This window comes from Triticum aestivum, chromosome 4A (genome assembly GCF_018294505.1).
Source record: "Triticum aestivum cultivar Chinese Spring chromosome 4A, IWGSC CS RefSeq v2.1, whole genome shotgun sequence".
Lineage (NCBI taxonomy): Eukaryota > Viridiplantae > Streptophyta > Magnoliopsida > Poales > Poaceae > Triticum > Triticum aestivum.
In genome coordinates this window covers 593,077,860-593,149,948 of record NC_057803.1, presented here as the reverse complement: position 1 = coordinate 593,149,948, position 72,089 = coordinate 593,077,860, and the positions used below count along the sequence as shown (strand labels likewise).

General features: G+C 44.8%; 2 protein-coding genes across 2 annotated transcripts; both read left to right on the top strand.

Annotated features, from left to right (window-relative positions):
• The first annotated feature begins 40,574 nt into the window (after positions 1-40,574).
• On the top strand, positions 40,575-43,042 carry LOC123087300 (E3 ubiquitin-protein ligase RNF5). Its single transcript, XM_044509289.1, has 2 exons — positions 40,575-40,854; positions 41,925-43,042. The coding sequence occupies exon 2, from the start codon at positions 41,949-41,951 to the stop codon at positions 42,660-42,662; it is 714 nt and encodes a 237-aa protein (XP_044365224.1). The 5' UTR covers positions 40,575-40,854; positions 41,925-41,948; the 3' UTR covers positions 42,663-43,042.
• A 12,203-nt stretch (positions 43,043-55,245) lies between these two features.
• Positions 55,246-56,537, top strand: LOC123082440 (probable galacturonosyltransferase-like 1). The gene has a single exon (XM_044504766.1). It carries the CDS (start codon positions 55,276-55,278, stop codon positions 56,344-56,346), a length of 1,071 nt encoding a protein of 356 aa, XP_044360701.1. The 5' UTR covers positions 55,246-55,275; the 3' UTR covers positions 56,347-56,537.
• Positions 56,538-72,089: the final 15,552 nt, after the last annotated feature.

Below are 72,089 nucleotides of genomic sequence, written 5' to 3'. Positions count from 1 at the left end.
CCATAAAGTAATCAAATTCATCCAAGCATTGGCTAGCAAACTTAGCAAGAGGTATTTTCAGCTTTATCATATCTATAGAGAGAGTTTACCTTTACTACCTATGTCGGGTTATCAAGACCGTGTGTTTCTTCAATAGGTGATGAATTAAGACCATGTATTTCTTCAACAGGAGGTAAATTCTTAACAGCTTCAGCTTTTATACCTTTTTCTTTTATAGATGTCTTCCCCTCTTGCATATCTTCGGGACTGAGAAATAGAATACCACTTTTCTTCGGAGTTGGCTTAGGAGTTGGTTCAGGAAGTGTCCAATTATTTTCATTAATCAACATATTATTCAATAGCAATTCAGCATGATCAATAGTTCTTTCCCTAAAAAAACAACGAGCACAACTATCCAGGTAATCTCTGGAAGCATCGGTTAGTCCATTATAAAAGATATCAAGTATTTCATTTTTATTGAGAGGATGATCAGGCAAAGCATTAAGTAATTGGGGAAGCCTCCCCCAAGCTTGTGGGAGACTATCTTCTTTAATTTGCACAAAATTATATATTTCCCTTAAAGCATCTTGTTTCTTATGAGCGGGGAAATATTTAGCAGAGAAGTAGTAAATCATATCCTGGGGCTACGCACACAACCAGGATCAAGAGAATTAAACCATATCTTAGCATCACCCTTTAATGAGAACGGAAATAATTTAAGGATATAATAGTAGCAAGTTTTCCCATCATTAGTAAATAGGGTAGCTATATTATTTAATTTAGTAAGATGTGCCACAACAGTTTCAGATTCATAGCCATAGAAAGGATCAGATTCAGCCAAAGTAATTAACTCAGGATCAACAGAGCAATCATAATCCTTATCAGTAATAAAGATAGGTGAAGTAGCAGAAGCAGGATCGTATTTCATTATAGCATTCAGAGATTTTTTTTCTTTCAGCTTATCTAATAATTTCTTAAGATCACTTATATCATTGCAAGCAAGAAAGTCTCTAGCAGTTTCTTCATCCATAACATAACCCTCAGGAACAACAGGCAATTCATATCTAGGGGGAATCGTTATCATCACTTTCATCAATATTATCAGTTTCAATAATTTCATTCTCTCTAGCCCTAGCAAGTTGTTCATCAAGAAATTCACCAAGTGGCACAGTAGTATCAAGCATAGAAGTAGTTTCATCATAAGTATCATGCATAGCAGAAGTGGCATCATCAATGACAAGCAACATATCAGAATTAATAGCATAAGCAGGTTTAGATGTCGCAAGCTTACTCAAAACAGAAGGTGAATCAAGTGCAGAGCTAGATGGCAGTTCCTTACCTCCCCTCGTAGTTGAGGGAAAAATCTTAGTTCTTTGATCTTTCAAGTTCTTCATAGTGATAAGCAGGTATAAATCCCAAGTGACTTAAAGAATAAAGCTATGCTCCCCGACAACGGTGCCAGAAAATAGTCTTGATAACCCACAAGTATAGGGGATCGCAACAGTTTTCGAGGGTAGAGTATTCAACCCAAATTTATTGATTCGACACAAAGGGAGCCAAAGAATATTCTCAAGTATTAGCAGGTGAGTTGTCAATTCAACCACACCTGGAAACTGAATATCTGCAGCAAAGTGTTTAGTAGCAAAGTAATATGATAGTAGTAGTGACGGTAGCAAAAGTAATATTTTTGGTTTTATAGTGATTGTAACAGTAGTAGCAGAAAAGTAAATAAGCGAAGAACAATATACGAAAAGCTCGTAGGCATTGGATCGGTGATGGAGAAATGTCGGATGCGATTATTCATGCAACAGTTATAACATTGGGTGACACAGAACTAGTTGCAATTCATCAATGTAATGTAGGCATGTATTCCGAATATAGTCATACATGCTTATGGAAAAGAACTTGCATGTCATCTTTTGTCCTACCCTCCCATGGTAGCGGGGTCCTATTGGAAACTAAGGGATATTAAGGCCTCCTTTTAATAGAGTACCGAACCTAAGCATTAACACTTAGTGAATACATGAACTCCTCAAACTACGGTCATCACCGGTAAGTATCCCGATTATTGTCACTTCGGGGTTAACGGATCATAACACATAATAGGTGACTATAGACTTGCAAGATAGGATCAAGAACTCACATATATTCATGAAAACATAATAGGTTCAGATCTGAAATCATGGCACCCGGGCCATAGTGACAAGCATTAAGCATAGCAAAGTGATAACCGCGGGGCGGCGCGCGCTGTGATACGTCCATTTTGCATCATGCTTTTATATTGATATTTATTGCATTATGGGCTGTTATTACACATTATGTCTCAATACTAATGACTATTCTCTCTTATTTTACAAGGTTTACATGAAGAGGGGGAATGCCGGCAGCTGGAATTCTGGGCTGGAAAAGCAGCAAATATTAGAGACCTATTCTGCACATCTCCAAAAGTCCTGAAACTCCACGGGAGTTATTTCCAGAATATATAAAAAATACTGAGCGAAGAAAATACCAGAGGGGGCCCACACCCTGGCCACGAGGGTGGGGGCGCGCCCTACCCCCCTAGGCGCGCCCCCCTGCCTCGTGGGCCCCTGGTGGCCCTCCGATGCCCATCTTTTGCTATATGGAGTCTTTCGTCCGAGAAAAAATCATAAGCAAGCTTTCGGGACGGGACTCCGCCGCCACGAGGCGAAACCTTGGCGGAACCGATCTAGGGCTCCGACGGAGCTATTCTGCTGGGGAAACTTCCCTCCGGGAGGGGGAAATCATCACCATCGTCATCACCAATGATCCTCTCATCGGGAGGGGGTCAATCTCCATCAACATCTTCACCAGCACCATCTCATCTCAAACCCTAGTTCATCTCTTGTATCCAATCTTTGTATCCAAACCTCAGATTGGTACCTACGGGTTGCTAGTAGTGTTGATTACTCCTTGTAGTTGATGCTAGTTGGTTTACTTGGTGGAAGATCATATGTTCAGATCCATTATGCATATTAATACCCCTCTGATTACGAACATGAATATGCTTTGTGATGAATATGCTTTGTGAGTAGTTATGCTTGTTCCTGAGGACATGAGAGAAGTCTTGTTATTAGTAGTCATGTGAATTTGGGATTCGTTCGATATTTTGATGAGATGTATGTTGTCTCTCCTCTAGTGGTGTCATGTGAACGTCGACTACATGACACTTCACCATTGTTTGGGCCTAGAGGAAGGCATTGGGAAGTAATAAGTAGATGATGGGTTGCTAGAGTGACAGAAGCTAAAACCCTAGTTTATCCGTTGCTTTGTAAGGGGCTGATTTGGATCCATATGTTTCATGCTATGATTAGGTTTACCTTAATACTTCTTTTTGTGGTTGCAGATGCTTGCAATAGGAGTTAATCATAAGTGGTATGTTTGTCCAAGTAAGGACAGCACCCAAGCACTGGTCCACCCACATATCAAATTATCAAAGTACCGAACACGAATCATATGAGCGTGATGAAAACTAGCTTGATGATAATTTCCATGTGTCCTCGGGAGCGGTTTTCTCTATATAAGAGTTTGTCCAGGCTTGTCCTTTGCTACAAAAAGGATTGGGCCATCTTGCTGCACTTTATTTACACTTTTTACTTGTTACTCGTTACCAATTACCTTATCACAAAACTATCTGTTACCAATAATTTCAGTGCTTGCCGAGTATACCTTGCTGAAAACTGCTTATCATTTCCTTCTGCTCCTCGTTGGGTTCCACATTCTTACTTATCAAAAGGACTACGATAGATCCCCTATACTTGTGGGTCATCAAGACTCTTTTCTGGCGCCATTGCCGAGGAGTGAAGCGCCTTTGGTAGGTGGAATTTGGGGGGCTTGTTCGGGGTATCTTCACCCCGACCGATAGAGCAAATAGTTGCTCCTCAACCTACTGGACCTACTGAAAATCAAAATGTTTACTTAAAAATTCCTTTGGGTATGATAGAGAAACTGCTAGCTAATCCTTTTGCAGGAGATGGAACATTACATCCCGACTTACACTTAATCTATGTGGATGAAGTTTGTGGATTATTTAAGCTTGCAGGTATGCCCGATGATGTTATCAAGAAGAAGGTCTTCCCTTTATCTTTGAAGGGATATGCATTGACATGGTATAGGCTGTGTGATGATATGGGATCATGGGACTACAAACGGTTGAAATTGGAATTCCATCAGAAGTTTTATCCTATGCATCTTGTTCATCGTGATCGTAATTATATATATAATTTTGGCCTCGCGAAGGGGAAAGCATCGCTCAAGCTTGGGGGAGGCTTAAGTCAATGTTATATTCATGCCCCAATCATGATCTCTCAAGAGAAATGATTATTCAAAAATTTTATGCTCGGCTTTCTCTCAGTGATCGCTACATGCTCGATACTTCTTGTACTGGATCTTTTATGATGAAGACTATTGAATTCAAATGGGATTTATTGGAAAGAATTAAATGCAACTCTAAAGATTGGGATCTCGACGAAGGTAAGGAGTCAGGTATAACACCTATGTTTGATTGTGTTAAATGTTTTATGGATACCGATGCTTTCCGTGAATTTAGCACTAAATATGGACTTGACTCTGAGATAGTAGCTTCTTTTTGTGAATCATTTGCTACTCATGTTGATCTCCCTAAGGAGAAGTGGTGTAAATATAATCCTCCCATTGAAACAAAAGTAGTTGCACCTGTTAAAGTTGAAGAAAAGACTATCACTTATAATGATCCTACTATTCCTACTGCTTATGTTGAGAAACCACCTTTCCCTGTTAGAATAAAGGATCATGCTAAAGCTTCAACTGTAGTCAACAAAAGTAATATTAGGACACACAAATCCCCTGAACAAATTAAAGTTGAACCTAATATTGCTATAGTTAAAGATCTCTTGGCTAATAATATTGATGGGCATGTTATTTATTTCTGTGAAGAAACTGCTAGAATTGCTAAACCTGGTGCTAAAGATAAACATAGACCTGTGGTAGGTATGCCTGTTATTTCCGTTAAAATAGGAGATTATTGTTATCATGGCTTGTGTGATATGGGTGCTAGTGCTAGTGCAATACCTATCTCCTTATACAAAGAAATTATGCATGATATTGCACCTGCTGAGATAGAAGATATAGATGTTACAATTAAGCTTACCAATAGAGATACTATTTCACCAATTGGGATTGTTAGAGATGTTGAAGTCTTGTGTGGTAAGGTTAAATATCTTGCTGATTTTCTTGTTCTTGGTTCCCCACAAGATAGCTTTTGTCCCATTATATTTGGTAGACCCTTCTTAAATACTGTTAATGCTAGGATAGATTGCGAAAAGGATGTTGTTACTATTGGTTTGGGTGATATGTCTCATGAGTTTAACTTCTCTAAATTTCGTAGACAACCCCGTGATGAGGAATTGCCTAGTAAAGATGAAATTATTCGTATTGATTTTATTGCCATGCCTCCTACTGATCCTTTAGAAGAATATTTGCTAGACCATGAAAATGATATGTTTATGAATGAAAGAAGGGAAATAGATGAAGTATTCTTTAAACATGGACCTATTCTGAAACACAACTTGCCTGTTGAAATCCTAGGGGATCCTCCTCCACCCAAGGGTGATCCCGTGTTTGAGCTTAAACAATTACCTGATACTCTTAAATATGCTTATCTTGATGAAAAGAAGATATATCATGTTATTATTAGTGTTAACCTTTCAGAGAAGGAGGAAGAAAAACTATTGAAAACTCTAAAGAAGCACCGTGCTGCTATTGGATATATTCTTGATGATCTTAAGGGCATTAGTCCCACTCTATGTCAACACAAAATAAATTTGGAGAAGGATGCCAAACCAGTTATTGAACCCCAACGACGGCTAAATCCTAAGATGAAAGAAGTGGTAAGGAAATAAATACTAAAGCTCCTGGAGGCAGGTATAATTTATCTCGTTGCTGATAGTCAGTGGGTAAGTCATGTCCATTGTGTCCCTAAGAAGGGAGGTATTACTGTCGTTCCTAATGATAAAGATGAATTGATTCCGCAAATAATTATTACAGGTTATAGGATGGTAATTGATTTCCGCAAATTAAATAAGTCTACTAAAAAAGATCATTACCCCTTACCTTTTATTGATCAAATGCTAGAAAGATTATCCAAACATACACATTTTTGCCTTCTAGATGGTTACTCTGGTTTCTCTCAAATACCTGTGTCAGCTGATGATCAAGCAAAGACCACTTTTACTTGCCCTTTTGGTACTTTTGCTTATAGACATATGCCTTTTGGTTTATGTAATGCACCTGCTACCTTTCAAAGATGCATGATGGCTATATTCTCTGACTTTCGTGAAAAGATTTGTGAGGTATTCATGGATGATTTCTCCATTTATGGATCCTCTTTTGATGATTGCTTGAGCAACCTTGATCGAGTTTTGCAGAGATGTGAACAAACTAATCTCGTTTTGAATTGGGAGAAGTGCCACTTTATGGTTAATGAAGGTATTGTCTTGGGGCATAAAATTTCTGAAAGAGGTATTGAAGTTGACAAAGCTAAAGTTGATGTTATTGAAAAGATGCCGTGTCCCAAGGACATCAAAGGTATAAGAAGTTTCCTTGGTCATGTCGGTTTTTAGAGGAGGTTTAAGGACTTCTCAAAAATTTCTCGGCCTCTGACTAATCTATTACAAAAAGATATTCCTTTTGTCTTTGACGATGATTGTGTAGAAGCATTTGAAATATTTAAGAAAGTATTAATTTCTGCACCTATTGTTCAGCCACCTAATTGGAATTTACCCTTTGAAATTATGTGTGATGCTAGTGATTATGATGTAGGTGTTGTTCTAGGGCAAAGAGTTGATAAGAAATTAAATGTTATTCAATATGCTAGTAAAACTCTAGACAATGCCCAAAGAAATTATGCTACTACTGAAAAGGAATTCTTAGCGGTTGTATTTGCTTGTGATAAGTTCAGACGTTATATTGTTGATTCTAAAGTAACTATTCACACTGATCATGCTTCTATTAAATACCTTATGGAAAAGAAAGATGCTAAACCTAGACTTATTAGATGGGTTCTCTTGCTACAAGAATTTGATTTGCATATTATTGATAGAAAGGGAGCTGAGAACCCCGTTGCAGACAACTTGTCTAGGTTAGAGAATGTTCTTGATGACCCACTACCTATTGATGATAGCTTTCTTGATGAACAATTAAATGTCATAAATGCTTCTCGTACTGCTCCATGGTATGCTGATTATGCTAATTATATTGTTGCTAAATTTATACCACCTAGTTTCACATACCAGCAAAAGAAAAAAGTTCTTCTATGATTTAAGGCATTACTTTTGGGATGACCCACATCTTTATAAATAAGGAGTAGATGGCGTTATTAGACGTTGTGTACCTGAGCATGAACAGGAGCAGATCCTACGCAAGTGCCACTCCGAAGCCTATGGACGACACCATGCTGGAGATAGAACTACTTATAAGGTATTGCAATCCATTTTTTATTGGCCTACTCTCTTCAAGGATGCCCGTAAGTTTGTCTTGTCTTGTGATGAATGTCAAAGAATTGGTAAAATGCTTGCTAAGTATGATGTTAATCATAGAATTGCATCTCCTTATCACCCACAGTCTAGTGGTCAAGTAGAATTGAGTAATAGAGAGCGCAAATTAATTTTGTAAAAGACTGTTAATAGATCCAGGAAGAATTGGTCCAAGAAACTTGATGATGCATTATGGGCCTATAGAACTGCATATAAAAATCCTATGGGTATGTCTCCGTATAAAATGGTTTATGGAAAAGCATGTCACTTACCTCTCGAACTAGAACATAAGGCATATTGGGCTATTAAAGAGCTCAATTATGATTTTAAACTTGCCGGTGAGAAGAGGTTATTTGACATTAGCTCACTGGATGAATGGAGAACCCAAGCCTATGAGAATGCCAAACTGTTTAAAGAAAAAGTTAAACCATGGCATGACAAAAGGATACAAAAGTATGAGTTTAATGTAGGTGATTATGTATTGCTATAGAACTCTCGTTTAAGATTTTTTGCAGGCAAACTTCTCTCTAAATGGGAAGGCCCTTACGTTATCGAGGAGGTCTATCGTTCCGGTGCCATAAAATCAACAACTTCGAAGGCACAAATCCGAAGGTGGTGAACGGTCAAAGAATTAAACATTATATCTCAGGTAATCCTATAAATGTTGAAACTAATATTATCGAAACCGTAACCCCGGAGGAATACATAAGGGACACTTTCCAGAACGTTTCAGATCCCAAAAAGGAATAGGTATGTGGTATGGTAAGTAAACCGACTCCAAAATAGTTCTAATGGCAATTTCTCTCCATTTTGGAATATTTAGAAAAATAGGAAAATAAGAAGCACTCCGGGAAGGACACGAGGCTTCCATGAGGGTGGGAGGCGCGCCCTACCCTCCTGGGCGTGCCCCCTGCCTCGTGGGCACCTCGTGTGCTCTACGGACTCCATTTTCTTGCACGATACTCCTTTTGGTCGGTAAAAATTCATTATATAATCTCCCGCAGGTTTTAACCACCGTACCACGCAAATATCCTATGTCCTTGTTTCGAGCTATTTTCTGTCAGGGTTGTCAAGGCCAGGCATCATGTCATCCCCCTCCTCCAACAATGGTGACAACGATGCTTGGCTAATGAAGATAGAGCTGAAGAGGGAAGAACCCATGGAGATCAACAAGGATGAAGGGATCAAGAAGGCCATGGAGGACCAAGTTCCGCCAGCAGGAGACATCCTTCAATTTGAACACAATCTTCTTACCCCAACTGAGATCGAAGCTTTCTAGATGATTGAGTTAGCTCGTATACAAAACAAGTATCTCACACGTGAAAATATTTTGTTGAAGGAGCATATCGTCGCACTCAAGGGCTTTATCCGCAAGTTGGAGGACCTCTTACGCTCAATGTGCGACTATCCATCATCACCTCCATCTCCTTCACCAGCAAAAGAGATATAATCACATGGGTATGGGCACTCCCCTTGGCAACTGCCAAGCTTGGGGGAGTGCCCCGGTATCGTATCACCATCACTTTTATCTTTACCATTTTTATTAGTTCGATCCTTTTGGTTATATCTTGATCTAGTAGAATAAAGTTTTAGTATGATCTAGTTGTGAGTTTTGCTTTATGATCCTTCTATGTAATCGAGTCCGTGAGCTATATAATAAAGATTAGTGTTGAGTCAAGGGCTTGATTATCTTGCTATGATTATGAGTGAATAAAAGAAAAAGAAAGAATAAAAAGAAATAAAAAGAGATCATATTGATCTTATGCAGAGTAATGACTTCACATATAAAGAGTATGATGATTAAAAGTTGTTGAGAGTTGACAAACATAGTTTTGGTCATCGTTGCAATTAATAGGAAGTAATAAAGAAAGAGAGGTTTCACATATAAATATACTATATTGGACATATTTTATGATTGTGAGCACTCATTAAAATATGACATGGTAAAGAGTTGATGTTGGACAAGGAAGGCAACATAATGGGTCATGTTTTCTTATATCTGAGATAAAGTATATTGTCATGGATCATCCAACATGTTGAGTTTGCCTTTCTCCCTCATGCTAGCCAAATTCTTCGCACCAAGTAGAGATACTACTTGTGCTTCCAAATACCCTTAAAACCAGTTTTGCCATGAGAGTCCACCATATTTACCTATGGATTGAGTAAGATCCTTCGAGTAAGTTGTCATCGTTCCAAGCAATAAAAATTGCTCTCTAAATATGTATGACTTATTAGTGTGGGAGAAAATAAGCTTTATATGATCTTGTGATGTGGAAGAAATAAAAGCGACAGACTGCATAATAAAGGTCCATATCACAAGTGGCAATATAAAGTGACATTCTTTCGCATTAAGATTTTGTGCATCCAACCCTGAAAGTGCATGACAACCTCTGCTTCCCTCTGCGAAGGGCCTATCTTTTACTTTTATCTTCTACCTTATGCAAGAGTCGTGGTGATCTTCACCTTTCCTTTTTACATTTTATCCTTTGGCAAGCACATTGTGTTGGAAAGATCCTGATATATATATATATATATATATAATTGGATGTAAGTTAGCATGAACTATTATTGTTGACATTACCCTTGAGGTAAAAGGTTGGGAGGCGAAACTATAAGCCCCTATCTTTCTCCGTGTCCGATTAAAACTCCGTAACCACAAGTATTGTGTGAGTGTTAGCAATTGTGAAAGACTAAATGATAGTTGAGTATGTGGACTTGCTGAAAAGCTCTTATATTGACTCTTTCCTATGTTATGATAAATTGCAATTGCTTCAATGACTGAGATTAGAGTTTGTTAGTTTTCAATGAAGTTTATGATTCATACTTGAAATTGTGATTGAATTGTTACTTTAGCATAAGAGATCATATGATATATATATATATATATATATATATATATGTGTGTGTGTGTGTGTGTGTGTGTGTGTGTGTGTGCGTGTGTTGTTATTGTTCTAAGAATGATATAATCACATGGGTATGGGCACTCCCCTTGGCAACTGCCAAGCTTGGGGGAGTGCCCCGGTATCGTATCACCATCACTTTTATCTTTACCATTTTTATTAGTTCGATCCTTTTGGTTATATCTTGATCTAGTAGAATAAAGTTTTAGTATGATCTAGTTGTGAGTTTTGCTTTATGATCCTTCTATGTAATCGAGTCCGTGAGCTATATAATAAAGATTAGTGTTGAGTCAAGGGCTTGATTATCTTGCTATGATTATGAGTGAATAAAAGAAAAAGAAAGAATAAAAAGAAATAAAAAGAGATCATATTGATCTTATGCAGAGTAATGACTTCACATATAAAGAGTATGATGATTAAAAGTTGTTGAGAGTTGACAAACATAGTTTTGGTCATCGTTGCAATTAATAGGAAGTAATAAAGAAAGAGAGGTTTCACATATAAATATACTATATTGGACATATTTTATGATTGTGAGCACTCATTAAAATATGACATGGTAAAGAGTTGATGTTGGACAAGGAAGACAACATAATGGGTCATGTTTTCTTATATCTGAGATAAAGTATATTGTCATGGATCATCCAACATGTTGAGTTTGCCTTTCTCCCTCATGCTAGCCAAATTCTTCGCACCAAGTAGAGATACTACTTGTGCTTCCAAATACCCTTAAAACCAGTTTTGCAATGAGAGTCCACCATATTTACCTATGGATTGAGTAAGATCCTTCAAGTAAGTTGTCATCGTTGCAAGCAATAAAAATTGCTCTCTAAATATGTATGACTTATTAGTGTGGGAGAAAATAAGCTTTATATGATCTTGTGATGTGGAAGAAATAAAAGCGACAGACTGCATAATAAAGGTCCATATCACAAGTGGCAATATAAAGTGACATTCTTTCGCATTAAGATTTTGTGCATCCAACCCTGAAAGTGCATGACAACCTCTGCTTCCCTCTGCGAAGGGCCTATCTTTTACTTTTATCTTCTACCTTATGCAAGAGTCGTGGTGATCTTCACCTTTCCTTTTTACATTTTATCCTTTGGCAAGCACATTGTGTTGGAAAGATCCTGATATATATATATATATATATATATATATATATATATATATATATAATTGGATGTAAGTTAGCATGAACTATTATTGTTGACATTACCCTTGAGGTAAAAGGTTGGGAGGCGAAACTATAAGCCCCTATCTTTCTCCGTGTCCGATTAAAACTCCGTAACCACAAGTATTGTGTGAGTGTTAGCAATTGTGAAAGACTAAATGATAGTTGAGTATGTGGACTTGCTGAAAAGCTCTTATATTGACTCTTTCCTATGTTATGATAAATTGCAATTGCTTCAATGACTGAGATTAGAGTTTGTTAGTTTTCAATGAAGTTTATGATTCATACTTGAAATTGTGATTGAATTGTCACTTTAGCATAAGAGATCATATGATATATATATATATATGTGTGTGTGTGTGTGTGTGTGTGTGTGTGTGCGTGTGTTGTTATTGTTCTAAGAATGATCATGATGCCCTCATGTCCGTATTTTATTTTTGTCGACAACTCTATCTCTAAACATGTGGACATATTTTTCGATTTCGGCTTTCGCTTGAGGACAAGCGAGGTCTAAGCTTGGGGGAGTTGATACGTCCATTTTGCATCATGCTTTTATATTGATATTTATTGCATTATGGGTTGTTATTACACATTATGTCTCAATACTTATGCCTATTCTCTCTTATTTTATAAGGTTTACATGAAGAGGGGGAATGCCGGCAGCTGGAATTCTGGGTTGGAAAAGGAGCAAATATTAGAGACCTATTCTGCACATCTCCAAAAGTCCTGAAACTACACGGGAGTTATTTCCAGAATATATAAAAAATACTGAGCAAAGAAAATACCAGAGGGGGCCCACACCATGGACACGAGGGTGGGGGGCGCCCTACCCCCCTAGGCGCGCCCCCTACCTCGTGGGCCCCCTGGTGGCCCTCTGATGCCCATCTTTTGCTATGTGGAGTCTTTCGTCCAAGAAAAAATCATAAGTAAGCTTTCAGGACGAGACTCTGCCGCCACGAGGCGGAACCTTGGCGGAACCAATCTAGGGCTCCGGCGGAGCTGTTCTGCCGGGGAAACTTCCCTCCGGGAGGGGGAAATCATCACCATTGTCATCACCAACGATCCTCTCATCGGGAGGGGGTCAATCTCCACCAACATCTTCACTAGCACCATCTCATCTCAAACCCTAGTTCATCTCTTGTATCCAATCTTTGTATCCAAACCTCAGATTGGTACCTGTGAGTTGCTAGTAGTGTTGATTACTCCTTGTAGTTGATGCTAGTTGGTTTACTTGGTGGAAGATCATATGTTCAGATCCATTATGCATATTAATACCCCTCTGATTATGAACATGAATATGCTTTGTGAGTAGTTACGTTTGTACCTGAGGACATGGGAGAAGTCTTGCTATTAGTAGTTGCTACCTCTTGAGCATTGCGTTGGTTTTCCCTTGAAGAGGAATGGGTGATGCAGTAAAGTAGCGTAAGTATTTCCCTCAGTTTTTGAGAACCAAGGTATCAATTTAGTAGGAGACCACACTCGAGTCCCATGCACCTACACAAACAAATAAGAACCTCACAAGGGGTTGTCAATCCCTTCACGGTCACTTACGAGAGTGAGATCTGATAGATATGATAAGATAATATTTTTGGTATTTTTGTGATAAAGAGTAAAAGTAAATAATGCAAAGATAAAAGACGACAGAAAATAGCTTGTTGACGGAAGATTAATATGATGGAAAATAGACCCGGGGGCCATAGGTTTCACTAGTGGCTTCTCTCAAGAGCATAAGTATTACGGTGGGTAAACGAATTACTGTCGAGCAATTGATAGAATTGAGCATAGTTATGAGAATATCTAGGTATGATCATATATATAAGCATCATGTCTGAGACAAGTAGACCGAAACGATTTTGCATCTACTACTATTACTCCACACATCAACCGCTATCCAGCATGCATCTAGAGTATTAAGTTCATAAGAACAGAGTAATGCTTTAAGCAAGATGACATGATGTAGAGGGATAAACTCATGCAATATGATATAAACCCCATCTTTTTATCCTCGATGGCAACAATACAATACATGTCGTTTCCCTTTCTGTCACTGGGATCGAGCACCGCAAGATTGAACCCAAAGCTAAGCACTTCTCCCATTGCAAGAAAGATCAATCTAGTAGGCCAAACCAAACTGATAATTCGAAGAGACTTGCAAAGATAACCAATCATACATAAAAGAATTCAGAGCAGATTCAAATATTGTTCGTAGATAAACTTGATCATAAACTCACAATTCATCGGATCTCGACAAACACACCGCAAAAGAAGATTACATCGAATAGACCTCCAAGAAGATCGAGGAGACCTTTGTATTGAGATCCGAAGAGAGAGAAGAAGTCATATAGCTAATAACTATGGACCCGAAGGTCTGAGGTAAACTACTCACACATCATCGTAGAGGCTGTGGTGTTGATGTAGAAGCCCTCCGTGATCAATGCCCCCTCCGGCGGAGCGCCGGAAAAGGCCCCAAGATGGGATCTCACGGGTACAGAAGGTTGCGGTGGTGGAAATAGGGTTTTGGCTCCGTATATGATGTTTCCAGGGTATATGGGTATATATAGGACGAAGAAGTACGTCGGTGGAGCAACAAGGGGCCCACGAGGGTGGAGGGCGCGCCCCCCTACCTCGTGCCTTCCTCGTTGATTGCTTTACGTAGACTCCAAGTCCTCTGGATCACGTTTGTTCCAAAAATCACATTCCCGAAGGTTTCATTCCGTTTGGACTCCGTTTGATATCCTTTTCCTTCGAAACACTAAAATAGGCAAAAAAACAGCAATTTGGGATGGGCTTCCGGTTAATAGGTTAGTCCCAAAAATAATATAAAAGCGTATAATAAAGCCCAATAAACATCTAAAACATAATATAACATAGCATGGAATAATCAAAAATTATAGATACGTTGGAGACGTATCAAGCATCCCAAGCTTAATTCCTGCTCGTCCTCGAGTAGGTAAATGATAAAAACAGAATTTTTGATGTGGAATGCTACTTGGCATAATTTTCAATGTAACCCTCTTAATTATAGTATGAATATTCAGATCCGAAAGATTCATGATAAAAGTTTAATATTGACATAAAAGTAATAATACTTCAAGCATACTAACTAAGCAATTATGTCTTCTCAAAATAACATGGCCAAAGAAAGTTCATCCATACAAAATCATATAGTTTGGTCATGCTCCATTTTCATCACACAAGAATGCTCTCATCATGCACAACCTCGATGATAAGCCAAGCAATTGTTTCATACTTTAGTAATCTCAAACTTTTTCAACTTTCACGCAATACATGAGCGTGAGCCATGGATATAGCACTATGGGTGGAATAGAATATAATGATGGTGGTTATGTGGAGAAGACAAAAGGGAGAAAGTCTCACATCAACGCGGCTAATCAACGGGCTATGGAGATGCCCATCAATTGATGTTAATGTGAGGAGTAGGGATTGCCATGCAACGGATGCACTAGAGTTACAAATGTATGAAAGCCCAACAAAATAAACTAAGTGGGTGTGCATCCAACTTGCTTGCTCACGAAGACCTAGGGCATTTGAGGAAGCCCATTGTTAGAATATACAATCCAAGTTCTATAACGAAAAATGCCCACTAGTATATGAAAGTGACAAAATAAGAGACTGTCTATCATAAAGATCATGGTGCTACTTTGAAGCACAAGTATGAAAAAGGATATATAGTAGCATTGCCCCTTTTTATTTCCTTTTCCTTTTTGGGCCTTTCTTTCTTTATTTTGGCATTTCTTCCCTTTTTTATTGGGATAATGCTCTATGAATGATGATCATCACACTTCTATTCATTTACAACTCAATGATTACAACCCGATACTAGAACAAAGTATGACTCTATATGAATGCCTCCGACAGTGTACCGGGATGGGCAATGAATCAAGAGTGACATGTATGAAATAATATTCATGGTGGCTTTGCCACAAATACGATGCCAACTACATGATCATGCAAGGCAATATGACAATGATGAACATGTCATGATAAACGGAACGGTGGAAAGTTGCATGGCAATATATCTCAGAATGGCTATGGAAATGGCATAATAGGTAGGTATGGTGGCTGTTTTGAGGAAGATATAAGGAGGCTTATGTGTGATAGAGCGTATTGTATCATGGGGTTTGGATGCACCGGCGAAGTTTTCACCAACTCTCAAGGTGAGAAAGGGCAATGCACGGTACCGAAGAGGCTAGCAATGATGGAAGGTTAAGAGTGTGTATAATCCATGGACTCAACATTAGTCATAAAGAACTCACATACTTATTGCAAAAATCTACAATTCATCAAAAATCAAGCACTACTCACATGCTCCTAGGGGGATAGATTGGTAGGAAAAGACCATCAATCGTCCCTGACCGCCACTCATAAGGAGGACACTCAAAGAACACCTCATGTTTCAAATTTGTTACATAACATTTACCATACGTGCATGCTACGGGACTTGCAAACTTCAACACAAGTATTTCTCAAATTCACATCTACTCAACTAACACAACTTTAATATCACTACCTCCATATCTCAAAACAATTATCAAGCATCAAACTTCTCTTAGTATTGAACACACTCATAACAAAGTTTTTACTAATCTTGAATACCTAGCATATTAGGACTCATCTCACAATTAAAGCAAATTACCATGCTGTTTTGTAGGACTCTAAAAATAATATAAGTGAAGCACGAGAGAACAATAATTTCTATAAAACAAATCCACCATCGTGCTCTAAAAGATGTAAGTGAAGTACTAGAGCAAAAACTATATAGCTCAAAAGATATAAGTGAAGCACATAGAGTATTCTAATAATTCTGAATCATGTGTGTCTCTCTCAAAAGGTGTGTACATAAAGAATGATTGTGGTAAACTAAAAATCAAAGACTCAAATCATACAAGATGCTTCAAGCAAAACACATATCATGTGGTGAATAAAAATATAGCTCCAAGTAAAGTTACCGATGGACGAAGACGAAAGAGGGGATGCCTTCCGGGGCATCCCCAAGCTTTGGCTTTTTGGTGTCCTTATATTATCTTGGGGTGCCATGGGCATCCCCAAGCTTAGGCTCTTGCCACTCCTTGTTCCATAATCCATCAAATCTTTACCCAAAACTTGAAAACTTCACAACACAAAACTTAACAGAAAATCTCGTGAGCTCCGTTAGCGAAAGAAAACAAAACACCACTTCAAGGTACTGTATTGAACTCATTATTTATTTATATTGGTGTTAAACTTACTGTATTACAACTTCTCTATGGTTTATAAACTATTTTACTAGCCATAGATTCATCAAAATAAGCAAACAACACACGAAAAACAGAATCTATCAAAAACAGAATAGTCTGTAGTAATCTGTAACTAACGCAAGCTTCTGTAACTCAAAAAATTCTACAAAAATAGGACGACCTAGAAAATTTGTATATTGATCTACTGCAATTTTAATCAGTATTTTATCACGTTCTGGTGATTTTTCACAATTATTTTCGTGAACAGAAAGTTTCTGGAATTTTCAGCAAGATCAAATAACTATCATCCAAGAAGATCCTATAGGTTTAACTTGGCACAAACACTAATTAAAACATAAAAAACAAATCTAACCATAGGCTAGGTCAAATATTTATTCCTAAACAGAAGCAAAAAGCAAAAAACTAAAATAAAATTGGGTTGCCTCCCAACTAGCGCTATCGTTTAACGCCCCTAGCTAGGCATAAAAGCGAAGATAGATCTAGGTATTGCCATCTTTGGTAGGCAATCCATAAGTGGCTCTCATAATAGATTCATATGGTAATTTAACTTTCTTTCTAGGGAAGTGTTCCATGTGTTTCCTTAACGGAAATTGGAATATAATATTCCTTCCTTCATATCAATAATTGCACCAATCGTTCTAAGGAAAAACCAAGAATAATAGGACATGAAGGATTGCAATCTATGTCAAGAACAATGAAATCTATGGGCACATAGTTCCTATTTGCAACAATAAGAACATGATTAATTCTTCCCATAGGTTTCTTAATAGTGGAATCCGCAAGGTGCAAGTTCAAAGAACAATCATCAAATTCACGAAATCCTAGCAAATCACACAAAGTTTTTGGGATCGTGGAAACACTAGAGCCCAAATCACGCAAAGCATAACATTCATGATCTTTTAATTTTAATTTTAATAGTAGGTTCCCACTCATCATAAATTTTTCTAGGGATAGAAACTTCCAACTCAAAATTTTCTTCATAAGATTGCATCAAAGCATCAATGATATGTTTAGTAAAAGCTTTATTTTGACTATAAGCATGAGGAGAATTTAGCACGGATTGCAACAAGGAAATACAATCTATCAAAGAGAAATTATCATAATTAAATTCCTTGAAATCCAAAATAGTGGGTTCATTGATATCTAAAGTTTTAACTTCTTCAATCCCACTTTTACCAAATTTCACATCAAGATCTAAAAACTCCGAATTTTTGAACGCCTTCTAGGTAAAGGTGGGTCATCTTCAGTCCCCTCATTATCAAGATTCATATTGCAAAACAAAGATTTAATAGGAGATACATCAATAACTTTTAGATCTTCATCTTTATTCTCATAAAAATTAGAAGAACACGCTTTCACAAAGCAATCTTTCTTAGCACGCATCCTAGCGGTTCTTTCTTTGCACTCATCAATGAAAATTCTCACGGATTTGAGAGACTCATTGATATCATGCTTAGGTGGAATAGATCTATGTTTCAAAGAATCAACATCAAGAGAAATTCTATCAACGTTCCTAGCCAATTCATCAACCTTAACCAAATTTTCTTCAAGCAAAGCATTGAAATTCTTTTGTGAATTCATAAAATCCTTAACACTAGTCTCAAATTCAGAGGGCATCTTATTAAAATTTCCATAAGAATTGTTGTAGGAATTACCATAATTATTAGAGGAATTACTAGGGAATGGCCTAGGATTAAAGTTTCCTCTATACGCATTGTTACCAAAATTATTCCTACCAACAAAATTTGCATCCATAGATTCATTATTATTCTCAATCAAAGTAGACAAAGGCATATCATTAGGATCAGAAGAAACACTTTTAGTAGCAAATAATTTCATAAGTTCATCCATCTTTTTCCACTCAAAACATTAATTTCTTATATTGCATGCACTTTTTTATTAGTAGATCTTTCGGTGTGCCATTGAGAATAATTAACCATAATATTATCTAGGAGTTTAGTAGCTTCTCCTAAAGTGATTTCCATAAAAGTGCCCCCCACGGCCGAATCTAAAAGATTTCTAGAAGCAAAATTCAATCCGGCATAAATTTTTTGTATAATCATCCAAAGATTCAAACCATGTGTAGGGCAATTACGTATCATTAATTTCATCCTCTCCCAAGCTTGTGCAACATGTTCATGATTAAGTTGCTTAAAATTCATGATATCATTTCTAAGAGAGATGATTTTAGCGGGAGGAAAATATTTAGAGATAAAAGCATCTTTGCACTTATTCCATGAATCAATACTATTTTTAGGCAAAGACGAAAACCAAACTTTAGCACGATCTCTAAGCGAACAAGGAAATATCTTCAACTTAACAATATCATTGTCCACATATTTCTTCTTTTGCATATCACACAAATCAACGAAGCTATTCAGATGGGTTGCGGCATCTTCACTAGGAAGGCCGAAAAACAGATCTTTCATGACAAGATTCAACAAAGCAGTATTAATTTCACAAGATTCAGCATCGGTAAGAGGAGCAATCGGAGTGCTAATAAAATTATTGTTGTTGGTATTGGTAAAGTCACACAATTTAGTATTATCTTGAGCCATTGTGACAAGCAAGCAATCCAACACACAAGCAAACAAGAAGCAAGAGAAAAAGAGGAGAACGGGAAAGAGAGGGCAAATAAAACGGCAAGGGTGAAGTGGGGGAGAGGAAAACGAGAGGCAAATGGCAAATAATGTAATGCGAGGGATAAGAGTTTGTGATGGGTACTTGGTATGTCTTGACTTGTGCGTAGACTCCCCGGCAACGACGCCAGAAATCTTTGTTGCTACCTCTTGAGCATTGCGTTGGTTTTCCCTTGAAGAGGAAAGGGTGATGCAGTAAAGTAGCGTAAGTATTTCCCTCGGTTTTTGAGAAACAAGGTATCAATCTAGTAGGAGACCACGCTCGAGTCCCACGCACCTACACAAACAAATAAGAACCACGCAACCAACGCGATAAAGGGGTTGTCAATCCCTTCACGGTCGCTTACGAGAGTGAGATCTGATAGATATGATAAGATAATATTTTTGGTATTTTTGTGATAAAGAGTAAAAGCAAATAATGCAAAGATAAAAGACGACAGAAAATAGCTTGTTGATGGAAGATTAATATGATGGAAAATAGACCCGGGGGCCATAGGTTTCACTAGTGGCTTCTCTCAAGAGCATAAGTATTACGGTGGGTAAATGAATTACTGTCGAGCAATTGATAGAATTGAGCATAGTTATGAGAATATCTAGGTATGATCATGTATATAGGCATCACGTCCGAGACAAGTAGACTGAAACGATTCTGCATCTACTACTATTACTCCACACATCGACCGCTATCCAGCATGCATCTAGAGTATTAAGTTCATAAGAACAAAGTAATGATTTAAGCAAGATGACATGATGTAGAGGGATAAACTCATGCAATATGGTATAAACCCCATCTTTTTATCCTCGATGGCAACAATACAATACGTGTTGTTTCCCTTTCTGTCACTAGGATCGAGCACCGCAAGATTGAACCCAAAGCTAAGCACTTCTCCCATTGCAATAAAGATCAATCTAGTAGGCCAAACCAAATTGATAATTCGAAGAGACTTGCAAAGATAACCAATCATACATAAAAGAATTCAGAGGAGATTCAAATATTATTCATAGATAAACTTGATCATAAACCCACAATTCATCGAATCTCGACAAACACACCGCAAAAGAAGATTACATCGAATATATCTCCAAGAAGATCGAGGAGAACTTTGTATTGAGATCCAAAGAGAGAGAAGAAGCCATCTAGCTAATAACTATGGACCCGAAGGTCTGAGGTAAACTACTCACACATCATCGGAGAGGCTATGGTGTTGATGTAGAAGCCCTCCATGATCAATGCCCCCTCCGGCGGAGCGCCAGAAAAGGCCCCAAGATGGGATCTCATGGGTACAGAAGGTTGCGGTGGTGGAAATAGGGTTTTGGCTCCGTATATGATGTTTCCAGGGTATATGGGTATATATAGGAGGAAGAAGTACGTTGGTGGAGCAACGAAGGGCCCACGAGGGTGGAGGGTGCACCCAGGGGGTAGGCGCGCCCCCCCTACCTCGTGCCTTCGTCGTTGATTGCTTTACATAGACTCCAAGTCCTCTGGATCATGTTTGTTCCGAAAATCATTTTCCCGAAGGTTTCATTCCGTTTGGACTCCGTTTGATATCCTTTTCCTTCGAAACACTGAAATAGGCAAAAAACAGCAATTTGGGATGGGCCTCTGGTTAATAGGTTAGTCCCAAAAATAATATAAAAGCGTATAATAAAGCCCAATAAACATCTAAAACAGAATATAACATAGCATGGAACAATCAAAAATTATAGATACATTGGAGACGTATCAGTAGTCATGTGAATTTGGTATTCGTTCGAGATTTTGATGAGATGTATGTTGTCTCTCCTCTAGTGGTGTCATGTGAACGTCAACTACATGACACTTCACCATTGTTTGGGCCTAGAGGAAGGCATTGGAAAGTAATAAGTATATGATGGGTTGCTAGAGTGACAGAAGCTTAAACCCTAGTTTATGCGTTGCTTCATAAGGGGCTGATTTGGATCCATATGTTTCATGTTATGGTTAGGTTTACCTTAATACTTCTTTTGTAGTTGCGGATGCTTGCAATAGGAGTTAATTATAAGTGGGATGTTTGTCCAAGTAAGGACAACACCCAAGCACCGGTCCACCCACATATCAAATTATCAAAGTACCGAACGCGAATCATATGAGCGTGATGAAAACTAGCTTGACGATAATTCCCATGTGTCTTCGGGAGCGCTTTTCTCTATATAAGAGTTTGTCCAGGCTTGTCCTTTGCTACAAAAAGGATTGGGCCATCTTTCTGCACTTTATTTACACTTGTTACTTGTTGCTCGTTACCAATTACCTTATCACAAAACTATATGTTACCGATAATTTCAGTGCTTGTAGAGAATACCTTGCTGAAAACCGCTTATCATTTCCTTCTGCTCCTTGTTGGGTTCGACACTCTTACTTATCGAAAGGACTTCGATAGATCCCCTATACTCATGGGTCATCACGCTGCGGCCCGTCGGAGCGACGCAGCGGTAGCCCGATGCTCGATCGGTGGAGAGACGCACTGAATTCATGGATGATCTTCACGGGACCTGTGGTGGCCCGCGCAACCGACAGGCCAGGTCAGGCGCGCGGCGTAGATGGGGCAGATCTCGGTGGACAGGTGATCAAGCTGACCGCACGCGAGGTCGAGGTAGCTGCTTGATGATGATCTAGGTATCCGCGGCATGCGTCGGGCGGACGGACTGACATACGCGTGCAACCGGCGCGGACATGCACTGTTTAGAAGGCCGATAGACGCATACACACATACACGTGAGGAGCCACATCCCACACCTGGGTACACGTGCAGCCACACAAATCAAGCATGCAACGTGCATGAGCACTTGAGCCGCCAAACATGCATGATGCATCACGTGTGTTGGGGATATGACTATTTGATATGACCCGCCCAGGAGGGGCCGGGTCAACCATTATGGCAGTTCATCTATTATGAAGCCCAAGAGTATACTAAGATGGCGGTTCATAGATAGGCTTGTAAGAGGCCCAAGTCCAGAGGCGGCTTAAGGCCCGTAAGTATAAACCGCCATGTACGTGTAGACTTGTAATGTAAGGCATGTAAGACACATCACCGAGCCGGACACATTGTATGAGCCGGCCGGGACTCTGTAGGCCGCAAGGCGTCAACCCATATATATAAGGGGATGACCCGGCAACGGCTTAGGGCAAGAAACATCAAATCGAAAGCCAGGCAAAGCATGTTTGCTCCCTGGTAATCGAAACCCTAGCAATACCACCTCGAACTGGAGTAGGCCTTTACCTTCACCGCAAGGGGCCGAACCAGTATAAACTCTCTGTGTCCTTTGTCCCATTAACCCCTTTAAGCTAACCTCGTCGCAATGGCTACACAACTAAGTCCTTCCATGAGGACATCTGTCGTGACACTTCCACGACAGTTGGCGCCCACTGTGGGCTCGCGCATGGTGGTTTTGAGTTCTTAAAGGGCAGCTTCAAAGGGCTCAAGGGATACGCTATGGGCCGGATGACCAAGAGTCGTTGCGGCAAGCTCTACATCGATGATGCAGGCTGGGGCCCTGAGGTTGGATTAATTGAGTACGGGTATAGGGTCCCCTTTGGCGGAATCCACGTCTTCATCGGCAAGATTGGCAAGCCGAGCCCTGAGCCAGACATCTGCACCGACATCATCGAGACGGCTCAGCGTGCACGACTCGCCCGGGCTCAACCCGTCGTAAGGCATGTCTTCGTTGGGTTCACCCATGGGGCTGAGTTGGAAGGCTCTGTCTCTGGCGGTGAGATGTAAATCTGCTCTGAGGATGAGTCCACAGGCGAGACCAATTCAATGTATCGACTGCAAGATGGACGGCTTGGGGGTTGTTCAGATGGCGACAATATTCCAGACCCCCATGAGCCGCCGAACAGGGTGGCGATCTTCATGGCAGGTACCTAGCCGGTTCTCATCTCGACAGCCGCCGCGGCTATAACATCTGGTGCGGCAGCAATGACAACTGCAGGTGCTGGTGGGTCAGCCCGTCCGACGGCTCAAGTTTTAACAGATCTATTGGATGCTCTGGCGACTCTGATGGAGGTTGAGGTAACCCCAGACAACCAGGAGCAACACAAAGTAGAGATAATCAAGTTTCGTGATGAGATAGCGCATGCTAAGGCAGATATAGTGGCAGAAAACGCCAGGATGGTTGCGGAGCGGGCCGTTTTGGACGCCCAAGCATAGCTGATTCAAGCAGATTCATATCGGCTCATGGTATATCAGAACGCTTCACAAGAGGTCTTGAGGAGAAAGCACCGGAGTCATTTGCCCTTGGTTTATGAGTCGAGGGACCTCTTCAACACCCCTGGAGCAGGGGTCAGTAACCCACCGGTGGTGAATCAGATGGTTGAACCGCCTAGCCAGCCGCATATGAACAGCACTCCGCCTCAGCATGTGGTGACACCATCGGGTCATTACTCCACCCCTTTGGACAACATGATTGCTGCGGCTACATGATTGGCGGCTCTGCCAGTCGAGGGTGAAACTCCAGCAGCGGTTGAAACCCGAAGGGCCAGGGAGATTCTTCAAACAGCTGTGGTACAGTGGCAGACCTATTCTTACATTCGTGATCGGATTCATGCGACCACTCGCCCAAGCCGGAGCTACAACAGGCACATTGACTCGCCAGCGGTCTCAAGTACTGAACAACGCCGTAACCAACCTCATGGGCATGACCCAGTGCACAATGGAGTCAATGCACAGGATTTGGTGGACCAGGCCAGAACACGTTGGGAGGCTGAGCTGGCGGCTCAACTGGCGGCTCATCGGCACACGCTGGTTTACCCGACAGCTTCAATTGAGGCAGGTGTGACTTCCAAGGCTTTCGGTGTGCCGTGTCAAACAGCAGCTATACGAAACGAGCGTCTGCCCAAGGACTTCAAAGGCCCTCAGAAGGTGCCTAATTACACGCCCGATCAACCCCCTGAGGCGTGGGTGGAAAGTTATGAGATGGCTATGGAAATGTTGGATGTCAGCGAGGCCGCGTACGCCAAGTACTTCACCATGATGTTAGAGGGGATGGCTCACACCTGGTTAAAGGGGTTGTCGGCTAACTCCATGTGACACCCCAAAAATTTGGCCTTGTTTTATTAAATTAAAATTTTGCCAGGAATTAAAACTTTGGATTTCTGAGTTCCATTTTGATTTTTTTAACTCATTTCCTTCCCTGTTGTGATGAGTTTTTCCCAAAGAGAAAACTTTTCAAATATGTTATTGGACTTGTTTAACCTCTCAAGAAAAACTTTCCTTTTACCAGTATAACTAATTAACTAATTTAATTGCTTGATCTTTACTTTCTTGAAAATAGTTTTTCAAGGTTAAATGGCCATATTTGTACCACAACCATTTGATAGATTCACTTAAAATTCCCACAAAAATTTGGATATGTCATGTGATGTTTTTAAATCACTTTTAATCAAAGATATATTTCATTCATGAAATATTTTGAGCCCTACACTCAATTTTGCTTCTCTGGTCCAGAGTGCATTTTGCACTACAACCCTTTTAAATATTTCTTTAAAACATCTACCAAAATTAGGGGAGGTTAGTAGGAGCCTATTATTCCACTTTGTGCAAAAAACCTATTTATGTTCTTTGAAAAATTTGAGTGAATCAACCTCATCTTCATTCTGGACCAACTGGATGGTTTGTACTGCAACCATATTTTTGCTTGCTCTTTAGCCCTTGATTCTTTCTCCTACTTGTAGTCCTCCATGTTAAACCCTTAAGTCCAGGAGCATGCACCTTTTGGATCATTTTTGGTTCATGTAATAATGCTATTTACTTCCTGTCCAGTATTGAAGTTTTGTAAAACTTACACTAACAAGTTTCTCCTTTTGTCCAAATAACCTCACCACTCTCTCTTGCATCTAAGGAGATCTTGATCTGGAGATTTGGGCCACCCCAAGAGTTGCTTAGAAGCCTTTAACATTTTGTCAAACACCCGGTGTGCATGGCCAGTTTTGACATGATTTTGTCTTTGCATTGTGACCTTGCACCTCGGATCATACTAGCATGTCCACTAGGATTCCAGTTGCTCCTAACCTGGGTCTGTTAATTGCCAGCCTCGACCGCGACCTCTAGCGTGCTCTGGCATAGTGTCGAACACGTCCCGTGCACGCCCGGAGCGCGAGCAGAGCGCGCGTATTGCACGACCCGCGCCCGAGCTGACACGCTGGCCCCACGGCTTTGGCCCGCTCTGCAGCACCTCGCCACGCACTCTCCTTCTCACCGCAACATGCCAAGCAGCCCCGCCGCGTCCCGACAGGCCAAGCGCTAGCCGCCGCCGCCGCCCGACAGCCTCTGGCCATGTCGGCGCCACCAAAGCCACTCCCGCTCGCCACCTGGCCCCTGGAGCAGCGCCCACTCGTCCACTAGCTCTTGTCGTCATCCCCAGCCACGCCACGTTGCCCTGCAAGCTACAGAACGTCGGTTCGCCGAAGAGCTTATCCGGCCGCCGCGGAACCGACCTCCATCGCCTATTTAAGGAAGCCCCGAGCGTCTCCGAGCCCTCAGGTAGCCTCACGCCATCTCACTAGCGCCCCCATCGCCACCAATTGGAGGGGAGCAGGTCTTCTTCAACCTCTCCGGTCAGTTCGGCCACCGCCGCCTCCCGGCTCCGTTCGGCGCAACCAGAGCTTCCCCCTCTCCAATCTCTTCACCAGAAGCCTTCTCTGCCTCCCCCGAACACTTTCCCCTACTCCATTTCGATCGAGAACCACCGCCGCCCCGAAACCACTTTTCCCCGAAGCTTTCCTCTGCCGAGGAGCTCACCGCCGACAGCTCACGCCGTCCCCGCCGACCCAGCAACTACCAATAGGATCGCCCTCGATCCGCGGATCCATCCCCGCCCTCCAGAGGCCGCGAGGAGCCGCCGCTCGCCGGCGTTGGTCGCCGGAGTGCCGCCTCCGCTCGGGACAAAGGGAGAAGGAGGAGGGCGGACTAGTCAAACCTGACTAGTGGGCCCTCTGGACCCACTGTCAGCGACCTCGTGTCTGTCCACGTGGTTAAGTGGAGGCATAAAGCCTCAAGTACGCCTCCTTTGCACCGAAAGCGTATTTCTATCTGAAACGTTTTCTTTTCTGTTTTATTTTAAATAACAGATTTTGACCACAACTTTGACTGGCTATAACTTTTTAAATATAACTCCAAATGAGTTGATTCTTTTTCCTACCTTCCTCAAATTTGGTCTAGTTTATTTTAAGATTTATTTAAGAATTTTTCAAACAACTTTTTTGTACTGTTTTTGAAATGTGTGTTAATTCAAATATATTTTCAAATAGGATTTTGGGGAGAAAGAAGAAACTTTCAAAAGTTTTGGAGTGCACCCTGCCTTTCCACACAATGAAGGCAAGCATTCTGAATCCCGTCATAATATTTTTGGTGTGATCATTGATACATTTATAACACCACCGCATTTTGAAGGACTTATTATTTCATGTGATATGATCATATGCATTGGTGCATGTTATTGATTTCCATGCTATTGGAAATGAACACACTTGTGATGATAATCACCCTCATGTGCCTTGCATGCATACCGGCAGGAACCCGGGAAAACCTCTGTCTTGGGTAGGCATGAGGTTGCCGCCGGTCTCCGTCGGGACGGTTATGTCTGGTATGGCATGGTAAGGTGATATGAGAGGTGACTCTGTTGGATGAAATATATTCGTTATGCTAATCATGTAGGGAATACTTGAACCTCCTGAGTCGACCTAGATCGAGTCTTGTTCCAGTAACCCCCATACTTGTTTCGTACTACCACTCGTCTCTACAGCAAGTAGAGTACGGTTCAGTAAGTTGTTAACCTCTTTCTAGCACACACCGTACAGAGAGGCCATGGTGGAAGGTACCGGTTGTAGCTGGTAGGCAAGCCACCTGGTCCGGGGGCATGGGTGTTTCCGGTTGGGACCGAGAGGGGAGGCCACCCCTTAGAGCGCGCGATATAAATTTGATCCCATGCTACGCGAGGTTGTAGCCTCCCCACTTAGAGTTTGCTTAACAGGTGTCGTGGGTGATTCCAGACACGTGTGAGATAAGCTAGTGTGTGCAAGTTAAGTGTGTTTTCAAACAAAAGACCGTAGACGGAATTAGTCCCGATGGACTAAAGAAATCCGTTACTCGTGGGTAAAGAGTACATTCTCTGCAGAGAATAAGCCTATTCGAATAGCCGTGTCCATGGTTAAGGATTACAGTCTGGGATGGGTCAGGTGTCGGTCTTAGTGTCGGTCTTCGGAGGTGAAACTGTTAACCAGAAATGGAATTACCACTCGTGACTTGTGATAACTATGATTATTATTATTGTTGACTAACCCGTGATATTATTGTTATTACCGAGTATCTCTGAGATGGTTCTACCTCCGGGATATTCATTATGATTGTTTCCTTTAAAGCCCTTTATGTGGTGTCGCTCAGACGCCCGACTGTGGCATTTCTTTTAAAGCCCTTTATGTGGTGTCGCTCAGACGCCCGACTGTGGCATTTCTTTTAAAGCCCTTTATGTGGTGTCGCTCAGACGCCCGACTGTGGCATTTCTTTTAAAGCCCTTTATGTGGTGTCGCTCAGACGCCCGACTGTGGCATTTCTTTTAAAGCCCTTTATGTGGTGTCGCTCAGACGCCCGACTGTGGCATTTCTTTTAAAGCCCTTTATGTGGTGTCGCTCAGACGCCCGATTGTGGCATTTCTTTTAAAGCCCTTTATGTGGTGTCGCTCAGACGAAAGACTGTGGCATTTCTTTTAAAGCCCTTTATGTGGTGTTGCTAAGACGCCCGACTGTGGCATTGCTTGTTATTTACTTTATAAATTTTAATACTACAATGTTATTGTAATTTTATAAATAACTTGCTTGAACGCATCAAAGTTTCATTTATCTTTTGTGACTGACGTCATGAGCATAAAATATTTTCAGCACATCATTGTTATATTATACCTGTGTTCATAATGTTTGCGAGTACATTCAAAGTACTCATTGGCTTGCCCCTGGCTATTGTCTTGGCCAGATTTTCTTGCACGGAGAGGAGCGACGCGATGCCAGCCCCGGAACCCACTCAATGGAGATAGCAGCCTCGCGAAGATAGGAGTTAACCTGGTCAGCTGTTCCCGTGGGAAATGGAGTCCCATAGACACGGATGTTTCACAACCCGCTTCCGCCATCAACCACTAGAAACCATTTGTTGTACTCACAGGCCAGAATGGTCTTGTACTACATATTTTGTATTTTGCTTGGAATTTCTACATCAAGTTGGAGCCTCATCAGCTAACAGTAATCCTGGGGCTGATGAGCACGACGGTCTTTTCTGGAAATTTATTACCCGGAAAACCGGTCGTGGCACTCCATCGGGTCATGGGCGGAGCTAAAGGCCCGGTTTATCCAGAATTTTAGAGACATGTGCAAGCAGCCTATGTTGATTGTGGATTTGGTTTCTTGTGTGCAGGCCGAGGGCGAGTCAACGACCAGCTGGGTGCGCCGGGTCTCGACCATCATACATTCTTCAGATAATATCAATGTCGGCTCAGTGGTTCTAATGTTGAAGAAAAATTGCCGGTCCATTCCACTCAAGCGGAAGCTTGGGCGGCTCAAGCGTCATTGCAATGACATGGGGGAGTTAATGCTGGCTCTTGTAAAATATGCCGACTCTGATGGTACCAAGGACCCCGATTTCGAGGATGAAAAATCGGGAAAGGGAAAGAAGAGTAACGGCGTGAAGGACAACAATATAATTCTACCAATCAGGGCGACAACAGTAAGCGCAAAGCTGATGACTTTGTGCCTAACACCGATGCGCGCAATTATAACCAACGTTGTAAGGGACAAACGGCTCCGAGGATAGGATTCGACCTTGAGGCAATGTTAAATCAGCCGTGTCCGAAACACAGAACGGATCGGAAGCCGGCTACTCATTCGTGAAAAGATTGCAGCATAATGAGAAGCTTTAGGGAGTCCATCCAGCGCCACCATGGCCCGAACGGTGGATCAGGGTCCGGTTCTCATGGTCCGGGCATGGAGGTGGTGGTTCAAGTTCCGAGTTTCAAGGTCATGGCAACCAGGGTGGTTACAATCAGTAGAGTAATCAGGGGAGTCAACAGCAGCAGCAGTCTGGTTATCAGACCAACCCGAAGCATTTAAATAATGGACAATACCACGTCTTCACCACTAGCTTGTGTAAGCGAGATCAGAAGCTTCATAAGAGGGTCGTGAACGCGATTGAGCCAGTGGTGCCACGTTATTTGAGGTGGTCAGAACAACCTATTGTGTGGAGTCGCGAGGATTATCCGCCTCGGGTTGATAATCCGGGTCATCTGGCTCTGGTGGTAGCACCTCAGGTTGGGGGCTATAAATTTACTAAGGTGCTCATGGATGGAGGTAGCAGCATTAACATCCTTTATTATGAGACCTTCCGTCGCATGGGACTAACAGATAAAAATCTTAAGCCGTCAAACACTGTCTTCCATGGTGTGGTGCCGGGTAAGTCGGCCTACCCGATGGGTAAGATATCTTTGGAAGTTGCCTTTGGAGATGAGCATGATTCCAGGTCCGAAACTTTAACCTTTGAAGTGGTCAAGATCAAGAGCCCTTATCATGCTCTGTTTGAGCGGCCGGCTTATGCTAAGTTCATGGCGAGGCCTTGCTATGTGTACTTGCAGCTTAAGATGCCGGGTTATAAGGGCACCATCATAGTGCATGAGAGTCGCAAGGTGGCCTTGGAGTGTGAGGAAGGTGATGTTGCATATGATGAATTGGTTTGTGCAACGGAAGAGTTGAAATTTTAAAAGGATAATGTTGACCCGGCAGACATGACATCATTGAAAAAACCAACTACGAAGCATGATCCTTCGTTAAAGTTTAAGTCGGCAGATGATACTAAATTGGTTGACTTCGTCCCTGGCGACTCATCTAAACAGTTCAACATCAGCGCTAATCTGGATCCAAAATAGGAAGGCGCGTTCATCGAGTTCATCTGTGAGAACCGGGACATCTTTGCATGGAAGCCTTCAGACATGCCAGGTGTACCGAGGGAAGTTGCTGAGCACACTCTTAATATTGATCCAAAATTTAAGACGGTCAAGCAGTTTCTTCGCCGATTTAATGAGGAGAGGCGGAAGGCCATCGGTGAGGAAGTGGCCCGGCTCTTGGCGGCCGGGTTTATCGTTGAAGTTTTTCATCCTGAGTGGTTGGCTAACCCGGTGCTAGTACTCAAGAAGGATGGCACTTGGCGAATGTGTGTGGATTACACGGACTTGAACAAGGCATGTCCGGCTGATCCGTTTGCTCTCCCTCGTATTGATCAAATCATTGATGCTACGACGGGTTGTGAGCGTTTGAGTTTTTTTGGATGCTTATTCTGGTTATCATCAGATCAAGATGGCAGTTAAGGACCAGGAGAAGACATCTTTCATTACTCCATTTGGAGCCTTCTGTTATGTGTCTATGCCTTTTGGGCTCAAGAGTGCCCAGGCGACTTATTAGCTATGTGTGCAAAATTGCCTTCACAATCAGATTGGGCGCAATGTTCATGATTATGTAGATGACATTATGGTGAAGTCAAGAGAGATGGAGACCCTGATTGATGATTTGAGAGAGACGTTTGATAATTTCCGGGTCTACAAGATGATGCTCAACCCGGCTAAGTGTGTCTTTGGTGTGCCAGCAGCAAGCTCTTGGGTTTCCTGGTTTCTAACAGAGGCATTGAAGCTAACCCGGAGAAGATCAAAGCCATTACTTCATTGGCTAAGCCGACGTGTGTTAATGATGTTCAGCGTCTGGCGGTTCGTATTGCAGCTCGAAGCCGGTTCATAATGGGTGAGAAGGCTATTCCTCTTTATCAGATGATGAAGAAGACAGATCACTTTGTTTGGAGTGATGCTGCTGATCAAGCGTTTGAGGATATGAAGAAACAATTGGCTGAGCCGCTCGTGCTTGCTGCCCCTATTGATAAAGAGCCTATGTTGTTATATGTGGTTGTTAATAGCTGGGCTTTTAGTGTAGCCATCGTGGTGGAAAGAAAGGAGGCGGGCAAGGAGTACCCGGTCCAACGGCCAGTTTATTACATCAGCGAGGTACTTATTGAATCCAAGCAGAGATATCTGCATTGGCAGAAGCTTGTGTATGGGTTTTTTATGGCAAGCCGGAAGCTCAAGCAATATTTTCAAGGTCATCCCATTACTATGGTTAGCTCCGCTCCTTTAGGAGACATCATCCAAAATAGGGAAGCCACAAGCCGGGTTGCTAAGTGGGCCATTGAGCTTGGTCCTCACGGTTTAAAGTATGTGCCACGCACGGCCATCAAGTCCCAAGCACTTGTGGATTTCATCAATGATTGGACAGAGTTGCAGGCACCTGAGGAAAATCCGGATAACACATATTGGACTATTCACTTTGATGGATCCAGACAACTGGAGGGCTCAGGGGCTGGAGTTGTTTTGACTTCCCCATGAGGTGACAAGTTTTCTTATGTTCTCCGGCTAATTTTCCCCTATACTAACAGTGCAGATGAGTATGAGGCCTTGCTCCATGGTCTTCGGATGGCTAAGGAAATGAACTTAAGCCGGGTGAGGTGCTTTGGTGATTCAGATCTGGTGGCTCAGCAAGTTTCTGGTACTTGGGATTCTAAGGATCCGCTTATGGCGGCTTATCGACGAGAGGTTGATGCCATTGCAGGTCATTTCAAGGGTTACCAAGTTGAGCATATTGACCGAAGGAAGAATGAGACGGCTGACAATTTAAGCCGGCTAGGGTCACAACATAAACCGGTGCCACCTAACACATTCTTGGATGTTTAACTCAACCCTTCGGTCAAATTACCTACGGAGGAGGACCTTGATGTTCCTGACCCGGAAGCACAATTGGTGGCAGCTCTTCATGCTATGCCTGATTGGACGGTTTCGTATTTGGCTTACATGAATCAGGGTGAATTGCCAGAGGATGAGGTCTTGGCCAGACAGATAACCCAGCGGTCTAAGTCAATGACGATTGTCAATGGGGAGTTGCACCATCGTAGTGTCACACGGGCATTTCAACGTCGCGTCTCTCCTGAAGAAGGTTGTGAGAATTTACGAGAAATCCATGAAGGAGATTGTGGTCATCATGCTGGCTTTAAATCTCTTATAGCCAAGGCTTTCCGTCATGGGTTCTATTGGTTAACGACTCACACTAATGCCGAGGATTTGGTATGCAGATGTGATGGCTGTCAGAAATTTTCATGACGAGCTCATGTGTCGGCTCAAGAATTGAGGATAATTCCAATTACTCGGCCATTTGCAACTTGGGGGCTTGATATGGTTGGGCCTTTTAAAAGGTCCAAGGATAAGAAGACCCATCTCTTGGTGGCAGTCGATAAGTTTACTAAGTGGGTTGAAGCAAAGCCAGTTAGTAAATGTGATGCCGCAACGGCGGTTCAATTCATGAAGAAGGTGATCTTCCATTTTGGATTTCCACACAGCATCATAACAGATAATGGCACTAATCTTTCTAAAGGCGCTATGGAAGAATTTTGTCAATGGGAGCACATCCGGCTTGATGTTTCCTCTGTAGCTCACCCTCAATCCAATGGGCACGCATAACGAGCAAATCAGGAGATTCTGCGAGGTATCAAGCCCCGGCTTATGGTTCCTTTGCAGAGAACGCCGGGTTGTAGGGTGGAGGAGTTACCCTCAGTGTTATGGAGCATCAACATGACCCCCAATAGGTCTACGGGTTACACACCTTTCTTCATGGTTTATGGGGCAGAAGTAGTTCTCCCTAGTGACATCTGTCACGACTCACCTCGGGTGGCGGCTTATGTTGAAGCTGACAATGAAAAGGCGCGTCAAGATGCACTTGACCTATTGGATGAAGAGTGTGATCTTGCGGCGGCTCGTTCGGCGATTTATCAGCAAGATCTACGGCGTTATCACAGCCGCCGGGTCAAAACCAGAACTTTTCAAGAAGGTGACTTAGTGCTCCGGCTCATCCAAGATCAGACGAATATGCATAAGTTGTCACCACCCTGGGAAGGACCTTTTGTGGTCAGCAAGAATTTGCATAATGGGTCATACTACCTTATTGATGTTCGAGACAACAAGGACTCACGCACATCGGAGGAGGAGACCCATCGGCCGTGGAACATTGCTCATCTTCGGCCCTACTATACTTGAGCCTCCGGCTCTCATGTTGTACATAGTTATCTGATGTATATATTATAAGTAGTATAATAAAGCCGGCATCCCTGACTATTCAGGGCCTCTGTCGTTTCACTTCTTCGAAGCTGAGTCTTTATCATCATTTAATAGGCTCAACGCCCACCACCTCAGGGACCAAAGAGAGTTGGATGCACAGCACAACTCAAACATAGGTCCATGATGATCATTTGGGGGCTTCGTGCTCATCGAGCATAGCTGTCGGTACCCTCTTGATCTGTGCAATGCCAAAAATTATATGATCGTTTAGGGGCTTCCTGCTCATCGAGCATAGCTATCTATACCCTCTTGATCGGCGCAAGGCCAAACTTATATGGGCACTTGGGGGCTTCCTGTTCAAACATAGGTGTATTCACCAAAGAGAACATAATTGTCGATACCCTCTTGATCGGCTCAACGCCACACTTGTAAGTATGTCACTTGGGGGCTTCCTGTTCAAACTTAGGCGTATTCGACCAAATAGAACATAGTGTTACTACCCTCTTGACCAGGTTTGTTCAAACATAGGCATATTCGACCAAAGAGAACAAACTCTGACCGGGTCATTCTACCTGTACACCAGCTACGTCAACTCCATCAGGTCATCCTCATTGACCCGCCGAACTCTTAACGACCAGTCTTTATGGCGTATTCGACCAAGATCTGAGCTCGGTTAAGGTTCAAACGGCGGCTTGTCATGCGAGAGCACGGTTTACAGATAGTCAGGATAGATCCAGGCTTCATAAGTCGCCTTCCTTGGAACTTGGATAAATTGGCCCGTGAGTATGCTCTTACTCTGGCCCCGCATACTCCTGATAAGTCTTTGAGCAAGACCAGACTTTATCCAGGGTTCAAATGTCGATTGGGCACACTGTGAGTCAGGCTCATGGCAGCGCGGACAATCCAGTGGCTCCGGCTAGTTTCATTGAAGAAGACACTTAGGCTTGGCGGCCTACAAAAGCCTCGAATCTCTTTTGATTTCTTATTCGTATTTGGTTCTTTCGTTGTCTTCTGGTTTTTAAGTCGGGCCCCGCTGCCCCGTTTACGGTTCATATTTGAAGCATACTTTGGGTTTATACAACCCGTCGGGAGGGCAGACTCTAAGTCGCCAGAGCATAATGAGTCCTATGGTGGGAGTTATAGCTCTAACACCTCTAAGCTGCACGAAGCTGATAAGCTGGCAGTTAAGTATATATCACATGTATGTCATTTTACTTAGCAATTATCAAACCGGCTCTGGTTATGGACTACTCGTCCCCAGCGGCTTTAATTGGGTATCATGACCCACCCGGCGGTAAGCCGCGAGGGCACTTGTGTTTTCTTTGTGTGCAGTATAAAAATCATTCAACTCTGCATAAATCAAAGGCTATCATACCCATAATGGTTTTTAAACCGGTGGATCAGCAGTATTAGGCAAAACAGAAACGTGCATGATGGCACGGCAAAGTTAAGTTTTAACTACCCTATTACATGGCTCCATGAGCCAAAAAAGATCAAGTGTTTTTCAAAGATCAAGTATCTAAATCGCCTAGCGGTTCAATCTTCTTGAACTTGCTGATGGGAGGCCTCCGGTTCATTCCTTGCGGGTTCTTCGTCCTCCTCTGTCGTCTGGAAGTTTGGTTTTGACCAATGAAAGCCACGCAAGGCAAAGAATTCAGCTTCATCGTCAATCAGATTGGATGGGTCAATTTCAGGAGCGAAAGTGTGCTTACGAATTAGAGGAATTAAGTCCATCACTTTGTACGCAGGCGTATGCATCTTCTGATTCTCTGCGTCGTAAGCCGACTGATATGTAGAGAGACTGGTTTCTTCGGCAATGACTGTCGCATGAGGACGGATTGCTTTAACACAAGTAGCAAAGTCCTGTTGATCAAAAGGAGTACCATCCTCCTTAAGACTTGGATATCCACTGGCTACATCAGCCGGGTCTAACTCTGGTACCCACGCCTTAGCACGGCTCAAGCCCGTCACAGCGCCGCTCTCGCACATGACCGTTTTATCTCTTGAATCCTGGTGGGCAAGATTGATAATTTCTTCAGCACATCGCTTAACTGATTGGGTCCTTGATTAGCCGGGGAGATGGTAGCCAATGTACGCTGAGCTCCAGTATACAATTTCTTGACAAGAGTATAGACCGCCTTGAGCTTCACAAGTGTGTCTTGGCTAAGGTTGCTGCTCCTGGGACCTGAGTAAATTACAGATTGGTTAAATGGCAGTTTACATTATTGCGACAAGTACTCACTTTGGATGAATAACAAGGCGACTCACCGAAGATAGCAGAAACCATCTGAGATACACGGTGTTTTAAGTTGGAGAGCTCAGTGGTCACCTCTTGAAGAGCTGCTTCTGCTTTCTCGGTCCGCTGTGTTAAAGTGGTCTTTTCTTCAACCCAAGTATTTTTCTCCGCCTTAAAACTGGTCTTCAACTTTTCCGACTCAGCCACACTAAACTGGAATTTCGACTCAGCTTTCCGGGTCTCATTTTCCTGAGCCGCCAACCGGGTCTTTGCATCGTTCAATTGAGACTCCAGTTTAGCAGTAGCAGCTTGTATGAAGCACAGAGTTACCAACACATTTATATCAGGTAACCACAGCGCGCTGGTACGACAGCGTGGGTTGTGGAGTCGTGGTCGGGCAGTCGGTGCTTGAGTGATGCGTGAGTGGCCGCGGGCCACACGGGGAAGACGCGAGTCCAGCGTAGGTAGAAGCTGTCGTACCAGCGCGCTCGTGAGACATGTGCAGCCGGGGACGATGAAGATGTCAACGAATCCAATGCACGTTGTGGATGACGGACGGCGGCGGGCGACGCAAACCGATCTTAGATTGGAAAACCAAAAAGAAACATCAAGACGACCGGCGAAAGAGAGAAAACCCGAATCAAGAGATCAGGAAAAAAGACTCTCTAGGACAGCCGGTCAACACGACCGGCGGACGAACCCTAGGTACGGGCAGCGCGACCCCCCGCGACGGTCATGGAGGCGGACCCCCCCCCCCCCCCCGCCCGAGGCGGCACGGAGAGGAAGCGTCGGGCGGTGGCTAGGGTTTAGATTGATTAGGTTGATACCATGTTAGGACCTGAAGGATTGGAGTATCGACAAAGAGCTAGCTATGGACAGGGGTGCGTGGAAGCTTGCTATCCATGTGCCAGAGCCATGAGTTGGTTGCGAGATCTTATGGGTTTCACCTCTAGCCTACCCCAACTTGTTTGGGACTAAAGGCTTTGTTGTTGTTGTTGTTGTTGTTGTTGAGGTTGATACCATGTTAGAAGGGAGAAAGAGATTGGTGGAATAGTTGTTGTATTGCTTGAACCTCATGGGGTACAATGATCAACTTGGAGTACAAGACAAGTTCGAACAAATCCTAGCCTATCTCATTTTTACTAATAATCAATATACTCAACACTCTTTGTACATAATAATTCCAGAGAGTGATAACAGAGGAGCAATCTGCGTCACAACAGGGTCTAAAGCAAGATGTGCATCGTAGGCTGAAGCCCAGAGTGTTGCTGCTGGCAGTCCAGTCTGCAAGACTGAACCTCAACACGGTTGGATTAAGTGGTTAACTTCCTCATAGAAAGAGACAATGGCGCACAGAAAGGGTTCCATGGGCTCAACATGGGCACTGGGCGCTAAGACCTTACATAACTAGGTTCACTAGTGACCAGACACATCCAAAATTACAAATGATACAGAAGTACTGCGTATTAAGGATGAGCAGAGAGCTCAACAAGATGACGCATTCACAGGCCAAAGAAGCTCATTGCTTGAACTATGCTACAAACTCTGAATCACGTTTGATCTAAAAAAGAAGCTCTGAAGTAAAACTAGGAATGTGTCGTCGAAGGCAACTGAGCAAGACTCCACACTGCTTTCAGTAGTTTGTCCTCTCTACGAACCTTGATGAATAGAGTTTTTATTTTGTAAAATAAACAAGGAAACAAGTGATTGAAAAACTAGAAGCTGCTGAGGCTCGTCACGACCAAGATTTCGGTTTTCGGTTTGTATTTTTATCGCCTATGAACAAGATATCTAAAATTCAGCCCTTTCAAAATGTCAGAAAAACAAACTTTGAATGAACAATGGCTTAAATTTGGTCATGAATTAAAATCAAGCTGAACAAAAACATATGTCAAACTCATGTACATCAGGAGGACAAATAAATATAATGTTTAGCAGCCTAGCACTGGGGGACTGAAAATCAACATCAAAGGTTTAACAGTCCAACATAACCCTCACGAGACAAGATTGTTAAGTTTCAGCCGCACTTCACTTTTCTTGGCTGAAATCCAAGACCTTGGTCACAACGAGCCATATCTTGGTGGATCCATAATTTGTGACGTACTCCCTTTGTAAACTAATATAAGAGCGTTTAGATGACTAACATGGTAATCTAAACACTCTTATATTAGTTTACGGAGGGAGTACGAGGTAAAGTCAGGGGAGCTACAATACCCTGACTTGTCTTCACTACACTCGACCGAAAAGCAACCAGAACATTATTTTATCTACGGTGATTATCCACATTATCCGTTGTACCTGTGTGATTTGCCTTCACTATTTGATGATAAAGGGTTTCCCCCAGCTTTATATTATAAAGCATCCATCCGATACAACCAACCTGTTGGGGCGCAGCACAAACAAGCCCAAAAGGAAGAAAACAAGAGAAAGAAAAGAGAAACAAATGGCAACACCGGCAGATCAACTAAGCGACGAATACCGGCAACCGCTGCACCCTCCGGAGAAGTACCACTGTGTTCCTAGCATTCCGGAGCGTCGCGTACCAAGCAACACCTTAAAGAAGGAATGCGACGGCGTCACCGCTGTTGCCCGAACGAGTCCTAGGGTTTCCCCCGGTACGAGGAGGGCAGTGGGGAAGGGGTATACCCGACGCCCTTCAGGAAGGTCCGGCGGCGCCTGCAGGCGTCACCGCGTCGGAGCCGGACGAGCCGCCAGGGACTTCTCTCATCCCGAACAACCACCACCACCCTCGGACTCTCTGGAATGCACCACCCAATCAACCGTCCACCAGCCTGTGCCACCACGGTCACCGAACCAACATCGTCGTCTCACTGGGGCCCACCAACACGAGACTTGGAGGGAGGGAAAGGAGACAACGGCCACGGGGACAACTACAACTCGACCGGCAGGAGGTGACATCCATCGCTCACACAGAGCCGACCGGACACGGCAACAAGGACTTGCCAGGCCCCGACGGCCTGGCCGGACCCATTTACAGTCCATGTCCCCATGCTGCAGCACGCCGGCCAATGAAGCCAGCACTGTCCGTAGACCACCGACGCCTCGGGGGGAGGGGGGCTGGAAGGGGGCGGAGGATAGGGGAGAAGTGGGGGGTTTGCCTGTCGCCTGCGGGGGAGGGCGAGGAGCGAGCGAGCGAACGGGGACCAAGGGAGGGGAGAGGGGGTGGGACGGACCGAGGCATGCGGGGGTGGCCGGCGGTGGCAGGAGGAGGCTAGGGCGCCGACGGCGGCAGGGGGAACCCTAGCGGGAGGGAGCGACAGGTTTGGTCCTGACTGTAGAACTATTGCAATGGGTGTCCCTTTACATTGTAGCTTGTAGCTTCCCGGCCTTTCCTTGCATATGTTAGAGGAGCTGGTTTCTATCTCGACAGGCTTGCACCTGGGATGTAGCTGTGATGGGTGTTGTCCAACGATGGCTCTTGGAACCTTGTGCCATCATGACAAACCATATCCCGCCGAAACACCAGTTCATTGTGGGAATTTACTTCTTTTCAACTGGCAGATTTTCGATGATATTGACCGTCTTGTATGCAGGATACATGTCCCATGGAACCCACACACCACTTCCACCCTCTACCGAAGCCTATGGTTCACTCTGTTGTCTTTCTATATCGATCCAATCCTCTCAATGCTCTCCTCTCCCCACCGCCCTCATCCTTTCTCCTTCTCTACCACCACACACAAGGCCTTGCACCACCACCGTCGTCGCTCTTGGACCACCACGCGTGTAGGTCATCCGTGCTGCTAGTGCCGCTATTGCAACCCATGGTTGGGGGGGGGGGCACCGCGGTTACCTGAAGCCATGAAGATGATAGCCAAAACTATTGGCTACTTTAGTCACATGATCGCGATGCTATAAATCCCAACACGCGCTGCTGCAAGGGGAGGGAGATGGCCACCCGGTGCTTCTGGGGGCCAAAGCCGCGCCATGAGTTGTTGTAGAGGGGGGAGGCATCGGCACTTCAGAAGCAGTCGACGCTGCTACAAGGCCCGCTGCTAATGTTGTAAGACGATGTCGCTTACCATAGCTGCAAGGGGCGACATAGCACTTCGAGGCAGATGTTGCAAGGCCCGTAGTTGCTACGAACCAGAGCCCGCAATGGGTGTTGTCGTACTTCGAGCCAGATGATGCAAGGCTCGTCATTATTGTGGACCAGAGATGCGAGGGACGCCGCCGTGCTCCAAGCCATATGCTGCAAGGCCCATCGCTGTCGCAATCTAGAGCTACGAGGGGTACCGTTGTGCTGCCCGTCGGATTGGTGACGAGGGAAACCACATTTCCAATGACATGGAGATGCTGCAAGGGGTTGTCGATGCAACAAGGTAACTCGCGCATGTTGCGAGGGCGCTCGCCGGGAGTGTTTGGATGCTGCTTTGGCCGCCGAAGTTGTTGTGAGGAGTGGCAGGCCTGCTTCGGGGTGCTGCAGGCCCGAGAACCTCTGCCGCAAGCTGGAGATCCTACCGCGGTGAGCAGAAGGGGAGTGTTGCTATAAGAATGGGTGGCGCTGCTGCAAAAGGGAGCATCCGCGGCAACACACGGGTGCCACTGTGTGATATATGGGAGGATCATGCGTTGACCCCTTTTTTTGTGAATGTTGTTGACCCAATCCGACGGTCAGGCGCCTCATGATGGGACGGCCGCGGAGGAAGAAGATCTTTCCTGGCCCCAAAACCGGGCCTTTATTGCGTGCCCTGCGCCTGCTGTTTCTAAGAAGTTTCCGTGTCATTTCACTCAAAAAAGGCAAAAAAAAAAGAAAAAAAAAGGCAGTTTCCGCATTCTTTCACGGAAAACGCCTCCCGCCCCGGAATTCAGCGGGCCAAATCCGCGGACCCGCCGCGAAGGCGTCCAGATTCTGCTGGAATCTTCGAGGCGTGCCGCGCGCCCTCCCCGATTTTATAAGGGCCGTCGTGGTCCCGTCCCGGCCATCGCCGTCGATTCGCCTTGCAGGCAGGCCTCCGCTCGCCGCTCGCCGCTCCCCCTAGGTAAATGGCGCCTGCCCTCCCTCCCTCTTGCTCCGCGTGAAATTTCCTCGTGATTTAGGATTTACGAGCATCCTGTGGGGGCGGATGTGATTCGTTCGATGGGGTCTGGGCCGATTCATTCGGTATTCTGTCGGCGTCCCGGTGATCCGGGCGAGCCTTGAGTGGTAGGCTTCGGGGTGCTGATCTGCGCTCGGAATTGGATCCGTGGGCGCGGCTTGGTAATTTGGGGTAAATTTGGATTTTTCCTCCCGTTTGTTAAGAGATTGATTGAATTGATTCAGCAATTCAATATTCCTGAGTAGTTTATCAGAAATTAATCTTCTTCTAGAGCGTGAACTGTGAACTCAAATCGATCTGGTGTAGCCGTTTCTGGTTTCTAGAGGGTCTGATGAATATTCTTCGGTGGATAATCGACAATTTTTTTTGTTTGAGCAGGCTGAACCGTGTAGATTATTAGTGATCCTATTGCTGTCGGTACTCAGATTATTTTGTAAGTAAGTAGCAAAATCAACGTTTCTGGGAGTCCCTGATCATCAAGTGCCTTGTTTAGCTGAATGCCCTGTGGATTAGGCTAAATACTGAAATGTTTATGATTAGAGATGTATTAGTATTTCTTATTCCGTATGTCCGGAATTACTTGACGCTCAAATGGATGTATCTAACACTAAAATACGTCTAGATACATCTGTTTGAGCGTCTACATCTAGTGCCTCAAGTAATTCCGGATGGAGGAAGTATTATACTACAACGCAGCTGTATTTTAGCACAGTTGTAACCATGAGCAATCTTTATAGGTGATCTTTTTGTTAGATTTCCGTTTTGAAAAATTATCTTGTTAGATTAAGTTGTTTTCTATATTTATTTATAGACATGGATGATGTATTTTCACATTGGCCCAAAATGATGACCCTTTTGGTTTTGGGAGGTTTCATAGTACTGACTGAGGCTGGTGCAAAGAATAGGTTCTGTGTGTTGTGTAACTCTGCACTGTTTGTTATAACTTGTAGTGTTGAGGACTACATTCTCTTCTTTCTAGCAGTGTTGGTGATCGTTCTCACTTGAAATCGCAGGTTTCAACCCTTAAGAAGCTCAAGATGGCCGCCAATGTTGGGGAATCAGCGGCAGTTGGTGGCAGCAGCAGCGATGCAGCTGGAGGGAGCTTCGAGTGCAATATTTGCTTTGAGTTGCCGCAAGAGCCAATAGTAACTCTCTGTGGCCACCTATTCTGCTGGCCGTGCCTCTACAGATGGCTGCACATGCACGCCAACACACCAGAGTGCCCTGTGTGCAAGGCCATTGTTGAAGAAGACAAGCTTGTCCCCCTTTATGGCCGTGGCAAGGACCGCGTCGACCCAAGGTCAAAGAACACGCCTGGAGGCGACATTCCTCAGCGCCCAGCTGGCCAGAGGCCTGCTACAGCCCAACAGGCTGATCCGAACAACAATTTTGGCAACGCCCATGCAAATCCATGGTTCATGGGCATGGGGGGCGCGGGGGCGGGGGCGGGAGTTCCACTGGCGAATGGACGGTGGGGCAACTATGCGTTCTCGGCTGCGTTTGGGGGCCTGTTCCCTATGCTTAGCTTTCAAATGCATGGGTTCCCAGATCCAGCTGCATATGCTCAGCCTGCCGGGTTTCACTATGGGTTTGGTCACGGCCATGGGTTCCATGGCGGGCATATGGGGCACGCCCACGGCGTCCCCCGCCAAGGACCGCTAGGGCAGCAGCAGCAGCAGGCAGATGTCTACCTGAAGGCCCTTCTTATCATGGTCGGAGTTCTTGTGATCGCAAGCCTCCTCGCAGCTTAAAGTTGTTACTGCTATCATCAAAATTGTGGTGGTGTTTGGTAGGAGTTGCCAGAGCATACCTTTGGTGTAGGCTTATCTCTACCAAGTGGGAGACGAGTTAATTCTGTTCGTTCATGTTTGTATGAAGTGTCCATGGAGTTTCTGTATCTAGATTTGGATGGTGATACATCATCCTGTGTTTTGTAGTTTTGACTCCTTTGATTTGATAAACGTGGTGTACAATTGGTGGGAGGTCATCTCCCCGTGTCTGTAACCTGTATCAATCTAGATTGGACAGTGTAGATGAGTACATTTACATGTAATAATCCTCATGTTTGCACAAAGTGACAGTTCATGTACCTTTTGACAGCAAGTTCAAGGTGTTGCCATTCTTCGGAAAATATCGTTAAATTTGAATGTAGGATCTATGTCTATGCTTGTTTGTGAAGGTTGCAGATGGGATATTTCATCTTTGTTGGCTATCTCAGAAACTCTCACCACTTGACTGAATCTTCTACTGTAACGGCGAACCTGCTCCACACACAAGCAGAATCCCCTGTGGCATGTGCAACGAGACCTGTGAATTTGTCTGCACCCAGGCTATTCTGCTGAATCACCAGCAGCCTCTTGTGCCGACCACGCAGATGAACTGAACGAAGACAAAGCAAAACAAGCCTGAAACCCAGATTCCCTGAACAGTCATGGCACATTCTGTGTGATTCCCCATGTTCACAGATCGCACTATTTTCCTTAAAGATTGCATGGTTACACAAATCATCCACATGCGAACTAAGCCTAACTTAGATGGCCAAGTTCTTTTTGTGGAACTAGACTACCCAGATTCAAATTTTAGACCTACATTATGCAAGATCTGCCGGTACATTCTCTCGAAGGTGCTCATAGAAATAGAGTTTGCGTTTCTGTATTCATAGGGATGAGTGTGCGCGCGTGTTATGAGTTTCATTAACTCTGTACTGTGTTTAGAAGAAAGAAAAAAAACATCAATATACTTGGCTAGTTTAGTCGACGCGGGTATATCATCATCGAAATGTAGAGTCGTCGCCATGTATGATTGCACTGTTACGGCAACTTCGAATTTTCGATTATCTTTTACTTGTATTTTGGGCACCACCGATTCGCATCTATCCAAACCTTTTCCTTCATGGAGGTAGCTGTCCGAACTTGGCTGTACATGGAACGCCGATTCGTATCTATCCAAACTTTTTCCTTCATGGACGTAGCTGTACATGGACCGCCGATGCAATGCTTTAGCTTGCTCACTTTTATTTTCGCAAAAAGAAAAAGCTTGCTCACTTTTACGTTGAAAAGCTCTCCATTTCCATGGATGGTTTGCACACAAAAACAATGAGAAAAGAGTGGTGACTGCTCCTTCCGTACCATAATATATACTGTTTTAGCAATTCAATTTGAGCTGCTAAAACGATATATATTAGAGCATCTACGGCCGCGATAGGCAAGTCCGGGACCTCAAACGCCCACGGACACGCCCGAGCGCGTCCGCTGGCACTGACCGGACACGTCTTATTTGTTGGCTTGTACACTCGCATCCCTCATATCTGAAACCTCAAAACCATACAAAAGCATGCAACACTACGTAAGATGATCATCACACGCAGTTCATCAGATCGCCATTTCATCGCCGGACAAAAAGGAGCATAGTTCATCGGAGCAATGCAAATCTATACTACAAACTAATTAAAACATAATTTAAATTTAAACACAAGGGCGAAGGGCGGAGGAAATCACCATTTCCTCACCGGCCCCTTCCCCTTCCTGTCGTCGATGCGGCTATGCCCCTCCTTCGTGTAGGCGTTGGCGTGTGGTGGTCCGCCGCCGTCAGAGATAGAGGTGGAGCCGCTCGTCAAGTTGGAGTCTGAGCAGCAGCTTCGGCTCGACAGACTGCAGAGCAGGCGGTCTTGCTCCTTGGCATGGCAGGCCGCCTTCGCCGCAGTCTCCACGCTTTCTTCGAGAACTCGATGGCGAGTCAGAGTGCTTTGGCATTCTTGCGACAGAGGCACCGCGCATCCGTCTCCGCCGTTGTGAGAGAGCGGCGCATCCTTCTTCGCCGCCGTGAGAGAGCGGTGGACCGTCTCCGCCGTTGTGAGAGAGCGGTGGAGGACCGACACGAGGAGCGCATCATCGGGATCAACCAGCGCGGTCGCGCGTGACTGCCGTGCGGTCAGTGCCTCCCCCGCCGCCTCCCTCTCCCTTGCCTGTTGCCGCTCGTGCCTCGGACTTGGGCGTCCTCGTGTGCGTTGGCGCCTGCGCGGGCACAAGAAACCAGCGGTGGTCGAGCACCACTTCCAGAACAGAGGGAGGTTGTCGGCGTACTTAAACGACGGGAGCGGAGCGGCTAGAGCTGCGCGCCGAGCGGGACAGACCGGCGATGTCGCCGGCGCTCGTCGACGGGCGCCGAGGAAGAAGATCTGCCGCTGCCGCCTTGGTCAAGCAGTGAATGCCTCAAGGCGATGCGGAGGGCGACCTCCTCCACATCCATGGTCGAGGCGTCAGGTTCTCCGTCAGAGCCGCCGCTGCTTCCTCCGCCGGCCATCGGATCGAAGGGGAGGGGATTGGAAGTGGAGTGAACGGGCACGGGAGTGAAGTGGGGTTCGGTTTGACCGATGTCTAGGGTTTTCTGGATGGGGATATTTGTGGGGTCCGGATGGGCCAGGCTGGGCCAAGCCGACGTGGAGGACGTGATCTGCCTTATATTTAGACTAAATATGAGGAGTGTCGGTCAGTGCGGATGTTTAAGACCCGTTTAAGAAGCCCGTCTGGTTCTGTTTTTTATGACTGATAAGTGATCGGGCGGTCCGGGCGTTTAAGGCGAGTTTGAGAGCTCCGACTGCTCTTATGAAACATAGGGAGCACTACTCAATACTGCCATGCATGCTGCGCGCGGGCGCGGCGAGGGGAAGCTTCACGGAAGATGATGCAAGTTGCCGGCACTATACGGGCAAGGATGATCGACTGAGTCGTGCCGGGGAGTGGGTTGGGTAAGCCGATCTACGATGAGTGGAATGGCCACTGCCTAGCGACGGACCCTGTAGACTAGCGACCGGAGCACTGCACCAACAGTAAAAGGTATACATGCCGCTTGTCAAAACACTTGCACTTTTGTCCATCACAAGACGTAGCCTCCAAAAGGCGATGCATAGCGAAAACCGAATAGCAAGCGACATAATGCAACGTTGCCAATGCCAATGCCATGCATCATTTGTACCACTCGCGCCTATCCGTTATACATTCTCATACTTCTCATCTGCCGGATAATTAATACGGAGATGATCAGTGTAAATGCAATGTTGCCAATGCAATGCATCATCTGTACCACGCTGCATATTTCGAATTTACCCTAGATGTTGTCCGTGTGCTGCTCCTGGATCGATCAGTGTGTGCGTAACTAACCATCATGAGCGATCAGTGTGTACGTAGACCTGGAAATCTATTCCGGCCGTTCGCCCCATCATGAGCGCGCAGTCGAGTTGGTCGAGTACGTGTACGCGCCGCCGGGATTCTGTGAGGGACGCACAACAAAGACTCCGCTGGGTTTCCTTCCCGCGCTTTTCCACGACTGTTCTAGCGCTTTCGAGGGGCCGGGGGACATGGTAAGCCGTTTGAATGGACGGACGTGGTCTCGATCAAAAGGTAAAAAAAGGAGAGACAAAACATGGACTCGCGTGCGGGCAGCTGTACGTGCCTAACAGTGGCCTAAAAGTTGACCAGCGGTTTACCCGTTTGACATGCTCGCGGAAGTCACCTTGGACTTGCGGCGTGTTGCCTTCTGCGAGACATGAGTGCGTGTATGGTAGAAACTCTCTCTCTCTCTTTAATCCCATGGTGAAGCTCGGCTTATTGTCGGTGAGCACATTGGCTTTGGTTTCACTCAAGTTCATCTTGAACAGAACAATAGGATTGCGATAAGAACTTCTTCATACTAGTTAAGAAAACAAAGCTTCTTCATATTCCCTCTGTCTCGGTTCATTAGTCTCCCTCGTATTTTGTGTCAATTTTTGGCTGTAAATTTAACCAATAAAATATATGTTTCATTCATTAGAAATAATTCCATTCAAAACTTCTCTCGGATAGGAATCCAACTAGTATATAAAGTTTGTGGTGCGTAACTTATATTTTGTTAACTCAAAATTTCACAAAAAATACAAGGGGCGTTATAAATCCAGGCGGAACAAGTAATAACTGGTACACCTTCACTTAGAAAAGTCAATGTCAAATCTATGGTGCAACTCGACAACCGCGCTGAGCAAATGGCTGGCCCCTACGTTCCAGTAAGGCCTTACGAGAGTCCAATTGAGGAGAGCATTTGCAGTCAGCAATGGCACGAATACTTGAATTATTTTTGGCAATAAATTTAGATCAACTCGACTACTTACAATATGTCCGTGACAGGGCTTTTGGGGGGCAAATCCACAAAGTAAGCCTCAAGTCCTTGTCAAAATGTGTGGCTTATGCCGAGATGTATGGAATTCTCACATTTTTTTACATGGTAATACGTGTCTCATTCCCTCCGTTTCATTATCTAAGGTGTATTATTTTTGGCACGGTGACCAAGGCACACAATTATAGATGTGTTAGGACGATATTACCCTTGGCAAATTTATTGGTTAGTGGCAAGTAAATCAGTTAATCCAGAAAAGTAAGAGATACATGCAATCGACATAGATATAGTTTCCTTCTTTTGCTACAAGAAAAGATACAGACAATCAAGAAAGAGATACTTTCCTTTTTTTAAAGGGCTAACAAGGGAATTATGAGGAATGAGAAGATATGCACCTTACATTCTGGAATTTTATCAAAAAACAAATACACCTTATATAAAGGAACGGAGGGAGTATAAAATAAAGGTCTGACTACAAGGCACGTAAGCACCAACATTACAAGACTGAAAAGATAGGATAATCCTATGCAAAATACCAGCGCATGTTCCTCTCCTCCGATACCACCGAAGCGGCCACCAAAGAGAAAGAAAATATATCACCTCTTCACCCGAGCTCGACGCGGCTCCATGGCTGATTAGCAGCTTTACGGACCTCAAAAGTAGTTTGCCAGAAGCAAAACCATTGTCGTTGAAAGAATCAGACCGAGGCAACATGTCCCCGGACACGCCATCGAACTCTAGATCTGACACCCCCGCACGACAACGACGTCGAAGGAGAAAACCAGAACTGTCAGCCACCAACCACAAACCCAGCACGGGATGCACCATCTTCCAGCTATCACTTGCGCAGACAACCGTCTGCGCGTACTTCTGGACGATAAAACCTCCCTGCTCCACCATGACGTCGGAGACAATGCCACAGCAACGGGGACAGAGCAGAAGGAGAGACACACCTGATGGAGTCGCCGCCGCCGCCTCGCCGACACCATCCATGAACCCTAACACAGCCGATCTGAAGGATCGGCAAACACACGATGCCATCAACTCCGAGACGCCGCTATGAAGGACACCGCCGGTGTGGGAGTGAAGCTGAGGCAGATTTATTCGTCTGGGCGCTGCTCCCACCACCACAACGGCGCACCACGACCTACAAATCCAAAACCTAACTACAGAGCAGAGGAACAGGGCCCCCCTCCCTCCTGCCGCCGGAGCAGCCGTAGGGAGTGGGGGCCAACGCCCTGGCCGGCTGAGATCGAAGGAAGAAAATCGCCTCCCTAGTCGCCAGGCGTGGCGGCGGCTAGGGTAGGGAAATCGTAGCCTGTCCTCCACTCGGAAAGAAGAAAAGGCACGTATATGTGTACTAGCTTATGGAATTCTCACATGCTTATAACAAAATGAGAGATTTTTGTAATTATTACTCATCCATACGACTACCCATTTTATCCGGATTTAGTTCTTATTACGGCGTGTGGAGGGCCATCTCCAACAATGAAAAAACATGGATCTTAAGCCAAAAAAAGTAACTTAAGACCCACCCTGAACTTTGTGAGAAGGGGTAGCTGTAAAATCTTAAGACTGGGTCATAGTGCTAAAACAAAGCCATAAGGAATAAAAATGATTTGAGGGGTCAAAACTACTACTGCCCTAAGGCCCATGGCGGTATTAAGCATTGGGTGAATTCTGGTTTGCTATAGCATATTGAGTGAGACCCAGCTTATAACCGATGTGATGCCCATGATTTGTACTTTATTAATCTGATTTGGTTTATGACCTGGTACAAGAATATGTGATGTATAAGTTATACCATTTGCTGCATATTGCTGTAGCATGAAGACATTATGCTTTACAATAATACACTTTTCGTTCTACAAAAGCAATAATAGATTTCATCAAAGTATGTTGCATGCATCAGTCGTTGAAAAGGTCGGACTGTCCTTCCTTTTCAAAATAAAAACAAAGAAGCTAGAGGTGGTTTATAGAGGCCGTTGACATTAGTTGCTGCAAATGTCGAGGTGTCCTTTCTTTTTAAAATAAAACCAAAGGAGTCAGACGTGTATGGTAGAGTTGCCATTGATAAGTCATCATCATTTGTAAAACAAAACAAAATAAATCAAGTACTATAGTACATCTCGATTGATTATAAACATTTCTATTTTTTTGCCCATTCGGAATAAGGAGTGGTTTCCAAATTAATGTGTTCTTTCATTGAGGGTACACCTTATTTTTGACACCCGAGATACTACTTTGCATGTCATGGCCAAAAGTTTTGATTTGCTCATGGTTGCGTCGTAGCATGAAAACATAGTTTTTTCCTTTCTCACTCGGGTTTAACAATAGTATTAATCCTTTTGACGTGTGGCTCTCTTACGAAACATCTAACAAGGTTCCATTATTCAAACCATCCTTCCCCATGACGTCCCTTTACTACCGCTGACCACCATCCCCCAGATTCACCGTTTATACTTCGGTTTTCATGAAAAAAATTCAACCATGCAAGGCAGATGCCATCTTCGTGCTTTCATGGTGTGTTTTATTCAGAGGATTTTGGTCCTCACGAGTTTAAACCAATGGTACCATTTGATTTTCTCTACCACGCCATAATTAATAAGATGATCTAATGAATGTCCGGTGTTGTCTCGTCGTACTTGCGTCGGCGCGGAAGTATCTCCCCGTAAGTTTTCAAATTTTATTCTGTCAGTGCTGGTCTTCAGTGGATCTGTTTGGATCCGGTCTTTGTTTGAGTGTTTACAAGTTTGAACCTTCCAATCTATGACTTTCTTCATCGAATATTGTTGTTGCTCTGGTGCGTTGGTCCTATAGGGTCTTAGACCGACGACTTTTCTATTGTCTACTACAATAAGGTTTGCTCAGCTCTGGCGAGGGAGGGGGCAATGACGGCGGTGCGCATTCGGCTCATTCCAGTGCTTGTAGTCGTCGCTAGGTGGTCCATGAATCTGGTTGTAATTTTTATTACCTCTGATGTTTTTTTTTTGCGAGTAATCTCTGATGTTTTTTGTACTGTCATGATTGAGAATGAATAAATCGGAAGATTTTTGCAAACAAAGAAACTGAGAATGTATCCTAGATATTATCCGTGTGCTGCTCCCGGATCGATCAGTGTATGCGTAACTAACTATCTACTGGGTACTTCATAGTTCGTAGTCGCACGCTATGGTAAGGTAGGCCTCGAAATATATTCCGGCCGTTCGCGCCACATCATGAGGCTGGTTGTAATACTAGTATCATAGTTAGTATCATCCATGCCAACTAGACAATTTTTATGAAGTGTCATAGCATTAAATAAAGAAAAAGAAGGTGGAGTATCATATCATGATATTATATCATAATAAATGTTATGCTATTTTGTATCATGTATGGTAATAAATAAAGTACCATATAATATAATGTATTAAGGAGGTAGTATCATACTCCCCATGACAACTAGCCTGAGAGAGCGAGCCGCTAGTCGGCGTACGTGTACGCGCCGAGATATTTTACCAGAGATTCTGTGAGGGACGCACACTCCGATTTGAATGGATCGACGTGGTCTCGATTAAAAGGTAAAAAACAGAGATGAGATGTGGACTCCAGGTGTACGTGCCTAACAGTCGCCTAAAAGTTGACCAACCATTTACCCGTCTGACCTGCTCGCCGAAGTCACCTTAGACTTGTTGGCGTGTTGCCTTTTGTGAGACAAATGGGTACGTGTATTGTAGAAACTCTTTTTTATTAAATCCATGGACCATCGGCACATTGGCTTTGGTTTCACCTAATAAGTTCACCTTGGACAGAATAAAAGGATTGCAGTAAGAATTTATGAATAACGGGCATCTTTACTAGAGAACTCAATGTCAAATCGTGATGCAACTCGACAACTCTGTGTAATTTTTTTTTGAGAAAGCGCATTTTCATTCAATCTTTATGTCGAGCCGACACAACCGCACTCGGTGAACGGCTGGCCTCTAGGTTTTAGATAGGGCTCCTGAGAGTCAAGTGAAAGAGATCATCTGTTTCTTCGCAAAAAAAATAAGAGACCATCTGTTGTTAGTAGCGGCACCAGGACTTGACATAGTGTTCCCCCATAAAAAAAAGACTTGACATGTGTTTTTGGAAATAAACTTCCATCAACTCGACACAATATTTTTGCCAAAGGGATTTTCAGGACAAACAAACAAAGTAAGGCTCAGGTCTTTGTCAAATTGTGTGGCTAATGATAAGATATATGGAATTCTTACATGCTTATAGCGAAATGAGAGGGTTTTTGTTATATTTATCATCCATACGGCTACCCACTTGATCCAGATTTGGTTCTTATTACTACATGGAAGGTCATCTCCAATGTTGCAAAAACATGGGTCTTAAGCCAAAAAAAAAACACTTAAAACCTATTTCTCAAACATTGTCAGAAGGGGTCTTTGCAAAAAATAAAAATAAAAACTAACACCGGGTTATGTACCAAGCCATAAAGAATTAAAATGTATTTATCTCTTCTCTCGCGTGATTTGAGGGGTCAAAACTAGAAGAGGAAATGGTGACATGTGGGCTCCACCCTAAGGCTCCCAGTGGTATTAAGCATCGGAGGAATTCTAGTTTGCTATAGCATATTGAGTAAGGCCTAGCTTATAACCTATTTAACAATTATATATTTGTGATGCCCATGCTTTGTACTTTATTCATCTGATTTGGATTATGACCTGGTAAAAGAACATGTGATGTATAATTTATACCATGATTTGCATATTGCTGTAGCATCAAGACATTATGATTTACAATAATACATTCTTCGTTCTACAAAAGCAATAATACATTGCATCAAAATGTGTTGCAGGCATCAGCCGTTAAAAAGGCCGGACTGCCCTTTCTTTTCAAAATAAAATCAAAGTAGAAGTGGTTTATAAAGGTGGTTGACATTAGTTGCTACAATGTCGAGGTGTCCTTTCATTTCCCTATCACTACTCTTATAAAAAGCATAGTTGGTGATGATGGTGTGCCTGCCATCCTGCAATATAGGCCGTCCGATCTATATCTAACGGATAGAAAGAAAACTATGACAATTTAGCCGCACTCCTCTCCACATTTGCAGATAAGGTCTTCCCTCGTTCATCCCTTTCTGCCACAAGATCTTGATGGTCCGTGCAAAGCACGGGCATCTTCCTAGTTAAAATAAAACCAAAGGAGTCAGACGTGTATAGTTGGTCTAGTTGACATTCATAAGTCATCATTTGTAAAATAAAATAAAACAAGTACTTTAGTACATCTCGATTGATTATAAATATTTGCATTTTTTTTGCCCATCCGGAATAAGGAGTTGTTTCGAATTAATGTGTTATTTTTATTGTGGGTACACCTTATTTATGACGCTCGGGATATTTTTTTGCATGTCGTGTCCAAATTTTTTGTTTGCCCATGTTTACGTCATAGTATGACACCGTATGGCTCTCGTACCAAACATCTAACAAGGTTCCATTGTTCAACCCATCCTTCCCCAATAACATCCCTTTTCTACCCCTCGCCACCCTCCCTCGATTCACCGCTTATACTACGGTTGCCATGAAAAAAGTTTAAACCATGCAAGACAGACGCCATCTTCTTGCTTTCACGGTGCGTTTTATTTAGAGGACTTTGCTCGTCACGGGTTTCAACCAATGGTACCAGTTGATTTTCTGTACCGCGCCATAACTAATAAGACGATCTAATTAGCGGCTGGCGTTGTCTCGTCGTACTCGCGTCGGCGCGACAATATCTCCCCGTAAGTTTTTAAATTCGATTATCTTCCGCGCCAATATATATATATATATATATATATATATATATATATATATATATATATATATATATGTATGTATATATATGTGTATATATATATATATATATGATAAATGTTTTCTACAAGCAGTGGTAGTTAGAATAGTAATAGCGAGATCGCCATTCACCCAAACTAAAGATATATATGTGTATATATATATATATATATATATGTATATATATGTGTATATATATATATATATATATATATGATAAATGTTTTCTACAAGCAGTGGTAGTTAGAATAGTAATAGCGAGATCGCCATTCACCCAAACTAAAGTAAATGCTTAATATGCGTGCTTTTTCTCCTAATAAATCCTTGCGGGTTCGCTCCAGTGCTGCCGAAGAAAGAAATGCGCGCGCCGTTCACCATGTCGCAGCTGAGCTGAGCTGGCTGGGCAGTGAGCACACGCTGCGTCTTGGGCAGAGCTCTCCACCGCCGCCGCGCCGGCGCCTTGGACACACGCGGACCTGGACATTGTGCGTACCAGAGGATTCGCTCGCGTAGACAGATCTGATCTGGCATCGGGCAGCATGCCACCACGTGCCACGTACTTGCGCGGGTCCCGCAGCCACAGGCCGGACGACGACGTGTCACCCAACGCTTGCTCTCTTGCATGCTTCTTTATTTTATTTTATTTTATTTTGAACACCTCTCTTGCATGGTTCTCACCGACACAGCATTGATGCAGGAGGAGTGCAATCATTTCTACGCCGCGCCTTCTTCGTGCCCATGTTGCACATGAATGACGCCACACCGGCGGTATTACTACTATTTCATCGATTGCTGAATCCACTTTTACTTCAAATTTTTGGCTAGGAAAAGAGGAAGCGTCGTCATAATCAGCTGATCCATTTGGGCAGGGCATCTACAGCCAGAATTACTCCAGAAACTCGCGGACGCGACCGGGCGCGTCGACGAACAGTGACCGGTCACATCTTAAATTTGCTTCTCTGCATTCGAGTCTAGGGATCGGATTTGCTAAGTCCGGTTGTAGATGGGTTTGCTTTTGTGCATTTGAGTCTTTCATGTTTCATTCCCTAAATCCACACAAACTATGCAAGATAAACCTATGTACTACGACACCCTAGCTATGATTCGTCGTCGAAAATGTCCATGACATCGGTGTCCGGCGCCGGGTGGACGGGCGCGTAGGAGGGCTCCGGCTCCTCCTGTTCCTCCTCGACCTCATCCATCCATGCACGCGAGCACACCTCCTCCTCCTCCTCTGCGTTGTACTCCGCCTCCATATCATGTCGACGACAGCATCTGCCTCCGCATCCGACTCCGAACGAAGTGAATCAAGGATGACTTGCTGCTCCGCCACCAGATCTGCGTCCCCAACGTCCCCCACATCCTCCTCCAGATCCTCATCCTCCTCCTCCTCCTCCTCCTCCTCCTCGACCTCATCCATCCATGCACGCGAGCACACCTCCTCCTCCTCCTCTGCGTTGTACTCCGCCTCCATATCATGTCGACGACAGCATCTGCCTCCGCATCCGACTCCGAACGAAGTGAATCAAGGATGACTTGCTGCTCCGCCACCAGATCTGCGTCCCCAACGTCCCCCACATCCTCCTCCAGATCCTCCTCATCCTCCTCCTCCTCCTCCTCCTCCTCAACCTCATCCTCCTCCTCCTTCAAGTCCTCCTCTGGATCCACTCCGGGCTTCACGCCTTGCTTGGAGCTGCTCAAGGAGTTGCAGTCAGCGCTCCGGCGTTAGATATGGTTAACTCCTTACCCGGCGACGTGGAGGCATCACTAGAAGACGAGTTTCGGACCGCCGGGTTTTGAACTGTTTTCCTGTGAGACCCCGTCGTCTGTCCGGCGTGAATGACGCGTCCGAGCGCTCCATATCTATTCATATTTGGGCTGGATATGAGGGATGCCGGTCAACCGGATGTTTGAGTCCCGTTTAAAAAGCCCATCTAAATTGCATTTTCTTGGTCGGTCAGTGATCGGGTCGTCTGTCTGGGAGTTTGAGGCGGATTTGGGAAGCCTCTCTAAGAATGAAAATTATCGCCTCGCCCACCAACACAATTCTGATATCCACGTACACCGGAAACGCATGATTTCAATAGCTCATTACAAGTAAAATGGAAGATGCACCACATTTGCAGTCATGTAGATGTAGTGTATTCATTTTTCTGCCCAATGCCATCGTAGACCATAGTCGAACACGTAGACATGTATGTTTGACCTGCCGGCATTATTTTTCACCCAGTTTTCTTTACCAAGTTACGCGCGCGCGTGTTACACATTCAAACACGCTTTCCTCCGGTCCTACTACCCTCTCCAAGCCTTTGACCCAAATTTGACGCCTCCCCTTTCCCGCACGCCCCGTATAAAAACACGGCCGGCCGCTCATGCTCATGCCCCGCACACAAACAACGCGCAACCGCACACACCAATGCTTAGCATGTCGCGCGCCCCGCTCCTCCTCGCCCTGCTCCTCCTCTGCGCCGCCGGCGCGGAGGCCGCGGCCGCGCCCCTGCCCAGGTTCAGGGAGGCGCCGCACTTCACCAACTCGGCCTCCGCGCGCTGCCCGGCGCCGCTCCCGCCCGCGTCCGGCAAGGACGGCGCGGCCTGCTCGCCGCGCGCGGCCGTGCACGTGGCGATGACGCTGGACGCGTCCTACCTGCGGGGCACCATGGCCGCGGTGCTCTCCGTCCTGCGCCACGCCTCCTGCCCGGAGTCCGTCTACTTCCACTTCCTCACCGCGGCCGGGTCACCCACCCGGACGGCGGAGCTGGTGGCCGCCGTGCGCGCGTCGTTCCCGTCGCTGGCGTTCCGGGCGTACCCGTTCGACGAGTCGCGGGTGGCGGGCCGCATCTCGGCGTCCGTCCGGGGCGCGCTCGACCGGCCGCTCAACTACGCGCGCTCCTACCTGGCCACCACGCTCCCCGCCTGCGTGCGCCGGGTCGTGTACCTCGACTCCGACGTCGTGCTCACCGACGACGTCGCCGCGCTCGCCGCCACGGCGCTCCCGGAGGGCGCGGCCGTGGCGGCGCCCGAGTACTGCGGGGCCAACTTCACCGCCTACTTCACGCCGGGGTTCTGGGCGAGCCCGGCGCTCGCCCGGACCTTCCGCGGGCGCCGCGCGTGCTACTTCAACACGGGCGTCATGGTGCTCGACCTGCCCCGGTGGCGGGCGGCCGGGTACACGGCGCAGATCGAGGGGTGGATGGAGCTGCAGCGGCGGGTGCGCATCTACGAGCTCGGCTCCCTGCCGCCCTTCCTCCTCGTGTTCGCCGGCCGCATCGCCGCCGTCGACCACCGCTGGAACCAGCACGGCCTCGGCGGCGACAACTACCAAGGCCTCTGCCGCGGCCTGCACGCCGGCCCCGTCTCCCTGCTGCACTGGAGCGGCAAGGGCAAGCCGTGGGACCGGCTCGACGCCGGCCGGCCCTGCCCGCTCGACGCCGTCTGGGCCAAGTACGACCTCCTTCGCCCGGACACCGGGATTGACGCCGTCTTGTGATGATGGAGTGCGCGCCATTCTCTTTTTTGATCGGTTTGGCTTAATTAGGAGATACTAGATGAGCAGCTCCTTCTTTTGTTGATTGATGTTGCAACTTTGATTAGAGTGTTTGTGCAAGCTGCAAGTGTACATAGTACTGTTTAGACGAACAATTAAACAGAAATGGATCACTAGTTAATTACTTTCTTTTATTTTGACAAGCAAGTACTCCGAAACAGTTGGACTGTGATCAAAATCACACAAAGACAACTCGAAACAAATCCAGTAGAGAGAAGTATAATCGGGTCGAAGACCGGAAATGCCCGGTCGGTCTCGGGTCATAGCGCACCTAAATTATTATTTATTTATTTTGCAAAAAAGGCAAGTGTTTCTGAAACTTTTTGAAAACAAATGGAGTATAATCTAGTGTTATATTCGTATAAAATTTAAAAATTTCCACGAATGAACGACTTCAAGGTAAGAAAACAAAATATTAGTAAAATAAACATGAACAGTAACTTTCATATATATATATATATATATATATATATGTACATAATCTTTCCCTACTAATAAAGCACGGAGTGCTTCTGGTCGTACGTCACACATTTTTTCAAAAAAGCCCTTGTGTTTTCAGTAATTAAACCCGCCATCCTATTTTAAGTGGATTATAGGAGAAAACGTTTCGCTTATGCAAATAACACCCTGTAATTTGGTATTATTCAACGTCAGTCCGGTGAGGAAAACAGAGAAGCAGACGGGATAGAGTGAATGCAAAGAGTAGTCCCGTTCACTGTCGCTCCCGCCGGCGACGACTGGCTTGCCCACGCGGCGGCCCACGCGAGCAAGGCCAAGGGACGGCCCAGACGGTCGATGGTGGCGCTGTCATCGTTGTCCTCACGCATGTAGACGAGGCAGTGGGGAGGGTGCCGGCGCTGGTCGCAGGGGAGGCCGAAGGGCGTGGACAAGCCAGATCCGGGATGGAGGACGGACACCGGCGGCTTGGGGACATGGATCCCGCAGATCTGAGCAGCGGCTGGCGAACTCGGAGGCGGCGGTGGCGTGAAGACAACCGTGGTGGTGGTGGCAGCAGCGGCGAGGCTCCTTGCGTGCTCCTTCTCATGGACAAGGGAAAAGAGAAAGAACTGAGAGGCAGAGGAGAGAGAAACGAGGGAGGAGGAGAGGCGCGTTGGAGCTCCGGTAGCGGGCGGCGTGCACGATGGATCGGGTGCTGAGAAAAGAAGGGAATCGGGATGGGGAGAAGAAAGGTGTGGGGAAGAGACGAGAGGATGAGAGGAGGGGGCTGAGAAGATAAGGTCGGAGGGAAGAGCGGCCAAACGACACGCGTTGCCTGTGTGTGAGACGGCTGGTGCCCAAGCGCGGGCTGGAGACTCAAGGCTTGATTCTCGCCATGCAAAAAACGAGATTAAAGAAAGAAGTTAACTAACTTAGGAGGAATTAGCTAGAAAAAGGATTTTTTTAACGAGAAAACTACAAAAGGATTAAATGCTTGATTATGGCCGTTGCATGCATCTGTTTGCTTCTCCGTATCTACATGCACAATTGCACACGATTGACGAGCTTGGTTCTACATTTCCTTTTCATCTCGATGAAGTTGGATACATGCACAGGATTGATGGTTTTTGTTCCATATTTTTCTTCTTCTTTTATTTTCTTGATTAAAATTTTCAATCATTCGTACCCATTGTAACCCCATCTGTTTGTGTTGACAAAATAATCTCTGAGCGCTGCTGATTTCGGTTCATACGAGTGCATTTTATGTCAGACATTATAATTTTCGTGAGTTTTTGTTGTTCATCCGTTGCAACGCACGGGCCTTTTGCTAGTAATAATAAAGCACGGATTGACTCCGTGGGTTCACCGTCACAATACGCTTCTTTCCATAATTTTACGCTTTTAGTTTGATTTTAAAACATATTTGAGGTGGTAATAAATTTTTGCTCTATCTATTTCGCTGGGCCAAAAAAATGGTCGGCGCCGCTGGGATTTGATCCCTGGTCTGCCATGTTGATCCCAGCGCAGCAAACCACTCGGACTAGGCTCTTAAGTTCGCTTTTTTGGGCGTCTGGAACTTTAAGAATAAAGGGCAGGCGTACTCGGACCGAGATCAATGGCCACGGTCGTGATGGGCATGTACGAGTGCTGCGGCCCACTGTCGTGATGGGCGTGTTTTTCTTTCTTTCTCTGTGGTTTGTGTTAACGGTATAGTGTGATGTCATCTACTATATGCCGGGTGTACGAAGAAAATAAAATATTCAAAAAAATCAAGGCTTATTACGATAGTATAACTCAGCTAGCTACGGTCTCCCACATCGTTTTGACGCCCTTAACCATCCGACCAGGCTCATGAACGAACCAGATCGTTTTAGCATGCCGCACAACGCCGTTGCCCTCGTGTGCTGCGCGATCTACATGAGCCGGCTGGGCCAACATCAAAAGGGCCGCTGCTCCTTAGAACGATTTGGGGGCTTTCTGGTGAACCGGGCCAACGTGCTCTACACGGCCTGAACGGCCACGAGGCCCGCGTTTAGCGTCACGCCTGCTGATCTTTTCTTCTGTTTTTGCTCGTTTTAATCGGTCTACTCGGTGCACCCGGCGGTGGCGACACAATGCAATAATGGGGAGACGCTTGGCCGTCCTCCAGTAACGTCCATGGTAGTGCGGATGCGTTACTATCCGTTTGCCTCCTCTACTTCGTCACCCGTACATATATATGTTGCCTGCATCGGATCCTTTGCTGCGTACAAGGGACCAGGCTGGAAGTTGTTTTTCATATTTATTTACTTATCAGATAGTCTCACCTTGCTATTTTACATTAATTTTTACTAGTTTATATACAATTTTTAGGTTTTCAGGCATCAAGAAGCTGCTTTGGAAATTAAGCAAAGAAATAAAGAAAGGAAATAGACATTCTTTGCATGAGAAATAAAGAAGAAAGATGGTAATTACGTGGAGCCGGCAAGAAAGGTAATATGTATTGAATAAGAAATAAAGAAGGAAGGAAAGAAGGAAATTGATGGTAATTATGTGGGCGCCATATTAATCCCAGGAGTAATTAGTAGGCCTAGCAAAAAAGGAAAAAAATTGCATGAGAAATAAAGAAGGAAGAAGGAAGAGAGAGGAAGGAAATGGGCGGTAATTATGTGGGCATCATGATATAAGGAAAGAAAGAGAAAGAAAAACTAATTAACAAGAGGTGCGGGAATCAATGGCAGGTTGGCATGCCATCTTATGAGTAAAAATGATGTGGCATTTTTTAATCCTCACTAAATTCATGTCATTTTTTCTTCCATTATGTTTTCCTTGCTCTTATAATCTTTACTAAATTTGCGCCAAATTTGTAGCACATTGAACATTATGTTTGCACATACAATCCTCACTAAATTTATGTCAATTGTTTCAACCGTTCTAACCCACAGGCATATATAGTACTTTTAATATATAAATGGAGGTATAATATTATTGGTCCTCCCATTTCGTATGTCCATGGTGTTTCCTCATTCGGAGCTAGGCTATTCTACCAATCGTTTGTCTTGGGCCACTTGGCCTCTGCCACGTTCGCCCGCGTAACGTTTCACCAGTAAAAAGAACCGGTGCCCTCCCAACATGTCCGTGCGACCTGGCCCAACAAATCAAACCCACCACCCCTTTTAGGAGATGAGGCAAAAAATAGTTGACCGTTACTGGAATCAAACTCACAACCTCCAGTGTTTTTGGCGTTGATCGTGTTACCCTACAAAAAAGTGTTGATCATTTTAAAATAAAAATGAATTTAGTTTTTGTTTGTGTCCTACACGGATTGGTACTAAACTATTATGATGTAAAATTCAGATACATAAACACAAGGCACAAGTATTTGATTGCGCAGATGAGGGTCATGTGGCCGGGATCTCAAACGCGACTGTTCGCTGGTCTGTCCATGCAGGTGATGCAATTCTTTATTGGTTCCAAGCTTAGGTGGAATGTTCGCCGTGTAGTGGACATCGTTACCAACAATGATGACAAAAAAAAAGAAGTGCTAACAAAGATGGGGCGCTAGGGGTGATAATTTATTTCTCCCGTTGCAACGCACGGGCACTTTTGCTAGTAATAATAAAGCACGGATTGAGTCTCCGTTCATCATCACAATGCACTTTCTTCTCATGTCATAATACTCTTTTACGATTTGTATAGACAAAATCGTAATATATACGAGATGGTACTAATTTGGGGTCTGACGTACGGCTAAAGAAAATAAACGCTTCCAGACTTCCGCTTGGGCCACGTTCGCATCGCCCACCTAGGCCTGCTCCCGGTGCGCCCCACAACTGGCTGGGCCTCAGCACATGGATCGACCTCGCTGTGGCGGATCGCCCATTTTTACTCCACGCCGCCTGTACTGGGCCTCATGTGCTGATGGTTTTTCCTTGCCGTCGTAGGATCATGGCAAAAAATATATATGATTCGTCTTAATAATAATACCACATCGCCACTTTACGCCTAATCTAACCGGTTCATATAGGCACATCTTGATTATTCAACAAGTGACCAGAAACAGAAATGAGGATAATCACAAGGGGAACAAGCGACCAGAAACAGAGGCGAGGATAATCACAAGGGGAAGGAAAAGCTCGATCAAGAGCGGATGACAACGCCACAAATCGGGATTCAAAATCAAAGATAAAAAATATCACAGGCCGGTGGAGGGTTGACGGCAGCCGGATCCAGACGGGTGGATCCCGTCCGGTTGAGGCAGATCCGGCGGCGGCTGGACTTGGTAGGAGGGCGGTGGATCCAGATACGACGGGCTAGACTTTGGTAGGGGCCCGGTCGAGGGCAGACGGATCCAAACCGGTGGAGCCAGAGCGGGAAAAGGGAAGGTAACGAGAAGAGGGGTGGTGAGGGGGTGTGGGAAACTGGGGATCGATCTTCCCTGCCTTCTAGGGTTAACGGGGGGTAAGTTGGGCCGATGGTGTTGGCTTGGTTTTTGACTCCCCTGTAATACGGCAAAATCAGAGAAATATGGTGTTGGGCTTTAAGTCATTTAATTTTTTTGTGTCATTTAATATGTCTTTTGCATTTTGAAAAATAATATGTAAAATTTTAAAATCATTCATGCATCTTAAAATATTTGTGTAGTCCTAAGAAAAGTGTTCATGTATTAAAATAATGTTTTCTAATCTAATAAATACTCACCCTTTTCTCAAAATGAAAAAACATGTAACTCCAAAAAGTGTTCATGTGCTTACAAATATATTCACAATTTAAAAAATATTCATGCTCTTTAAAAGTTATGTGATATAAAAAGTGTTTGTGTGTTAAAAAGAATGTTGATGCATTTTGGAAAGAAAATATACAATTTTAAACAGAAAGGGCGTAAGAGGGATGGCGTATGAACTAGGCATAGGCCGTAGCTCGAGAAGGACAACCGTCATGCCCAGCTCGATGCTAATAGTTTTAAATCTAATAGAGATTCACTTGTGACGGCGTAGTTTAATGACATGTGTGAGTGCGGTGGCTGAAATCATCACCTTCTATTGACCATGACATGGTCGGTAAAGGTTGGAAAAGGGATAGGCGAAAACACGGATGAACCCTGTGTTTAAATAAATAACATGGAGCTGCAAAGGGGTCTTGAGTCGTGTTTATCGTGCTAGCAGTGTGATTTTTACTCCCGTTGCAACGCACGGACATGTTTACTAGTGTGTGTGTGTGTATATATATATATATTGTTGCATTTGTTTTCTTTCGCCCCTGAATATCATGGAAGTCATCCCGTCACGGAACTTTTTACACAAGTGTAACCCTAGATCATGTTTAGTTTCAAAAAGTTTAAAGAATTTTTTTTATTTTTTGTTCTTTTTTTTTCAATTTAGATGCATTGACACCCGAGACCCAATGATCCGAGCAAGGTCAAAGACTAGTTCAAGAAAAGCCCCTTCTCCTCCTGTCGGCGCCGCCACCGGTCCGCCCCATCTCCGATGGCCTCTGAGCCATGGAGGTGCGGAGGAACTCGCCCGCCGGAGTGGGGGGGACTCGTTCTCGTTCTTGTTAGGTTCAGCGTCTTGACTGGGATTGTGTGACGGTAGTGATGTCCTTTAGTAGGAATAATGTCTCTCACGTTCTATCCCTGTCCTTATGGTGCACGGAAAATTTCATAGTGGAAGACTAGTTAGAAAATTCCATAACTGTATTGGTTTCTTTCTTTGTTGTTCATTAAATTAGCGTTGGTGTTTCTCTATAGTGGATGACTCATATTTTTTCCCTTCACCAAACTATATCTAAAAAAGGTTGCTCAATCTGATCCGGATACTGTATCTGTATGCAACTTGCCCACTCACCTGATTGTTGGTCGCTACGCGTAATACAAAATAGTGTAGTGTTGGTAAGAATCCTACGACGAGCGGGCCGTGTCGGGTGACATTCGGCCTGCACTTTTTACTTTTTGGTAGCTGCGTAGCGCCACCTTTTCCAATTACAGTGACAACTCCACTTACGCATTTCTCCTCATCTTTTCCCATTTGCCAGACTTGGACGAACACCATCTCTGTACCAGCTCTAAGTCACGCATGACCATCGACCAAGAGTATATATGGATAGTACAGAGATGGTCATAGCTGTCTTATTTTTGGCGTGGAATGCTATGTTCGGATCACTAGCAAGAGTGATGATTTCGTTGGGTCCGGGCATTTTGAACTTCATATACCCGTAATGGGGTATAACTTGAAAGATTGTGAACGCCTCCCGCCCTAATATAGCGTGATATCCGCTACTGAACGGGGCCACTTGAAACGTGACCTCTTCGGACCTGTAATTATCCGGTGTGCCGAACAACACATCGAGTGTGATTTTTTCTGTACAGCGCGCTTCCCGACTGGGGATTATTCCTCTAAAGGTTGTGCTGCTTCGCTCAATGCAGTTCCAGTCTATTTTCATTTTTTGAAGGGTTCCTCATAAATGAGGTTCAGTCCACTGCCTCCGTCCATGAGTACCTTAGTGAGTCGAAAGCCGTCCATTATTGGACTGAGGACCAATGCGGCTGGTGCTCGGGCTGTTCGGAATTTAGGCTCGTCACTGGCGTTAAAAGTAATAGCAGTGTTATTCCATGGGTTTATTGTTGCCACGTGGTAGACTTCGGCAAGGCTGCGGAGTGTTCGTTTTCGCATATTATTTGATGCGAAAGTTTCGAAGACTGTTGGTACTTTACTGGTATCCCTGGGCTGACACTATGCGGCTTCTGGGTTTATAAGATCTTCGCCACTTTTGGCCACCTGCCGGAGTATCCAACATGCTCTAAGGCTATGAGTTGGTGTGGCACACTCTGTACTGTGAATTTTATAGGGTCCATTGAGCCATCCCTCCATTACGGTTCCATGCCTTGTAGAGGGTTTTTGCTTTTTGGTATTTAACCTGGGTGTCTGGCGATGATGCACCCTTTTATTTCGGACTGGGTTTGTGTTCGAGGCCGGATTGTTTCAAAATTTTATTTCGGTTTTCCAGGCAATTTCCATCGCACACTACTTTCGTACTATGGACGCTAAGTCGGCGAAGTGTGTAATTTCACGGCGACTTATGGCATTGAGGATTCCCTTGTCCGTGCAATTACTGCAGAAGAATGAAATTGCGTCTTCCTCGCGGCAGTCCTTTATCCTGTTCATGACCAGGAGGAATCTGGCCCAGTAATGGTGTACTGTTTCTTCTGGCTCTTGCCTAATTTGGGATAGATCGCGTATGTTTGAGTGGGTGGGTGGAATTGAATCCGAAACCTCACCCCGTCCGAGACTCGGGGGCCAAGGAGTTTTCGAAATCGGAAGTTTGGATTCTTGGATGTTGCCCAATGAATCCGGCCCGCTGCCTGACTCTAGGTTCAGGTCTTGAGTGACGTCCTCCCCTCCGCGGATATCCGGCGTGGAGGGACCGGGAATCCGGACATAGCTAGTCCTTAAGATAGATGAAGTGTCGCCGCATTGTTCCTCCACTACTGCAACGTGATGGGTGACCTGGGGAGAGTTAATCTCTCTCAGATTGGGTTTAGGCCCAATCTGGTCGTAGTCTGTAGCGACTCCCAGGGTGGCGATGCGATCCAAGAACTCGTTTAGGGAAGAGAGCTCTATCGGATCTAACTGATCGGCGAGTTCCGAGCTGAAGTGAAGATTGCTTTTGATGACCCGAGAAGTCATCGTCGGCAGCGGCCGAACAGGCGGTCATAAGAAAACCACCTAGCCGGAGAGTTTGGCCGACAGCCAAAGCCCCCTTAGCGACGGCGCCGTCTTTAAAGACGGGATGGGGCATCCTTCCTGATGGCGACGGCACAGAGGAACTCTCAATGAAAGCACCAATGTCGGTGTCAAAACCGGCGGATCTCGGGTAGGGGGTCCCGAACTATGCGTGTAGGCGGATGGTAATAGGAGACAAGGGACACGATGTTTTTACCCAGGTTCGGGCCCTCTCGATGGAGGTAAAACCCTACTCCTGCTTGATTAATATTGATGATATGCGTAGTACAAGAGTAGATTTACCACGAGATCAGAGAGGCTAAACCCTAGAAGCTAGCCTATGGTATGATTGTTGTTCATCCTACGGACTAAAGCCCTCCGGTTTATATAGACACCGGAGAGGGTTAGGGTTACATAGAGTCAGTTACAATGGGAGGAGATCTACATATCCGTATCGCCAAACTTGCCTTCCACGCCAAGGAAAGTCCTATCTGGACACGGGACGAAGTCTTCAATCTTGTATCTTCATAGTCCAGGAGTCTGGCCAAAGGTTATAGTCCGGCTATCCGGACACCCCCTAATCCAGGACTCCCTCAGCCTCATTTAGGGGCAAGGGTTGGACGGGGAAACGAGGGTCCGCAGTGCCGGCCAGGGCGAATGCCTCCTAGCCATGCTTGCTTGGCGCGGACTTCGAGAGTTCGGATCTGGAGTCCGAGGGCGAGTCCGGCCCTCCGGTGATAGGAGGAACCTGGTGAGGGAGTTCTGGATAAGGGGGTATCCGGACAGCCGGACTATAACCTTTGGCCGGACTGTTGTACTGTGAAGATACAAGATTGAAGACTTCGTCTCGTGTCCGGATGGGACTCTCCTTGGTGTGGAAGGCAAGCTTGGCGATACGGATGTGAAGATTTCCTCCCATTGTAACCGACTCTGTGTAACCCTAGCCCCCTCCGGTGTCTATATAAACCGGATGGTTTAGTCCGTAGGACACAACAACAAGAAACAACAATCATACCATAGGCTAGCTTCTAGGGTTTAGCCTCTTTGATCTCGTGGTATATCTACTCTTGTACTACCCATATCATCAATATTAATCAAGCAGGAGTAGGGTTTTACCTCCATCGAGAGGGCCCGAACCTGGGTAAAAACATCGTGTCCCTTGTCTCCTGTTACCATCTGCCTAGACACACAGTTTGGGACCCCCTACCCGAGATCCGCCGGTTTTGACACCGACACCTGGTCTGAATCTGAGTCTGCCATGAACTCAATTACCCTCGGGTCTTTGATAGCGCGGCTTGCGGCGGAGAGTCCGGTGGGCTCCAAGCTCTCATCTCCGGACCTGGCAGTTTTCTCTGGATCTAGGGCCAGAGCGGTGTTCGGAGCCGCAAACCCCTTCAAAAATCAAATCTCCTCGGATATCAACGATATAATTTAGGTTCCCGAAACTGATCTGATGACCAGGGCCGTAGCTGTCGATCTGTTTGAGGTGGCCAATCGAGTTGGCCCACAGAACGAAGCCATCAAATACGAAAATCTGGCCGGGGAGGTAAGCTTCCCCGGAGATGGCATCATTATGGATGATTGAACGAGCCATCAAGCCTTTTGTTGACGACACAACGGAACTCTCAATGAGAGCACCAATGTCGGTGTCAAAACCGGCCGATCTCGGGTAGGGGTCCCTAACTGTGCGTCTGAGGATCAAGGGTAAAAGGAGGCGGGGGACACGATGTTTATCCAGGTTCGGGCCCTCTTGATGGAGGTAATAACCCTACTTCCTGCTTGATTGAATTTGATGAGTATAGGGGTTACAAGAGTTGATCTACCTCAAGATCGTAATGGCTAAACCGTAGATGTCTAGCCTATATGATTGTGATTGCCTCTACATACTAAACCCTCCGGTTTATATAGACACCGAAGAGGCCTAGGGTTATACAGAGTCGGTTTAAAGAGAAAGAAATCTTCATATCCGAACGCGAAGCTTGCCACCCACGCAAAGGAGAGTCTCATCCGGACACGGGGGAAGGCCTTCTATCTTGTATCCTCACAGCCCATCAGTCCGGCCCATATCACATAGCCCGGACGCCCGGAGACCCCCTAATCCAGGATTCCCTCAACAGGGTAAGATGTCAGCATGTCAATGCCGCAGGCGCCCGTGCCTCTCTGGAGCTTCATGTAGCCTCCTTCTCCCTAGGTTTGGCCCCATGAGTTTTTGATGAGCCAGTAGCTTGTCCCATCCTGTTGGACACTGTAGCCCACCGTGGTGACCGCGTGGTTGATTTCTGTGCCGCAGGCGTCGCCGGTCATGATGCCGCCACTATACATCTGGAAGCTCGGCTGCTTTCCATCGATGCCACCACTGTACCAAGCAAGACTAAAGGTCACCCGACCCCCGACGCGGGCTCGTGCCACGTGGTGGGCCTTTGGTGGTCCCGGGCCGTGTTGAACCGAGACTAAAGGGGGACTTTTAATCCCCAACCTTTAGTGCCGGTTCTAGAACCGGGACTAAAAGTCCATACGAACCAGGACTAAAGCCCGATTCTGCACTAGTGCTTGTGTACTCCTCGACGAGGCAGCGTCCGGAGGATATCAAATTGCATCTAAGATTTTCTATGTACAATATTAAATCACTACATTAACTTATTGGTTAGTAACTTGGATCACTTTCGAGATGCATCTTGTGTTAGAGGAATAAGAAATAAATACTTTGGTAGCTTTTTTTGTGATAGAAAGACAATTTGGTAGCTCATGTGGTACTCTTTCAATTATATGATGAATGGATGCAGGGTCATATAGACCAAATATGTGTAGCATAGACATTAGGTAAAGTCAAATGGTTCTTGAGTGGATAAAAGAAATGACAAATACCACTATTAGCGATTAAGCATTTCAAATATAACCCACCGGGGGTGCCCCACATTACCATAGAATTCCTCGCTGAGGTTCTGGCTCCTCTCTCTCTAGCTAGTTCTCTGCTACGGCCTAGCTCTGGACGGCGAAGCCCTTCTGGCAAAATGGATTTGAATGTGTTCAATCAGACAGAGGAGCCAGAGTCGCTGGAGCAAAGGATGATGACCTCCCCACCAGACAACCCCGCCTCGTCAATAGCCCCCTTCTTGTATTACTCGAGAAATCAAGAGTCCTTGGTGACAAACCCTTGATGATTCCAGCAAAGCTTGGCTAGGTACTCCTCATGGGTGTGCGCCACATCGAGCCGCTTGAAGGCCTCCCGATTCTCCGGCTCCTCGCCGCGGGAGACCACTCGAGGGTCAATGGTGACGAACTCCAGGACCTCCCGGTTGCTGAGGGGGAAGTTGATATTCGTCCAGTTGCCATAGAGGCCCACTGCCTTCACATTGTACGCCCTCACGGCCAGCTTCTCCGTCTGGAAGGAGACAAACAAGTAGCGTTGAATCGTGTCCCTATCCTTGATTTCTGACACCCGCATCCCCCACAGCCACTGCCGCACGTCGCGGTTCTTCTTCTTAGGTGGCGGTATGTTGATGAAGCAGTGGGAGGAGGCTGCGCTGCCACGTCCTTGGGTTGGTTGCGCAGCACGATGCGTGTCCATGCTTCTAAGTGGCGGCGGGGACCTCAGACGGCTGGATCCCGCAATTTCGGGGGCAATGCCGGTCTATTGAAAGTGCTAGCGGGGGAGCGTGGTGGCTGCGGTGCTGGTGTGCCACGTCAATGTGGTGCGAGAGAGAGAGAGAGAGAGAGAGAGAGAGAGAGAGAGAGAGAGAGAGAGAGAGAGAGAGAGAGAGAGAGAGAGATGCGGCACTGGTGAGGGGGGGAATTTATCCTCAGATTCAGCCGCATCTCGGTAAATATTAGCGATGGTCAATGGGAGGAATATAATTTTTTAGGTGCTAAACCAGATAAGTGTTCGGCTAGGTCTGGTTTAGCTCCCTAAAACATTTTTTTTACTTCTTTTACCGGTTTTGAGGATCAGGTAGAGATGCTCTTAGATTGCTAGTGGTACATGTAGCCATGTCTACGTTAGTTTTCTTTGGTGTGAATGCCATTCATAATTGTACCGTATATTCTTGCGCAGTTCACCACGATCTACTCATTATTTCCACTTAAAGTCAAAATTAGTAGCTCAACTTTCATTATGATTTAATTATGTTCTATTTATGGTGGTGTAGTCGGATAATATATAATTGCACAGCTACTACTACACAATGTTCCATCATCCCTAGTTGAACAGTTTCCCTTTTGACCTTCGTGTGCTCCATCCCGGATAAACTTCTCTTGTCGAGTTGTAACGGTTAGTAGGGACTGAAGAGAGACTAGCTTCCTGGATATACGAGAATGATGGTCATTGGGGTGTATCTGCGTGGTTCATGGTGGGATTCAATATTAGAGACTATGAATAGGATGCATCGGGAATATAGGTCCCAGCCTGAAAAAGAGACTCTGTATGATAGATGGGAATGCCTTGGGAGTATGAGTTGAAGCCCGAACTGTGGTGTTTCGTGTGCATTGTATATGGGCTCTCACACGCGAAAATTCGAATCTGAGCCCGAGCTCATCTGCACCTGCGCTTACAAAAAAAATCAAAATAAATACTAGAAAAATTCAAAAACTTCCAAAAAAATAGGGTGGTAGACAATTTGATGCGTGAGATACGCTCCAATTTTCAAAACATTTGGACTTTTGTGTAGCTCTCAGCAAAAAAGACAAATCGGAGGTCTGTAAAAATGTGTACTGTTCATATACTGTTCTGGTCTGATTTGTCTTTTTTGCTGAGAGTTGCACAGAATTCCAAATGTTTTGAAAATTGGAGCGTACCTCACGCATCAAATTGTCTACCATCCTAATATTTTTGGAATTTTTTGAATTTTTCTAAATTTTTTATAAATTTTTTTTGATCGGGTGCAGATGCACCCGGGCACCAAAACGCCGCTCCCACAGGTTGACATCTTGAGTTTGTATGTGGGATGGAGTTTGTATGTGGGCTCCTTGAGTTTGTATGCGGGCATATTTATATTGTTATCTGCAGCATGGGTGTCTTGTCCGCCTCCATGAAGAATTCATCCTCAATTCACAAGATAAGTATGCCCGCATCAGTTGGTCGATGAGCCATCGCTAGTCACTCCTTGCACCTACTTGCATGACTGGAGTTTATACAGGCTCATCTCAACTACTTCTCTACAACGTGAATAGACAATAAGAAATGTCTTATCATTGCCGACGTTCTTTCCACGCTGAAATTGACATTTCCTAGCGAACGGTCGAATAGAACAGGGGCCTCAGCCAAGACCATGATGTTCTTTTTTCGATAAAATGCGTTTTTATTAACTTATAATGTAGCATCAAGTGGATACAAAGCATAATAAGTGACACCCGGTCTCTGCATAGTTAAGATGCACACAACCTTAACGAAGAGTCTAGCAAAGTATGTAAAAAAAAGAGACAAGTTGGCAACAGTAAAGCCATATGAGTCCAAAACTAGGCCAATGTCGACGGAGGAGGTGGACCGATCTGGAGATTATATTGTCACCCATGTTGGATAAAAACCTCCCTGGCCACCCGCTTCAACCGCATACACACCGCCTTGGACAACGATTGATACTCCGTTCGTTGTAGCATAGACCACATACGAAGCCAGTGCGTACAACGGTAAATCGAGAAACAGTAAGATGTAGCTAGCCAGGAGCCACCACAACGATTTGAGTTAGTCAGCCCTCGGATCCCGCAAACGAACGCCCCGGATCACCTGGTCGTCCCACAATGCACCTAGGTTTTTTCTTCACCGGTACCATCCCTGTCACGCAGGCCTCGACGTCTCTGGGCCGCTGCTCCAGGGATTGATCGGGATGGCCTATCATAAAACGGGCCGAGAAACTTCCACATCATTAGTTTGGGGTTGGGCCCGTACAAGAGTGCCAGTCCTGCACGCTTGCAGCTTCTCGAAGGGACGACCTACTTTCAGCTTCTCTCGGCACATCTAGAGGCGGGCGGCATTATTCCCTCAAAAAAAAAAAAAGAGGCGGGCGGCATTGGAACGACGAGGAAGCTTTACCGTCCCCTTTTTTTCAAAGTGCTTACTGAAACCTAATTGTGATCTTCCACTAGCGGCAGTAATGGACAGTTCCCAGTTGCCGGTAGCCTTCTGGTGGCTCCTCTTCCTCCTTCCATGATGGTACATACATGCCGCCATCTGCTCTCTACTCTCGCGGGCACTCGCGTGTTTGAACGAATCACTCAATGACGGGCCGAGAAGAACGACGTCGTCTGGTGCTGGTTTCTTCAAGATGCAGTCTGTACAGGTATTTGATTCTGGTGACTGATTCATGTTTTGGTTTTATTCTCGCTCTGGCTGCAACATACTGCACAACCACTCATGTATTCAGAGGAGCGCTCGGCCAATATTAAGTACTGCATTAGCTTGGTGCTTACGCAGGACGATGGCATCAAGATACTTATTACCCGCCTCAGGTCTCATCTTTTTAGCTCTGTCTCATCTTTCATGTTCGTTCCTTTGTAGAGATCTCTTGTGCGCTGACCATGAAAAATCTGTTTTATATTCCTCACCTATGTTGGGAAGGGAAAATAGTGGTTGCACCCATTTTCGATGCACCCACGCAAGAAAACATATCAAAACATTTCAAAAAATATAAAACTTCGTGGAAATGATGATCAACAAATGTTATGAGGGTTTGCAAAATTTGGTGGTCAAATAACATTCGAGAAGCGCTCTACAAAAAAGACAAAATTGCAAAATCTGCTCAAACAATGTACGTATATTTTGACTAATTTTCAGTGATTTTGTCTTTTTTGTAGAGAGCTCCTCGAATGTTATTTGGCCACCAAATTTTTCAAGCCCCCATAACATTTGTTGATGATCATTTTCACGAAGTTTCAGATTTTTTCGAAATGTTTTGATATGTTTTCTTGCGTGGGTGCACCGAGAGTGGGTGTAGAAGAACCACTCTCATGTTGGGAATTGCAAATGTGCTGAAGGTCTTTGAGGACGGCCACATGCATCTTTAATTCGGCCATTCATCTTTTCTAATGCAAAAGTATTTACGTGTGTGCGTTCGTTTTAACTTAAATAATTATCAAAAAAGACTTGAATTCCCCGAGGACATGACTTATTATGATTTAATTTTGTGCAAAAGTAGAAATGCTAACTTCTAAGATGATATTACGTTTCAGTTTTCCGCTCCACCCATTTTTTAACCTCTTTATGCGATGGGCCAAAAATGTAGAAAATGAAAGCATTTACGTGTGTGCATTAGTTTTGACTTAAATGATTATCAAAAAAGAATTTTCGATTTAAATATCTCCAATCACCTGTGTGGACACACTGTAATTTAAATTTTCTAAATTTTGGGCAGTAATATTGAACCTAATCCATGCTTTTTTTTAAGACCCCACCGGACGTTTAAATTCCTGGTCCAACTGCTCCAAATTTACAAGATGTTATATTATTCATTTTATTTGCTTGTTAAAATGAACGGGCGCGACGCGCGCCTTCATGGTCTAGTAACCTGCATAGAAGAAGAGGTTTTGCCATTAAAAACACAATCGTTTATACATAGC

Coding starts and splice junctions, on each gene's coding strand:
- LOC123087300 (XM_044509289.1), top strand. CDS start 41,949: ATGGCCGCCAATGTTGGGGAATCAGCGGCAGTTGGTGGCAGCAGCAGC.
- LOC123082440 (XM_044504766.1), top strand. CDS start 55,276: ATGCTTAGCATGTCGCGCGCCCCGCTCCTCCTCGCCCTGCTCCTCCTC.